This window comes from Diceros bicornis, chromosome 34 (assembly GCF_020826845.1).
Source record: "Diceros bicornis minor isolate mBicDic1 chromosome 34, mDicBic1.mat.cur, whole genome shotgun sequence".
NCBI classification, from domain to species: domain Eukaryota; kingdom Metazoa; phylum Chordata; class Mammalia; order Perissodactyla; family Rhinocerotidae; genus Diceros; species Diceros bicornis.
Genome location: NC_080773.1, coordinates 19,115,801 through 19,176,748, shown reverse-complemented (window position 1 = coordinate 19,176,748; position 60,948 = coordinate 19,115,801). Strand labels below are relative to the sequence as shown.

At 58.2% G+C, this 60,948-nt stretch overlaps 3 protein-coding genes across 4 annotated transcripts; all 3 read right to left on the bottom strand.

Moving 5' to 3' along the window:
• Nucleotides 1-763: 763 nt before the first annotated feature.
• Nucleotides 764-10,370, bottom strand: BCAM (basal cell adhesion molecule (Lutheran blood group)). Of its 2 annotated transcripts, none has more exons than XM_058529534.1 (15): nt 10,274-10,370; nt 8,218-8,339; nt 7,391-7,619; nt 7,236-7,306; nt 6,691-6,787; nt 6,425-6,607; nt 5,785-5,921; nt 5,321-5,477; nt 3,123-3,238; nt 2,881-3,022; nt 2,591-2,727; nt 2,263-2,407; nt 2,025-2,169; nt 1,039-1,156; nt 764-961 (listed from the first exon to the last, which is right to left on the bottom strand). In XM_058529534.1, the coding sequence occupies exons 1-15, from the start codon at nt 10,353-10,355 to the stop codon at nt 956-958; spliced, it is 1,887 nt and encodes a 628-aa protein (XP_058385517.1). In that variant the 5' UTR covers nt 10,356-10,370; the 3' UTR covers nt 764-955. The 2 variants fall into 2 exon arrangements, with proteins under 2 accessions (XP_058385517.1, XP_058385516.1); XM_058529533.1 differs by lacking the exon at nt 10,274-10,370 and adding an exon at nt 8,691-9,090.
• Nucleotides 10,371-12,273: 1,903 nt separating this feature from the next.
• On the bottom strand, nt 12,274-31,168 carry CBLC (Cbl proto-oncogene C). Its single transcript, XM_058529535.1, has 12 exons — nt 30,814-31,168; nt 27,515-27,661; nt 26,947-27,103; nt 26,053-26,174; nt 24,796-24,933; nt 21,771-21,858; nt 21,007-21,138; nt 19,171-19,332; nt 18,621-18,701; nt 15,320-15,435; nt 15,126-15,200; nt 12,274-15,021 (listed from the first exon to the last, which is right to left on the bottom strand). Exons 1-11 carry the CDS (start codon nt 31,164-31,166, stop codon nt 15,191-15,193), a joined length of 1,506 nt encoding a protein of 501 aa, XP_058385518.1. The 5' UTR covers nt 31,167-31,168; the 3' UTR covers nt 12,274-15,021; nt 15,126-15,190.
• Nucleotides 31,169-40,647: 9,479 nt separating this feature from the next.
• BCL3 (BCL3 transcription coactivator) lies at nt 40,648-50,644 on the bottom strand. The gene is made up of 9 exons (XM_058529531.1): nt 50,234-50,644; nt 48,335-48,488; nt 44,317-44,425; nt 42,931-43,135; nt 42,738-42,826; nt 42,494-42,571; nt 41,826-41,993; nt 41,437-41,554; nt 40,648-41,265 (listed from the first exon to the last, which is right to left on the bottom strand). Exons 1-9 carry the CDS (start codon nt 50,487-50,489, stop codon nt 41,078-41,080), a joined length of 1,365 nt encoding a protein of 454 aa, XP_058385514.1. The 5' UTR covers nt 50,490-50,644; the 3' UTR covers nt 40,648-41,077.
• Between the last annotated feature and the right edge of the window lie 10,304 nt (nt 50,645-60,948).

Genomic DNA, 60,948 nt, shown 5'->3' with positions numbered 1-60,948 from the left:
CTAGCTGCCCTCACGGTCTCTGCTGTCTCCTCTCTGCCCCAGGCCCCTTCATCTGGGGTCCGCCAAGCCACCCCTCCTTCCCCAGGGAGTCCTCAGCTGCAGGAGCCGTGCGTCCATCCCCAGAGGTGGCTCCATCCCTAATTCCATGCACACTAGGGATCCAGAGAACTTGTCCTCTGGCAGCTCCAATTCCCTGGGGGCTCTGGCAAGAGAGACTGGGAACTTTTACTTAAGGGGACAGCACCCCACCCCCCCAAGCAGGCCCTGGTCCTCAGGGGCCAAGCTCCGTGCCTTCTGGACCCCTGGCATCTCTCTCCTGCCTGCTCCCCCGCCCCCCGCCCTGGCCAGCTGAATCACTCTCTGCTCTCTCTCTCTCTCATTTCTTTCTCCATGTCATCAGAGGTCTCCCGGGTCCTGCGAGGGGCGGGAGGGGCAGCTGGAGAAGAGCATCACCTGCGCCCCTTCCCCTCTGATCCCCCGAGGACGCTCTGGCCACAGGATGGTGTCCACGTGACAGACAGCATTTATTCCAGACTCCAGTGTCCACAGATGATGGGGTGGGGGCGGGGGCGGGGATCCAGTGTCAGACTACGCAGCAGTCAGGTGGGGGGACCAGCAATGGAGGCAGGAGGTAAAAATAGCCCCGGCCAGCCGACCCTTGGAGCCTCGTCCCGGGCTGGGCCCTGGGCTTCGGTCCAGGGGCTATTCTGGGGCCTGGGAGAGTCACACTCCCTGGAGGAAGGTCCCCTCCCACCCACCCGACCCCCCTCCCTCTCAGCAGCAGTGGAGCCAGCACGCGGTAGGTCCCTGCCCAGCCTGCAGAGGAAGGAAGGGAGGGCCCAAGAAGGAAGGCCAGGCAGGCGGGGCAGGCGGGGGCGTGAGCAGGGCTGGTTCTCTGATGCCCGTGGCTAACTCCAGGTCAGGTCCAGGGACTGCCTCACGGAGGTTCTCAGGCTCAGCACTGGGGGAAGACGGAGAGGTCAGCCTGTGCCACCACCAGCAGGTCCCCTCTCCCCAGGTGCCCAGGCCCTCACCCACCTCATCTGCAAAGCCACCGCTGCTGCGCCTGGCTCCCCCAGAGGCGCCTCTCATGAGAAGGCCCGTCTGCTCCGGCCGCTCAGACCCTGAGTGGCTCAGCTCTGGCTCCCCAGGCGGCCTGGGGAGAGGACGCAGCCTGTTGGAAGGGGTCCTGGCGGGGAAGGAACTGGGGATGGGGTTGTGTTGGATGGGGATGGACCTCCAGGATGGGTGGGAATGGGTTGGGGATGAGGAGGGGTGGTAACGGCATTGGGGTTAGGGATGGGGTGGGGCTGGGGTAGAAGACGCTGTTGGAGTTGGAGGTGGTGACATAGATGGGGTTGGTTTTGAGGATGCGTCTGGGGGTGGCTATGGATTGGAGTTGAGGGTGGTTGGGGCTGGAGATGAGGTTAGATGGGGGCCGGTTTGGAGTTAGGAACGGGAATGAGATGGGGTTGGAGGGGCCTCGGGGATGGGGATGTGTTGAAGCTGGGTTTGGTGCTGGTTATGGGTCGGAGTTGGGGATGGGGCTGGGGGAGAGGTTGGAGTTCGGGGTGAGGTTACGGGTGTGGTTGGGGTTGGAGATGGGGATGGTTACGTTGGGGTTGGGGACGGGGATATGGTCGGGTTGGAGAGGAGGTTAGACGGGGACGGGTTTGAGGATGGTTATGGATTGAGGTTGGGGTTGGGGATGGGGGTAGGGTTGGGGATGAGGATGAGATTGGGGCTGAGTTGGGCTTGGGGGTGGCTTGGGGGATGGTTATGGGCTGGGCAGGGCTGAAGTGGGATGAGGATTGGGGGGGGGTCATGGATTAGTCTGAGGTTGGAAACGAGACTGCATTTCCTTCGGTGATGGGGTTGGGTTGGGGAAGTGGTTGGGCTTGGGGTTGATGATAAGGTGCAGCTGAGGTTGGTCACAGGCTGGGTTTGGGGTTGAGGTTGGTCAGAGTCGGACACAGGGATGGGCTTGGTTACAGAGGTCAAGTCTGAGGTCGCAGGCCACTCACGGAGCCCCCTTCTCCCCCCGCTGGCAGCAGCCGGAGCGGCCCTTGCGTCTCATGCAGTAGAAGGCAGCAACGACGAGAAGCAGGAGGCCCACGCTGACGGCCACAGCCATGACGGCCACTCCGGCCTGGGCGGTCTGGGGGGCCACTGCAGGGACAGGACGGAGGAGGAGGAGGAGGTCAGCCAGCGGCGCTCTGTGTGCCCCACGCCCCGCTCCCGACCCCCACCATGGTTACTCACCGGCACCAAAATGGAAGACGTGCCGAGCGTTCCCGTGGGCGTTGGAGGCCTCACAGGAGACGCCGTCTCGGCTCAGGGCACTGGTCACCTTCAGGGTCAGGGAGCTGCTCACCCAGCCCTGCCCTCCAGGGGCCGGCTCTGCTGGCTGTGGAGGCTCGGGTCAGGCCGGGCCCATGGGATCAAGGGCTGGGGGTGAGGGCAGAGGTGAAGATGTCCAGTCCCCCAGGAAGTGAGGGGACACAGTGCTCAGATCAGTGAGGGAGCACGGTCCCCCGAGGGGTGTGGGTCTCTCCCAGAGGGTTCAGGGTGGAGATGGGGGGTCCCTTACACTGCCGCCCAACTGGCTCCAGCTGAGTTTGGGCTCTGGGTAGCCGCGGGCAAAGCAGATCAACCTGACTTCGTCTCCTTCCCTCCAGCTGCCCTCTCCCTGGGGCTGAGTCTCCTCTGGCCTCACCTCTGGTCGCCCTGTGGGCAGTGGCGTGAAAATAGAGTGAGGGAGACAGAAAGAGGAGAGAGAGAGTAGAGAGGAATAGAGGGGGAGACAGAGGGACCAGCCGTGGACCGTCCCCCTGTCCTGGCCACCCCCCATGCCCCTCCAAGCCTGCCCCGCCCCCGAACCTTGGACGAGCAGCTTGAAGCTCCGGGTGCGGCTGAGGAGGGGGACCCTGGGCATGGAGGCCTCACACAAGTAGGTGCCAGCGGAATCGAAGGTGATTTTGCTGAGTGAGAGCGTGGGGCCATCCCCCAGCGGAATGGAGTCCTGTCGGGGGAGAGAAAGTGGAGGCCAGGCTGGCCATGAAAGAAGGGTAGGGGGCGACAGAAGGGAGGGCGTCCCAGGGCTGAGGGCTCCTTTCTCCCACCTTGGTCCAGCGTAGGGCAGGGGTGGGCAGGCCTTGGACGGAGCAGTTCACGGCGGCGCTGCTGTTCAGGAATACGAGAAGCTCCTCCCCAGTGCTGAGCTCGAGGGGGTCCAGATCTGGAGCGGGGAACAGACTGTCACCTTCCTCGGACCCTCACCCACCCGGTTAGGGGCTCCCCAGGGCTGCTGGGGGTGCAGACGTGAATGGATGATTGCAAGCAGAGGATGCCGAGGTCTCCTCCTCGCTCTCCATCTCCACGGACCCTCCACTCTCCCATCCAGGCCAAATCTGGACCCCAAATCTAAGAGCCTAACCCCGAAACACACGCCCACCTCGACCACTTTTCCCCAGAGCTGGCATCCGGGCCCAAGGTTAATGGATGACCTTGGGGGTGTGAGGTGTTCCTTCTCTGACTTACCACCCAAACCAGGGCCCCCTCCTCCCTGCTGTCCACCCTTTCATCAAGCCTTTATCTGCTCTGCCCCCCAAATGTGTCCTCCCACTGCTCTCCATCTCTGAGCCCGGGGTGTGGCTGCCTTCACCACTGCAGTCACCTCCTCGCTGGTCTCCCTGAGGGGCAGGACTCTGGTCCTCTCCAGTCCAGCCTCTGCTGAGCACCCAGAGGGATGCTTTTAATTTTATTTATTTTTTTCCCCCAAAGCCCAAGTAGATAGTTGTATGTCATAGCTGCACATCCTTCTAGTTGCTGTACGTGGGATGCGGCCTCAGCATGGCCGGAGAAGCGGTGCGTCGGTGCGCGCCCGGGATCGAACCCCAGCCGCCAGTAGCGGAGCGTGCGCACTTAACCGCTAAGCCACGGGGCTGGCCACGGGGCCGGCCCTGAGAGGGATGCTTTTAAAACACACACTGATCAGCCCTTCCCTCTGCTTAAAATCCTGCAGTGGTTCCCAGGACCCTTGGCATAAAGCCAAACTCTTTGCCAAAGCCAAAATATCCTGCCCGGTCTGGCCCCTGCCTACTTCTTCAACCTCATCTCCCACCCCACCCTCCTTGTCCCCTGAGCTCCAGCTACCCCATTCTCGTGCTGTTTTTCTCTCATGTGCCACGTCGGGTCCTGCCTCAGGGCCTTTGCACTTGCTGCTCCTCTGCCTGGAAAGCCCTTCGCCTGGCTCTTTGTGTTTCTGATTCCATTCTGTGGTTTCCTACTCAAATCTCCCCTTCCCTGAGAGGCCTCTCTGACCCCTAGGGCAGATGCTCAGATTTCCCCTTCAGCACTGAAGGATTTACGCCCCCAGCTGTTGAGAAGGATTTCAGCTGTCAGCCCTCAGCTGTTGGCCCTCTCCGGGAACTGCCTCAGCTGCCAGAGCCCCTCGCTCAAGGTCATGCCCCCTTCCTCAGGCAGCCCAACCTCCAATGACTGGGTGAGGTGGGGAGATGCCAGCTTCCTAGTGCCCTTGGAGCTGACGGAGGCCTTCTGCAGACTGTGGCCCAACTTGTCTCCACCCCATCCTGCTTCCTTCACCTCCCCGCCCCCCAGGGCTGAGGATCCCAAGGCACTCCCCATAAACTTCCTGCCTGCAGACCAAGGAGTCCGAGTCTGCCTCCCCGGTCTAAAATAACCCCCGCTCGCCCGCCCGGCCATCTCCGTATCCTCTGCCTTAGTCCCTGTCGACGCAGGATCGTTCCTCAGAGGGTCTTGTGTAGCATCTGTCTCGCCTACTAGACAGGGAGCTCTGTGAAGGCGGGGACCGGGCTGTCTGGTTCACAGATGTGTCCCCAACATCAGGCACAGGGTCAGCCAGGAAGGGAGGTGTAAGGAGCACTGAGGAGGAACACAGCCTTTACACAGCGAGGCAGCGTCTTAGCAAACTGGGACCGAAGAGGTTGGTTAGAAACGGATGGGAGAGAGGCTAGGGAGTTATCACAGGAATGAGGAGAGGAGCTTGGGGTGCGACGAGGAGAACGTATAGTGAGGAGAAGGATCAGCCGAAGGTGAGGCGGGCCAGGTGGGCCTTGAAGGCTGTGGTTAGGCTTTCTCTGGAGGGCACTGGGGAGCCATGGAAGGTTCTGAGCAGGGGGAGGTCAGCTTTCTGCGCTGGAAAGAGCTCTCTGGCTGGGAGGGTGGAGGGGGCTGGGGCAGGGACCAGCGGGAGGGGGGCATCTGAAGCACAGACGTGGCCGTGGGGAACGAGGGTGTGGCTGGTGCCCGGGCCCCTCCGTTCTCCCAGGGGTCTCACAGGCCACGCGCAGCTCCAGCGTTTGCGAGAGCTCGGCGTCCTCGGCGGCGTCGTAGTCTTCCACCCTGCAGCCGTAGGTCCCGCTCTGGGCCCGCTGCACCCCCTCCAGGGTCAAGTTGCCCTGGAGATCTGTTTTCAGCACGTCCTCCTGCTCGGCCTGGGTGACCAGGGATGAGGATCCCACTCAGGAGCCGCTCTGGTCCCGGGGGGTCATGCTAGGTCGGGGGCCACCCAGTTAGCGTCACAGGAAGTCACAGCCCACTCCAGGGAGGGGCAGAGGCCCTGCTCGGCCCAGGGTCACCCAAGTCAGGACCCTCTCAAGGCAGGGGTCAGAGGTCACGTGAGCTCCCGGGTCACCAGTCAGCTAAGCCAGGCGCCCCCAGATGAAAGGTTAGAAGCTGGGGCAGGTCAGCACCTCCCAGAGGTCAGGGCCCAGGGCTCCAGAGGAATAATGGCTGGGTCACCTGGAGGCGGAAGAAGGTGTACTCCGGGCTGGGGCTGCCGTCCCCCCGGCAGAACAGCTGGACAGAGTCACCCTCGCGGACCCAGCCCTCCGTGGTGGCTGGGCTGCCCACCCAGAACTGCACGTGCTCCGTGGGATCTAAGAGAAAGGGCGGGAGCGGGTCAGGGCAGACTCACCATCAGGGTCCAGGGTAGGTCAGGTCAAGGGTAAAAGGCGGGGCCGGATTAAGGGAGAGAGGCCAGCGCCACCAGCAAAGGGGAGGACCACGGTCGGTCAAAGGGGAGAGGTCACATCTTTCAAGGTTCAGGTTCACTCTTATTCTGAGATCAGGGACCAGAGGGCAGGATTGAGATAAGCTGAGAGTACAGGTCAAGGGTCAGAAATCAGTGTGGATGACAGGCCAGTGTGAGATTTGGGGACCCAATTCAGTGTGAGAGGGTGGGATGTTTCATGACGTTTAGTCATGAAACTCCATGGGGTTCAGGGTGCTACGGGGGTCAGACATAGGATGGGGCTTGTGCTACTATTTGAGGTCAGAGGTCAGAGGTCAGACACATTTCAGCGTGAGGGCCAGAGGGGAGGGCCGGGCCTCAGGGAGGCGTGGAGTGGGGGGCGGGAGGTCAGGGCCGGCGGGGACTCACAGTGCAGGGTGAGGCGGAAGACAGGGCTGTCCAGGCGGCCCTGCCGGCCGGCGGGCAGGCGGTGGCGCACGGAGCAGTGGAAGCTGGCGTCCCGGTCGGCCTTGCGGAGCCGCAGGTAGAGGGTGCTGGTGAGGGACAGCAGGCCCGAGGCCTCCCGCACGGTACGGGTGGTCATGTAGCCCTCTGGGGGAGACGGAGGAGGCCGTCAGTGGCCGGGCCACCAGCCCACCCCGCCCCCCGTCTGGCCAGGCTCCTGCGCCGCTCACCTGAGTTCACCTCCAGGGGCACCTCCAGGAGCTGCCCATTCCGATACCACGTGATCTGGGGGGCCGGGTTCCCGTTGGGGCTGTTGCAGGTGGCGATCTGAGGTGAAACGGGCGTGGCCCTGGGCTCTGAGCCAGGACTCCGAAATCTGGGTCCCTGCCTCCCTCAGAAGTTCTCCCCACTCAGATACAGGAGTCTGGGCTCCCAGCCCTCTGCTCCCCAAGGACCCAGAAGTCCACACCTCCGGGCCCCTCCTCAGACTGAGAAACCCAGGCCCCCAGCCCCCTCCTCCCCAGGATGCAGGAGTCTAGGCCCCTCCAACCTTAGGCTCCCGGATTCTAGGTCCCCTAGGCCTCTCCTCCCCCAGGATGGAGGAGTCCAGGCCCCCAGCCCCCTCCAACCTTAGGATCCAGGATCCTGGGCCCCGCAGCCCCCTCCTCCCCAGGATGCAGGAGTCCAGGCCCCTCCAACCTTAGGATCCAGGCTTATGGGCCCCCCAGCTCCCACCTTCCCCAGCACCCTGGAATCAAGGCCCATCCCAAGGTACCTCCTGGGCAGAGTCATCCATCACAGATAGAATCCCTTTGTTGGGGGAGACCTCGGTGGCCTCTGGTTTTGCTGTGGGGGAGACGTTACAGTCAGGAGCCCCTTCCCCAGGCTGTCTCCTGTCCGCCCCTTCCAGGGGTGCCCTTGGACACTCACCGAACACTCGGAGCTGGGTGGTGGCCTCGGCGGTGTCCGCTGCCCCCGCCTGCACCACGCACACATAGTCCCGCTCGTCGCCCACCTGGGCGTCGGCCAGCACCAGGCGCCCCTGGGAGTCCAGCTGGTACGGGGGGCTGCGGCCCCGGGAGTCGTGCATCCTGACCTGGAGCTCAGAGCCCTGCAGCTCGGCCGAGGCCAGGCGGTGGCGGGCCCCGGAGCGGTCGGCCTGCCGGCGGGGAGGGCCTCAGCTCGGAGCTGCCCAGCCCACCCTCCTCCGTGTCTCTGTCTCTCTCATGCCCCTTTCTTTCTGCTGCTCTGTGGGTCTGTCTCTTTTCCTCTTGTTACCTGTCTCTGGTCCCTCTGTCCCCCTCTCCACACCCTCCTGTCCCTGTGCCCTATCTGTTGTCATCTCCCTCTCTCTCCATCTCACTCTGTCCCCAACTCTCTTCCTCTCTCTCCGCCTCCCTCTCCCACCCTGTCTCTCTCTGCCTCTTATTTTCTCTTCTTCTCTGTCTCTCTCTTTAGTCCCGACCCCTGGGTCTCTTGCTTTCTTGGTGTCTGTCTCTGAATGTTCTCTCTGAAGAGCCAGCCCTCTGAAGAGGGAATTCTTCATTCTAGTCTCAGCTGTGCCCGGACACCAGGGGACCCTGGAGAGTCCCTTCCCTTTGCTGGGCCTCAGTTTCCCCATCTGTCAAATGGAAAGGCAGATTGCAGAGCTCTTAGGGTCCTTCAGGCTCTGACGAGGGAATAGATGTTTGTGGCCCCGCTGCACCCTGCTCCCAGGGCCCCTTCCACCACCCCCGGCCCCAGCCCACAGCACTCACCAGAAACCATTCCAGCGCGAAATGGTCGTGCGTCCCCAACGCGGTGCAGTTCAGGGTGGCTGACTTCCCTCGCATTACCTCCACCAGGGAGGGCACAGACCCATGCACCTCAGCCTCCACACCTGCGGGAGGGCAACTGAGCTCTCACTGCCACCAATAGGGACAGCCCTCCAGATAGAGCCCCGCCTTCCCCAGGACCCGGGGGTCGGGGCCCCCAGCCTCCTCCTCCCTCAGACCCGGGGGTCCGGGCCCCCAGCCTCCTCCTCCCTCAGACCCGGGGGTCCGGGCGCCCAGCCCCTCCTCCCTCAGGCTCAGCTCCTGTCTCCCTCCATCTCTCATCTCTGCATCTCTGGCTTCAGCTCCCATCAGCAGTTCTCTCCATAGCTCCCTTCACTTGCAGAACTAAGGGCTCCTCCCTTGGGCCACACAGGGCCTGGTGGCCTCCATTCAATCCTCCTGGGGTAAAATTGCACCTGTCCTTGCTTTCCCCAGTAGACCAAACACCCTTCCAGGGCAGGGCCAGGGCCGGCTCATCCGTTTGCCTCCAGCACCCTGGGCAGGGCCTGGCAGGGTGACGTAGGATAAATGTCTCTCTCGTCCATCCTGGGTGCCATCTCTGCGTGCGTGTCTCTCACCCTGCGTGTGGGTCTCCATCTCTTAGTCCCACACTCTCTGCCTCTCTCTGTGTCTCTCTCAGCCCATCACTCTCAGTCTCCATCTCTCTGGGCCCCTGGGTCTCCCCCTCATGAGTTAGGGGCTGGGCTGGGGTGTGGGCTGCGGCTGGGCCTGGAGCTGAGGTGGGATGAGTGTGTGGGGGTGGCGAGGGGGGACAGGGCTGGGCAGGTTTCAGGAATGTGGGAGGGACAGGCTGGCTCAGACCTGCCCGACCTGGCGCCAGAGCCCCCTACCCGCCCGTTGGCCCTTCTGCCTCTTTGATAGAGGAGGGAAGGGGGTAAGGTGCGTCACCCCAGAACAGGATAGGGTGGAGGCCCCAGATACTGTGTCCTGAAGGAGAAGGGAGCTGGAAGCCTAGGCTCCTGGGTCCTGGGGGAATTGGCGGCTGGGCCTGACTCGGTCCCAGGATCCTGGCAGATAGAGCTGTTCTCATGGAGAAACCACGCTCTCTCACCCTCTGGGCATCAGCTCTCAGTTCTCAGAAGCTCCCTTCCCTTCCCCGCCCAGCCTGGCCCAGCCCTTCCCCTGGGGAGCCACTATTTGCCATGCTTGTACCAGGGGCCTGGATTCCCAGGCACCCACCTCTGGCCCAGGCTTGTCCCAGGGGAGGGGGCGTGGGGCCAGGCTGGTGCCTGGGGCTGAGTCTGAGCAGCAGGCAGCAAAGACACACAGAGAGATCTCCCCTCTCTTCCCCAGTCTCTCTCATCTCTCCGGCCCCCTGCTGCCAGCCCCTCAGGGCTCCTCCCCTCCCAGCACCTCGCAGGTGTGTGGGTTTATCTGGGGCCCCAGGAAGGGCGCACTGTCACTCGGAAACACTTTGTTCCACTGCCACTGCCCAGGGCCAGCGCTCCAGCCCTTTCCTGAGGGAGGCAGGTTCCTCAGAGTCTGGGCTCTGCATCTAGATGGGGTAAACCCTCAAATGCAGGGGACGCTCTGGCTTCTGGCCTGAGGGTCCCTGATCCTCTCAAAACTTGAGAATCTTCCATGGGGGGAGCCCTGAGGTTTCGGTCTCCTGTGTCCTGGGGAAGCCACTCCAGTCCCTGGAGGCCTGGACCCCTGGGTCTGAGGGAGGAGGGGCTGGGGGCCTGGATTCTGGGGTCTGAGGGAGGAGGGGCTGGGGCTCGCACTCCTGGGTCCCGAGTGGGGAGCGGGCTCTGACTTCTCAGGTGGTCTCTAATCCACTGCTGTGGTATCCCCAGCAACTCTGCCTGGCTGTCCACAGGTCTCTCACGGGGAGGGGTGCCCCGGACGTTCCCATATCCCTCCTCCCTGGGCTCCCCAGGATTGGCTTCCTGGGGGCGGTGAGAGCCCCCTCCCCCTTCCCTTCTCGGGGTCCCCAGGGCCCGCCCCCAGTCGCGCCCCGCTCTCCGCCGAGCCGTACCTGCGTGCGCCCCCAGCAAGAGCACGAGCGCCAGCAGCCGCGGGGCCCCGCGCGCCCCGACCCGCGCGTCCGGGGGCTCCATGTTCCCGGCGGTGGCGGCGGCGGCGGCGGCGGCGACTCAGCCCGGGCTGCGGCTCGGCGGCCCCGGCGGCCCCGGGCGGGGAGAGAGGAGGCCCCGCCCCCGGCAGCCCCGCCCCGCCGCGCCCGCCCGGCCCCCCTCGTCACCCCAAACCCGGGCGCCCGGCCAGGACCTCCCACTGCCCGGAGCCGACCTCCCAGCGCTCCGCCTGGAGCGGGCTGCCTCTGCCCTCGAGCCCTGGACTGGCAGCTCAGGCTGACCAGCGCCCGCGGCGAGTGGCCTGACCAACCAGTCCGGCCAGTGTCCCGAGCTGAGACCTTCTCCCCCTCATTCTGACCAGGGGCCTTGGAGACTCCTTCACACTATGGCCAGTGGCTTGCCCTTGCCTCGTTGATTTTACCCAGCTGAACCCTGTCTAACCAGTGACCTGCACTGGCCTCTCCCAGGACAACCAGTGGCCCCCAGCCTGATCAGTGGCGTGAATGAGCCTCCTGCAGAATAACCAGTGAACCCCAGTCTAATCAGTGGCTTGGGTTGGGCTTTCCCAGTCCACCCAGTAACTGTGAGCCTGCCCAGTGCTCTAGAATAGCTTCTCCCAGTTTGCCCTGTGAGGCCCTCCCCTATGGCCAGTGCTCTGGGCTCCTTTCCTGTCTGAACAGTAGCCTGGAACCCACCAGTTCAATCTCTTATATCTAATAGTCTTCAAACCCCAGCTCTGCCCAGGCCTTTGTGATGATGGGGGGGCTGCGGGGTGCTCTTTCCTTGGCTCTGCTCTGTAGGGCCCTCCCTCTCTTCTCCTCAACCAGAGAATCCCAGGAATGCCACCCCCTTCCTCTTTCCCTCCCCCCTTCGCTCCCTCCCAACTTTGGGGGGAGGGGAGGAAAATCCGGCTGGCAGAAGCAGGTGAGTGGGGGAGGGGAGAAGGCCTGGGTACCTGAGAGGACGGGGAGGGGCTTGGCCATGGGTCAGAAGAAAAGGTCACAGGTCAGACTGGGAGTCAGAGGTCAGACTGCCTGAGGCTTCTCACAAGCCGGGTCTGACTAGGACAAAATCCCCAGACTGCCGGCCAGGGGCTTGCTGGGGGAGGGAGATGTCACTGGTTACCGGAGAGAAGCTAGCCCTGGACACTGGTCAGAATGAGGGGTAGCTGATCCTGCTGGGAGAGGTTCCCCAGGCCTCTGATCAGACTTGGGGGTCACTGGTAAGACTGGGCCTTGCCCATCAGACACAGAGGGAAGGTTTAGATTATAGGTCAGCCTGGAAGTTATTGGTCAGACTTGTCAAATCAATTTATCCATCGGTGATACAGGAGAGCAACTATTACACTGGGGGAGGTGATCTTTGAGTATTAGCCGCACCATCCCCTCTTCCAGGACACCCTCCCTGCTTCCCTAGGCTGGGCCAGGCACCCCTCTGGGCTCCACCACCCCAGCCCAACCCAGAGATGACTCTGGGTCATCTCTAACTGGGAACAGATCTCCCTCCCCCTGTCACAGGACACACGATCCCAGCTCACTCTGGGACAACGGCAGTCGCACTCCTACACAGCCCCACACGCTCCCTGGGACAAGCCGCCACACTGCGACCCCAGACACCCACCCCCCAGCTCTTCCGTGCCTACTGATGGGGCCGGACCCTGGCAGGTGCCCTCTTCTCAGCCACCCGTCTTCCACCTTCCTCAAGAACCCAACCAGCTGAGGTTCTAGTTGGGAGAGGACCATACGGATTGTGGGTGAAGGAGGGAAGTCATAGATATCAGCCACGGTCCCTCACAGACCTGCAGAAACTAGTCCCGTAACATCCTCTGCCCTTGTCCCCTGCAGTTTATTCCTAGGAAACAGGCAGAGGGATCCTGTTCAAATGTGACTCAACTCACGTTACTCTTCTGCTCAGAATCCTCCCACGGCTCCTCTCACTCAGAGTAAAAGCGAAATCCTCTTCACGGCTCACAAGGTCCTCCATGTGGTCCTCGTCACCGCCCTGACCCCATCTTCCTCTCTTCCCCTTCGATAGCTCTACTCTTGCCACATTGGTCTCTTTGCTTCCATGCTGTTCCTCCAATGCCAGGCCTGTTCCAGCCTCCAGGCCTTTGCGCTTCCTCTCCTCTCTGCTGGGAATCTCCCTCCCTCCCTTGCTTCAAATCTCTACCCCAACATCACATCATCAGAGCTTTCTTTGACCATCCCAGCCACGCCTCATTTCCCTTATCTTACTACGTTTTTCCTCTGCAGCACTTACCACTGCCACAGATCTATTTTTTATTGTTTGTCTGGCACAGAAGCTAAGCTCTGTGGTTTTGTTCACTGTATCTCCAGTGCCTAGAACAGTGCTTGGCATAGGAGGAGCTGAGTAAAAAGGAAATGAATGAACTCTCCAATTCCATCCTTGCTGTCTCCTGTGTATATCCTTGTACGTTTCCATTAACAAGCCTCCTCTTTCCCCACCTGCATCCCATTGTTTTACATACAGCGTGTGACGGTTCACTTTAAAGCTAGTTCACAGCGTGTGGGATATGGGGCTCGCGACACATCTCGAGGGGACTGGCTATTTCCCAATGGTTCCAGACTTACATCTGGAAAATGTAACCGTTGAGACTTTGTGTTGTCTTGGGGGGCGGTGTGAATGCATTTTTGGTTTACCAGTTAGTTGTGCAGGGAGAGTTTAGATAAGAACTTTTGGGGGAAAAGAATGTAGTATAGGACAAAGATATGTACTGATGTTGAGCATTCAAAGGGGAGGACCGGAGCAGCCTTTTTTGCGGGGGAGGGTAAGGTAGCATCCACGCGCCTTTCCCACATTTAGAAACATCCCTGGTGTCTGAAAGCCTGCTGCCCTCTGTTGAAGCCAACAAGGACAGATGTTTGCTTTCCTGCCTCTGTTGGAGCTAAGGTGACCTACGCTTGGCCAATTCTGCTATACTTTGGAACTGGGAGCTAATAATCCCAAAGAAGCAAGAACTGGCTAATCTGTTCCCACTATAGCAGCCGGGATGCATTCTATTTTCCCAAGATGACAGCTACAAGATCTCTCATTCCACAGGCTCTTCTGCAATCTGATCGTGACACTCTTTCCCCCAAGAGGTGGGGTCTATGTCTCCTCCTCTTAAATCTGTGCGGTTTTGTGACTCGCATGTAACCAACGTGGCAGAAGTGACACTGCATGACTCCCCAGATTAGGTAGAAAAATCCATGTAGCTTCTGTCTAGGTCATGGGAATTCTCTCCAAAAAGACTTCAGCCACCATCTAAGCAGTCTGACTACCTTGAGGCAGCCACACTGTGGGGAAGCCCAAATCAGCAAGTGTGGAGACCCTACGGAGAGGTCTGCAGAGGGACACCTGTCCTGCCCCCAGCTGCCCAGCTCCAAGGACCACTTGATCACACTATTTGATTGCACCCTGAGCCAGAACCACCCAACTGAGCCCTTCCCCAAATCCTGGCCCCCAGCAACCACGAGGGATATTAACATGATTGCTGTTGTTCCCCAATAAGTCTTGGTGGGATTTGTTGGAGCAACAGCTAGCAGACACAGCCTGTTTCTGGGGTAGCCGAGGCAGCAAGACAACGAGTGTCCAGTGGTCATCGGAGCACCAGCGTATCCTCATCAGACCGGTTCTGTGGCGTGATCGTGGCTGGGCTGTGGTTGGAGGCTGGCTGCCAGCGCTCTTGATCACTTTCCAATCCTGGTTCTCTAATCACTCCTGGGATTTTATGAGCGATCCCAAACCTTCTCAATCAATTTCCTTTTTGCCCCAGGGGCGGCTTCTGTTGCTTGGAACTAAATCTGTGATGCATGCTTCCATGCTCCATTTACCTTTCCTTACCTCTTCAGTCTCAGCCTGCACATCCCCTCCTCCGGGAAGCCCTCCCTGACCTCTCAGCCTGGGTCAACTGCCCGCTCTGCGCTCCAGCAGCCCCCTGGGGTCCCCCATCCCAGCTCTGCCCACTCTGGATTGTCACTGTCTGGGGACAGGTCTGTCTCCTGCACTGGACTGTGAGCCCCACGAGGGCAGTGATCACTACCAAATGCCTAGCGTTGCCCAGCCCAGGGCACAGGGGGCCTAAGGGATGCCAACTGGTTTAAATCAAGTGGAGGGAGGCTTGGGTCCCTCTGGGATTAGCGAGGAGGTGGGGAGACACTTTCTCGCTTGATTTTGACTGGAAGTCACCATCACTCTGGGAGAAGATCCCAGAGAGGAATGGAGGAGAGAGAGAGGGACGAGAGCAGAGTATGGCAAGACTGGGCACCTAACCCTCAAGGAAATGTGGGGACTCTTTGACCGGGGGACTTAGAACTTGGATACCTGGGTCTGAGTCCAAGAATATTTTTGCCATGATGGGGAGAGGTTGTTGGATGCCTGATTCTCTGAGAGCTTGGGACTCTGGACTCCTAAGCCCAGAAGGTGGGACTTTTGGATCTGAGAGAGGAGGCGTCTGGGGGCCTGGACTCTGGATCCGAAGGAGCTGGGTCCCCACTCTTGGCTCTCTGACCCCCAGGCCTCTGGGTTAATCAGGTCTCCAGGATGCCCATTCCCGATGCCAAGCTGCCCCCTGGTGGCCACTGTCCCCTTTCTCCACACACCAGAGGACAGACCAGGCTTGGCAGTTTATTTCTGCTCCACAAACCCCTTCCAGCCCCTGGGGCTCCCTTTAGCAGCACATCTTGGTGCCCTGCGAGGCGGAAAGAGAGGTGGTTTAGATACTATCACATCCAAGTGGGTGGGGCAGGCAGGGCCAGGCCAAGGGAGGGAACCTGGGCTGGGCGGGGGACTCACCTGGCCTCCGGGCCTGGGCAGCGATCACGGGCCCCACAGGGGCAGCTGAAGGGGTGACTTTCCCTTTAGGAGTCTCTGCAAGGGGGAGAGTTTGAGGGGGACTCTGGATTTCCTAGGACCAGTGTTTCCCTTCCGCCCCTACCCCCTCTTCCCTCAGACCCAGAGTCCTGGACTCGGCCGCCCTCTCTACTTACTCTGTGGCTCCCTCCCTGGCCTGGGGGCTGGAGGTACTTTCCCACAGGGCCGAGGCCACAGTCCTAAATCTTGGCAAGGCAAGAGGAGCCCGGAGTCTGGGGAGGGCCAGAGGTGCCTGGAGAGGAGGAGATTAAGAAATTTCACAGCTGAGCTGCAGCTGTGCTTCACTTCACAGGCTCAGACAGGGGTAACACAGTGGTGCCTGGGGCGTAGGGGAAGGGCGTCCGGTATGATAGGGTCTTGTCCCTAGTCCATGCTGTTTTTTCCCTAACACTTCTGGCTTGAGTAGGAAGAAGTTTTAATTTGTTGGTCCATCCACTCATCCATCCATCTGTCCATTCATGCATTTACCCATCCATCCACCCATCTACTCATCCATCCATCTGTTAATCCATCCACCCACCCACCTACCCATCCATCCACCCATCCACCCATCCACCCATCCACCCATCCACCCATGCATCCACGCATCCATCCATCCATCCATCCATCCACCCATCCATCCATCCACCCATCCATCCATCCATCCATCCATCCATCCATCCACCCACCCATCCATCCATCCACCCATCCATCCATGCATCCACGCATCCATCCATCCATCCATCCATCCACCCACCCATCCATCCATGCATCCACGCATCCATGCATCCACCCATCCATCCATCCACCCATCCATCCATGCATCCACGCATCCACCCATCCATCCATCCATCCATCCATACAACCAACCATCTGTTCATCCATCCATCTGTTCATCTATACATCCACCCACCCATCCATCCATCCATCCACCCACCCATCCATCCACCCACCCACCCGCCCACCCATCCATCCATCCACCCATCCATCCATGCATCCACGCATCCATCCATCCATCCATCCATCCATCCATACAACCAACCATCTGTTCATCCATCCATCTGTTCATCTATACATCCACCCACCCATCCATCCATCCATCCACCCATCCATTCATGCACCCATTCATTCACTCATTCATTCATCCCACAAACATTTCCTGAGCATCTACAGTGTGTCAGGCACTCTTCTGAGCTCTGGAGAGACAGCCGTGTACTAGACAGAAAAAAATCTCTGTCCTCAAGGAGCTGACAGTCTACTGAGCAAGAGGCTTACCACAAGCAATCAGTGCATGAACAAGGAAATCCCCCAGAGAGCGTTAGGTGTCTTCAGAGAACTGAAATAGAGCCTGGGGAGAGTGGAGGGTGACCAGACTTGAGCGGGGCTGGGGAAGGCCTCTTGGAGGAGGGGACAATTGAGCAGAAGCCGGAGCGCTAGAAGGAAGTGGGCAGCGGCCCTGCGGTGGATGGCGGGAAAGTTAAAAAGCAGTTAAGCTGTCGAAAGCCACAACCGCTTGCCGGCCTGTCAGGGAACAGCAAGGGGCCCATCGCTACTGGAAAGGAGTTGTGGGGTGGAGGAGGACAGAGAGGCAGGAAGGGGTCAGGTCCCCAGGCCCTGTGGAGAGGACATTGGCTCTAATTCTTGGAGTCCTGGGGTTTCAGGGGCTTCTGAGAGGTGAGCGAGGGGATCTGACTCAGGTTACAGACACCCAACCTTGCTGACTTCATCAAAACCCCATGGGGACCCACCAAGTTTGTCCCCATTCTCCGCATAGAGACACTGAGGGTGGGAGAGGTCCCCAGTGGCCTCAGCAAGGTGCCAGCATCCTTCTGAAGGACGGTGATGCCCCCAGAGGTGGGTTTCTCAGGTGGAGAATAGTAGCATGGGGAGCATTCCCAGCTAGGGGAGCACCATATGCAAATCACGCCCACAGTGATATTGACCAGAGACACAGCCCCATTCAGCCAGTGCCCACAGCAGCCCCGCATGGCAGGGACTGGCATCACAGAGGGAGGGGAGGATGGAGCCAGGGGCCTGGGTTCCAGTCCTAACTCTGTCACCTTTGAGCCGGGTGACCTTCAACTCTTTGAGCCTCAGTGTACCCCTCTGTATAAGGGTCATAACAGTATCTACTTCATTGGGTTGTCACAACAATTACACAAACATGCTAAAAAGCAGTACCGGGCATAGAGCACGTATGTGACAGTCGCTGTGCTGGGAGACCCAGGGCTGCCTCTTCCACAGCACGTTTTGAAGAATGAAGGAGGGGGAGACGACTGACAGGGTTTGGGGAGAAGAGGAAAGGGTAGGCCAGGCGGGGGGGCACAGCCTGGGTAAATGTGCGGCCATCCTGCCAGAGGTGCCCCATCAGCCTGCCATCTGGCTGCGTCCCCCTCATTGTCCTCACGGAGCCAGCTGAGTGCTTCCTAACGTTTCCATTTGCTTTTGGCTGCAGGTTGGGATCTGTTTTTAGCTTCCCCAGCTGGTGTCACCGCCACCCGCCTCCCGCTGGCTCTCTTGTTTGCTGTGGTCGAATAATGTTCCCGGACTTCCTGAGCTGTTTGTTTGAAGGCTGCCCGGTATCGATTGAACCTTGTGTGTACTCAGCCTGGCTTGCTCACAGAGCTCTGCCCCTCCCCAGCAAGCCAGGGGCTCAGAAAATGCTAGAGTGCGGGGTGGGGGGAGAAGAAAGCAGGGCCGGGGCTCACTTAGAAAATAAGCAGATCATTTTGGGGTCTTTAAGGCCCCTCCCAACACAGGCTTCTCCTCTTTCAGGCTGTGTGGGTGTGGGTAGGTACAGTCACCTTTCTGAGCTTCATTCCTCTGGAAAATGAGGAGAGGAACATTTTCAACATCACGGGACTGTTAGGAAGGCTCAGTTCAATTTATTCATTCAATGTCTATTTCTTGCGCACCTACTATGTGTCAGGCACTGTTCTAGACTCTGGAGATATAACAGAGAATAAGGCAAAGTCCTAACCTTCAGGAGGGTCACAACCTCCTGAGGGTGATAGAAAACAACGAAGATTGTACACACTGCCAGGTGGTGACAAGGACTAGGAAAATGCAGCGGGGCAGGGCCTTGAGGGCAGGAGGCTCTTTTCAATGGGGTGGTCAGGGAAGGCCTCCCCGAGGAGAGGATGAGACAGCGAGTCTGGAGAAAGGAGATCCAGGCTGAGGGAACAGCTCATGCAAAGGCCCTGGGGTAGGACACGCCTGGGATGCTGGCGGGAGAGGCAGAAAGTCAGTGAGGGGGAATGAGTTAAGGAAGAGAACAAGAGAAGAGGCCACAGAGGTAGTGGATGCCAGATTGCACACCTTGTAAGTGGGTGCAGATGATGAGTGCCGGGCCTGGACCCCCTGAGCGCCCAGCCAGACTAGGGACTCCGGGGCTGAATGAGACCTGAGCCGCCCACCTCAAACCAGCCCCTCACTCACCACCTTCGGCTGGCCTTCATCTCTGGGTCTCCTGGGGGACAGATCTAGCCGAGGGGGCAGTGGGGGAGCTAAGGAGGCCACCTAGGGGAGACAGAGGGTGGGGTAGGGGGCTGTGAGCTGCCGTTTTCTTCTCACCTACTGTCCTCCTGCCTGGAGGCCCAGCATTCAGGCACTGTTCTAGACCCTGGAGATGTGACGGAGAATAAGACAAGTCCCAGCCCTCAGGAGGTTCCACCTGGAGAAAGGCATCCCCCAGACCCTTGGGGAGACAGAAGTGCAGGCCCCCAGGCCCCCAGAATCCCGTCACCAGCCCCTCCTCCCTCAGACCCAAGAGTCCAGGCTCCCAGCCCCTCCTCCCTCAGACCCAGGAGTCCAGACTCCCAACCCCTCCTCCCTCAGACCCAGGAGTCCAGGCCCCAGCCCCTCCTCCCTCAGACCCAGGAGTCCATCCCCCGGCCCCTCTTCCCTCAGACCCAGGGGTCCCGGCCTCCAGCCCCTCCTCCCTCAGACCCAGGAATTCCAGGTCCAGCTCCTGCCTGGCCCTGCTTACCTGTTCCAGCTCCTCCTCCCCATCTTCCTGGTCACTGCCGTCCCTCGGGTCCTCAGCAGCGGCCCTGGCTTCCTCCGGCTTCCCTGGGAATTGGTGGATGCTCACAGCCTCCCGGCCCTTGATCTCGCTGCGGCAGAAGGGGCAAGTCTGGCTGTCCGAGTGCTGGGGGAGGTGGGAAGGGAAGGTCAGGGTTTCCCTGTTCTCTACCATGTCCCCTGGGACTACAAGTGGTCACAACAGAGTGATCCCCAACAGACAGACAGAGGGAGGGAAATGGAGGGAGAGAGAAGAGGAGTCATGAAGAGAGGGAGATGGGGAGAGAGATGTTGAATGGGAAGCGGGGGTGGACCAGCACCGAGCCCAGGAGGGGCGCACAAATGGGAAGCCCAGGGGAGCCGGGTGTCATGGGGGTCTCAGGCTATCCATAGTGATGCCATGGGCTAGGAACGCCTGAGGCACCCACCTGGGCCCATGTTACTTGTGGCGAGTCTCCCAGACATTCCTCTCCCACGGGGGCCAATGTCGTGGCTGGACCAGTGGATGGATAGATGGATGGACAGATGGTTGGATGGATGGATGGATGAACAGATGGTTGGATGGATGGATGAATGAGTGGATGAATGGGTGGATAGATGGGTGCATGGATGGATGGATGGATGTGTGGATGGATGGGTGGATGGACGGATGGACGGATGGATGGATGGACGAATGGGCAGATGGGCGGATGGATGGGCGGATGGACGGGCGGGTGGACGGGCGGGTGGATGGGCGGGTGGATGGGTGGGTGGGTGGATGGGTGGATGGGTGGATGAATGGGTGGATGAATGGATGGATAGATGGATGCATGGATGGATGGATGGATGTGTGGGTGGATGGGTGGGTGGACGGGTGGTGGATGGGTGGGTGGATGGGTGGGTGGATGTACCAGTTGTTATGATTGCAGGACGCATTGGAGCAACACCATCAGGGAACTTTGAGGAACAAGATTATTACTCACGGGTCCTGGAGGGTACATGGCCCGCCTGCCTGGGTCACACAGCGGGGTCTCAGGTAGAGAGCGGGAGGGAAAGCGGACATGGGGCTCTGCCTTTATCAGGGGCCTAGTAGGGTGCTTAGGGTTTTGTGGGTTCACTCTTTATTGGGGGGGAATTTAAAACATAAGAATGAGAATTAGGGTTCAGGAAGGGAAAAGTGGGTCACTGAAGAGGTCCGTTATCTAGGTCACCCAGGGGGAACTTCATGGGTGTGGGTGGCCTGGTTCCTTATCTGCGTGTTTCGCTAGGAGCCCTGTCAGACAGCTGGCAATATGTTTATTCAAGATGGACATCTTTGAAATGGATGCCTCGCCAATCAAAAGCTCAATGTCAAACATTTACTTTACAATTAAACACCTCCATGTCAGGCATCCACACTACACGGGGCAGCAGCCCCCTTTCCCAGGGGCCTTTGATGAGGGCTTCATGGGCGTGGAGCCTCACTACGCCCTTGGGAGGTTGTCACCATCAGCCCCATTCTCCAAGAAGGTGGCGAAGGTTCAGAGAGGTGAAGCCACTGACCCCAGATGGCCCAGCGACGGGAGGAAGGAGCCCTTGCCACTCATGTGGAGCTGAAGAAGGAGAAGCAGAGGTCACAGATGCAGAGCGAGATGGAGACAGAGGCACAGACACAGGCAGGCGAGCTCCTGGTCCTCACTCTTGAGTGACCCCGAGCAAGTCTCTACTCTCTCTGGGCCTCAGTTTCCCCATCTGATCGATGAGGCATATGGGAGCTCCTTTTGGGCTTTCACTGTCGAGAGAGGGGGCACCGGGCAGGAAGGCAGGGCCGGGTCAGACCCACCTGCCAGGCGGCCAGGCAGCGGCTACATAGCAGATGCCCACATGGCTCGATCTTCACATCTTTGTTGCTCTCGGCGCAGATCTTACAGAGCTCGAACGTGGAGTCCATGGCCCAGTACAGCTGCAGCTGCTCCTGGCCGGCAAGAAGATGGGGAGGATGGGACCGGGGGGTGTCAGCCACAGGGATACCAGTCGGGCCCAGGAAGAAAGTCCCAAGCCTTTGCGCCAGCCCCGAACCCTCTCCCAAGTTCAAGGCCTGTGTGTCCAGCTGCCTCCTCCACCAACCCCTTGTTGTGAGACTTGCTCTCTGGGGCGGAATAACTCACGGCTGCCAGATTTAGCCACCGGAAATACAGGATGCTGTTAAATTTGATTTTCGGATAAACAATGAATAAATTTTTAGGTATAAGTATATCCCAAAGACGGTGTGGGATATACTTACACTAAAAAAGTTTATTTGTCGAGTCTTTCTCACCCATGGGGTGGCTGTGGGGACTAACAGCTGGCACGAGGGCCGTCACTGGAGGATGTTCAAGTACATTAGTTGTTCTGATGATCTCAGCGGTATTGTTTCCTGATTTAATCCCCACGAAAACCGCTGAGTAGGAGGCAAGAGGGGCCGTATTTTCCAGAGGAGGTACAGAGGCTCGGAGAGGACACGTGATGTACCCCGGGCCCCATGGCCACCAAGTGGGCACAGAACCCGAGGCTTCTGAAGTGGGGGGTGGGCAGTGAGCAGGGACGGGGGGCACGGCTGGGCCTCACCTCCGACACTTGGATGCGCTGATGGGGTTCCATCTGGCAGAGTTCTGTCAGGTTTGGATTGTGGTTCTTCCCATCAGGGTAGAGGTAGCTGGGGAAGGGAAGAGAGGGTGCCAAGGGGCCATCCAGCACCCCCACCGCAGACTGACGAGGACCCCCCACATCGCCACGGGGCTGAGCTCCTGGGATGATCACCTGTCCCAAATCCACTTCGGGCCTGGGGATGTTTTCCCTTCCTTCTCCTCCAACTGGGATTCCCCAGGACAGGGCCACGTCCTCTCAGACCCAGGGCATGGCCGTGTCCCCTCAGACCCCACAGAAGGGTGCACTAAACCTAAGTGACTCCAGCTCTGGAAACACAGATCTGATGAATAAGAACCAGGAAACTGATCAAACCTCAGCTGAGCCTCCCAGAACATCGCCGTCCTGGAGTCTTCCGGCCTGAGCACAGGGCATCTTAGAATCACAGACTGTTGGAGGGACCAAATCCTAGAGTCTTGGACTGGCAGAGCTAGAAGGACCCTCCTAGACAGTACACACTACTTCTCGCTTCACAGATGGCGACCAAGGCTCAATACGGGGAAGGCGACTGCCCAGGGCCACACAGCGAGGCCTGGAGGGACACAGAGCCAGGGCTGTGGGCAAGGTCTGAGCCCCGGGCTCCAGGGCAGCCGAGAAGGCTCTGCAAACCCCGGGTCTCCCATCCAGGTCATAATGGCACCCCCAGACCAACGGCGGGGGCACAAGTCCCCCAAGGCTGGTGGCTCTGCCTGGTCAGCCAGCTCGAGCAGCTCAGGAGCCCTGGCCTGGGCCCCAACACAGCTCTTCCACAGACACGCTGTGTGACGTGGGTTGGGCAGCTCTACCTCTCTGGCCTCAATTTTCCCTTCTGTAAAATGGACACAACCGTGTCTGAGGCCAAGATCGGTGGTGAGGATTAAAGAAGACAGTGCTCATAAAATGTGCAGTAGGCGCCCTCCACACACATACGCCCAGTAAGAGGGAACGGCTGAGATCAACTTCAGACGACCTTGGTGTCCCCTCCCCTCTCTCAGGATCTTGATCTTCCCACATATAAAATGGGTGTGCGTGTGTGTGTGTGTGTGTGTCTGTGTGTCCGTGTGTAGGGCAGGTGGATTAAACCAGACTGATGGTGTTTACACTCGTGTTAACTCTGGAATCCTCTTCTCCAATGACCTCGGACCTGGAACTCAGGACATTTCGGTGGGTAAGGGTCCATATTCTGAGCCTGGGTGCCTGGCTTCGAATTCCAGCTTGCTAGCTCAGAAGCTGTGTGACCTGAGCAGGTGTCTCCGTCTCTCTGGGCCTCAGCTATCAAATATGGACAGAACAGTCCCCTCATTCAACAGATCTTCATTTTTTGTGGATTCCCTATTTGCAAACTTGCCTACTCGCTAAAAGTTATCTGTAACCCAAAATCAATATCCGTGGCATTTTCTTGGTCACTCACGGATATGCACACAGAGGCAAAAAATGTGAGTCGCCCGCTGGGCACGTTCCAGCTGAGGTCGAACCAGGCGACACTCGGCTTTCTCGTTCCAGCTCCGCACTGGAAACTAGTGCCCTTTCGCAATCTACGTAGTGCCATGTTTTTCACATTCTTATGCTTTTTGTCAGTGATTTAGCTGTTTAAAATGCCCCCCAGCACAGTGCTGCAGGGCTGTCTAGTGTCCTCGGCACAAGGAGGCTGTGTGAGCCTCCTGGAGAAAGTGCGTGTGTTACAGAAGCTTTGTTCAGACACGAGTCACAGCACGCCGGCCGTGAGCTCAGTGTGCACGAATCACCAATGTATATTAAATAGGCGTCTTTACACAGAAACACACGTCAAGGTTACTATGTAGTGATCGGCTGGCGAAAGGTGACCAGGGGCTTGCAGGAACACCTGGCAGTGACGGCTCAGTGGTCGCTAATTCAGTGTTTACGGTGACTTTATAGGACACAGCTATCAGGAACAATGAGAATCGACTGTATATCTATTTATTTCTCTCTCTCTCTCTCTCTCTATCTATCATCTATCATCTATCTATCTATCGATCATCTTTCTATCTACCTATCATCTATCTATTATCAGTCTATCCCTCTATCTACCTATCTTTCTATCTATCTACCTGTCATCTATCTATCCATCTATCATCTACCTACCTACCTATCATCTATCCATCTACCTAGCTACCTATCTATCATTATTATCTATCTATCCATCTATCTATCTTTCTATCTACCTATCTATCATCTATCTATCTATCTATATATCTATCTATCTATCCATCTATCATCTATCTACCTGACTATCATCTATCTAGCCATCTATCTACCTATCATCTATCTAGCCATCTATCTACCTATCATCTATCCATCATCTACCTGTCTATCATCTATCTATCAATCTATCTATCTATCTACCTACCTATCATCTATATATCCATCTATCTATCACTTATCTACCTATTTATCATCTATCTATCTATCCATCCATCCCATTTCGTATCATATAGCTATGACTCATAAGAAGTCTCTAGTTAAAGGTCCAGGTGAGAGTGGGGACCCTCACCTGCCTTTTTTCCCCTCCGCTCCTACCCAAGGCTCCTTCTGAAAGAGGGGACCCGGGGCAGCTGAGGTTACAGTTGGAACACCAGTCTAGCCGTTTGCCCACTTCTCTTTCTGCTTTAACGGTCTAGACTCTAGCACAGGATATGGATATCTAGAAGCAAAAGCTCTTGAGTACAGTTCCAGGGAATGGAGGCATCGGGGTTGTGCCCAGCTCTGCACACACTTCTCCCCGGGGCTGCTGGCCCATGTGGCAGCTTTGTGGGAACTAGAAAAGGCGACACCCCCCCACCCCCGACCCTTGTCTGCCAGCTGCTGGAACACTGTGGTATTGCAAATTTGTGATGTCCGCTCTGTGAGCTGTGCGCCCTCGCGTGGTGATCTTGGGCAGTGCTCAACACGCACGATCCTTGGAGGTGTGTTCTGGGGTCCCCCTCCCCCTGCCAGGATGGGGACTCACAAGCCTTCCTTTTGCCCTTCCAGGAGGGCCTTGAACAGCGGTTGGTTAGGAGGGATGGTCTGCAGGATGCTGCCATCTGAGCTCACGTATCCGATGGCCCACTGCCCCAGGCGAGTGCAGCTGGGCCGAAATATGTAGCTGGAGGAAGAGGCAGGTAGGACGGGGTGAGGGAGGGGTCACCGCTGTGCATTCTGGGGCCTCTCAGCCCCTCGCCCTGTTGAGGATCCAGGTGTGTAAGTCCTCACCCCCTTATAACCCAGCTTAACCCAGGCTTTAGACCCCTGTCTGCCACTATAAAGGATATCTATTGTTTTTATCTGATTGGCTCCTCTTCCTTCTTCACTGGGGTTTAGACAAGGCTGATGCTGGCTTGCATTTCAGGACCCCTGACCACAGTGATGGGAGTCAGCCCTGGGACTTTTGCTGGAAATATCAGGAGCAAGTTATCCCATTTCCACAGAGGTTGCTAAGCTGGTAGAATGTACACCTAGGGTTTCTAGAAACCATTTGCTACCATGAAGAGAGACCATGTCCGAGAACAAAGCTAACACAGAGGAAAGCAGAGATAGAGGATGCACAGGAACCGATTCCTGACAGTAGCATTGGAGCAGCTGGATCCCACCATGCCTGAAACCCCTTACCTGGCCTTTTCAATTATAGGAATTAATTCATCGCTTTTTCTTTCCCTTTAAACCAGTTTGTAGTGTAACTGGAAGCGTGCTAACACACTTGCTGGGGTCCTGCATCTCAGCCCTGCAAAGACTCATGAATCTGACCTTCTATTCCCTTAACCTCTTTGTGTTCCAGGTAGCTCAGCCCCTCAATTCTCAGCCCTCTGGGGAGACCCAACAGCTCAAAAATCCTGGCTTAAAATAAATTAAAGACTCAGGTGTCTCGTTTCCCAGTCTCCTACCCCAGGAGGTATGGGGTTATACTCAAAATATTTAACAGATGGTATAGCATGGGCTCTGACCTATCAGAAATGGACCTTATCCTGGGGCAGGGTCTTCAGGCCCCCTGCCAGACCAGGTATTGTCCCTTTAGCTGCTGGACTGTGGGAGGTCCAGGAGGTCCCAGGAGAAGAGGTGGGAGGCAGGGGCACTCAGCATCCTCCCTGAGTTCCTGACTCTCTGGGGTCCCAGGGACCTCAGTCCTTCAGTCTTTACTCTCTGAGGGGTGTCTGGGCTTCCACCCCAGCCCAGGACCCAGACCCCTGAGACCCGGCAGTCTCCCTCTCCTGAGGCCTGGCCCTCTTACCTGCCTGGCTTGTCTCTGCAGGCCTGCAGGCGCGCTCGGACCTCGTCATACGTGAGGAAGGCCATGTAGCCCGGGTGGTTGACAGCCAGGAGCTGCCAGTTCTTGAGGAGTGTTGGCCACGGCTGGGGTGGGGCCAGGATCGGGTCAAGGAGGGGCCGGGGAGAGCGGCCCACACCCCTCATGCCTCCCCGGGGCCGAGAACCCAGCTACCTGGCTCACACCTATAGTGGGCCTCAGGGGTATCTCCTTTACACAGAAGACTCCAGACCCTTCCTTCCCCAGGACCCAGGAGTCCGGGCCTGCAGCCCCTCCTCCCTCAGACGCAGGGGTCCGGGCCCCAGCCCCTCCTCCCTCAGACCCAGGAATCTGGGCCCCAGCCCCTCTTCCCTCCCACCCAGGAGTCCAGCCCCTCCTCCCTCAGACCCAGAGGTCCAACCCCTCCTCCCTCAGACCCAGGAATCTGGGGCCCTAGCCCCTCCTCCCGCAGACCCAGGAGTCCAGGCCCCCAGCCCCTCCTCCCTCAGACCCAGGAGTCCAGGCCCCCAGCCCCTCCTCCCTCAGACCCAGGAGTCCAGGCCCCCAGCCCCTCCTCCCTCAGACCCAGGGGTCCGGGCCCCCCTCCCCTCCTCCCTCAGACCCAGGAGTCCAGGCCCCCAGCCCCTCCTCCCTCAGACCCAGGAGTCCAGGCCCCCAGCCCCTCCTCCCTCAGACCCAGGAGTCCAGGCCCCCAGCCCCTCCTCCCTCAGACCCAGGAATCTGGGCCCCAGCCCCTCTTCCCTCAGACCCAGGGGTCTGGGCCCCAGCCCCTCCTCCCTCAGACCCAGGAGTCCAGACCCCCAGCCTCCCCTTGCCCCAGGACAGGAGTCTGGACTTCCAGCCTTGGCCTTCGCTTACCTGAAAGAGCCTGGTGAAGACATCAAACTCGAAGATGGACACGTGGCCACTGCAGGTGAGGTCGATGGTGGAGCGCAAGGCCAGGGCAGTGGCGCCTGACTCCACAGGGTGGCAGGTAGACAAGAGGGACTCAAACTCGGCCCAGGGCAGCACACACCTGGGTGGAGGGGGGCGGGGGGGATGCAGTTGAGGCCTCTGGGAGCCTAGGATGGGAAGACCTCTAGGAAGGAGGCAACAGGGGTGGGACTTTTAGGTCTGAGGGAGGAGGGGCCGGGCCAGGACCCCCGGGTCTGAGGGAGGAGGGATGGGGCCTGGACTCCTGGATCTGAGGTTGGAGGGGCTGGTGGCCTGGACCCCAGGGTCTGAGGGCAGAAGGGCTGGGGACCCGGGATCCCGGGTGTGAGGGAGGAGGGGCTGGGGGCCCGGACTCCCGGGTCTGAGGGAGGAGGGGCTGGGGGCCTGGACCCCGGATCTGACGAGGAGGAGCAAGGCCGGGACTCCTGGCTCCCCGGGCGGGGGCAGGAGGAGGCTCCGGGCGCTGAGGGCCCAGGGACGGGTGCGCACTCACCGGGCCCCGCAGCGCTCCCTCCAGAAGGCGTGGGCTGGCGCCTTGATGAGCTGGTACGTGTGTCCGCAGTACTTTCCCTGGGGGAAGAGCGCGCCCAGCTCCGCGTGCATGTGGCTGAAGATGAGGGCCAGCTTGGCCAGCTGTCGCCTGTGGGGAGGGACTCTGAGGACCTGGCTGGACTTGGGGCTCCCACCGACTCCCCCACCCTGTGGGGAATACCGACAGGGACAGGGCCCCAGACTCTCCCTAACGTCTCAGTGCAGGGTACAAGTCGATTCCAACCCTGCTTGTTGCAGTCCTGACGCCTCTCCACTCAGAACCTCAGTTTCTTCATCTGTGAAGGAAGGACGTGCTGCCCAATGGTCAGGTCGTCCTCCAGGAGACCAAGCCCGGTCTCCGTCTGCAGCCCAGGAGGGCTGGAGGAGAAGCCCTGCCTAGCGGGATGCGGGGACCCCTAGAGCTGAGGGCGTCAAGGGTGGTCTGCAGGCAGCTCATGCTCAGAGCCTTCGTCTTGGTTTTCGCAGTGCTGGTGGCGGACCCCTGAACTTTCTCCTGCCGCCTGGCTCCCTGAGGTACCCGACGGGCGAGCAGCAGAGGGCAGCTCTGACACTTTGTGTGATTTTTGGCAAGTTCTTTTTTTTTTTCCCCCTAAGTCTCAGTCTCCTTAGCTGTGAAATGGGCCTCAGTACCCCCTGCCTCATAGGGAGAGCGATGAGGATTCTTACACGCCTTACGAGCACGTAAAATGCCTAGCACATGGGCGTACATCAGCGCTCAGTGCATGTCAGTTATTATTACTGTTCTTATTATTTGATAGTAATAGCCTCCTTGGGCCAGGTCCCTTCGAGAGGGCCACCGCGGACAGCTTCTAAGCAGCCTCCCTCCATAGAGTCTAATCTGTAGCCACCATCCACACGTGATGGGCATCCAAACTGAGATGGGCAAACGTGAATACACTCTAGCTGTCAGAAACGTGGTGCAAAAGAAAAAAAAAAAGTAAACTATCCATTAATCGTTGCTTTATAGGGATTACAAGTTGAGATGATATTTTGGATATAGTGAGTTCAAGAAGATGTTATTAAAACTCATTTCACCTTTTTAAAAAAGACTTTTTGGGGGCTGGCCTAGTGGCATAGTGGTTAAGTGTGCGCGCAACGCTGCGGTGGCCCGGGTTTCGCAGGTTCGGATCTCGGGCGCACATGATACACTGCATGATACACTACATGTCAGGCCATGCTGTGGAGGCGTCCCATATAAAGCAGAGGAAGATGGGCACGGATGTTAGCCCAGGGCCAATCTGCCTCGGCAAAAAGAGGAGGATTGGCAACAGATGTTAGCTCAGGGCTGATGTTCCTCACCAGAAAAAATAAAAAACTTGTTGTAATATGTATACTAGAAAATGAAAAACTACCTATGTGGCTTGCAATAGATTTTAGTGGAGGGTGATGGTCTAGAATCTCCTTCGAATAGTTGTGAGGATCCCAGTGACTCTAGAACAGCCACTAACACACTCAGTCCCTAAGCTTCTTAGTTTCTAGAACACACTGAATCTAGAACAGTGGAGTTTTACCAGCTAAGAAGCTTCTAGAAATTTACTTGGCACAGTGATGAGGGCAGGGAGGCTGGATTGTGAGGGACAATTCCCTCTAGCAAGATTTGCCCACATCCCAGTCCACTTTTGAAAGTCTCATCAGACATTCGTGAGGGAGGGAATCCATTTATGATGATCTGAACCTAGAGCCCATTTCCGTTTTAGATAAGCATTTTTCGCACATTGTAAATGTGTCCTGAATTTTACAGAAATTCAATGATCCTATATATCAAGGGAAGACTATTTGATTCAGCAACATCGTGATTCAACCTATAGGTGCAAGCGTCTGACTGCTCAGTTCTGTCTTCCAGAATAATTGTGATTGTGCCTTACCATATTCATTCAAAGTATAGATAATTTTATTACGAAGAACATTCTTTTTATCACTCCCTTATAATATGGTTTGGGCAATATAGTGATTTTTTAAAAATTATGAGTAGGTAGGTTATTTACCCTATGCATTTTATTTCAGGATGAATTTAAGGAGATGCTACAAAATATTTGCTATAAAGAAAGCATGTGTGGGGCTGGCCCGGTGGCGCAGCAGTTAAGTGCGTGCGCTCCGGATTGGCGGCCCGGGGTCTGCAGGTTCGGATCCCGGGCGCGCACCAACGCACTGCTTGTCAGGCCATGCTGTGGCGGCGTCCCATATAAAGTGGAGGAAGATGGGCACGGATGTTAGCCCAGGGCCAGTCTTCCTCAGCAAAAAGAGGAGGATTGTCATTGGATGTTAGCGCAGGGCTGATCTTCCTCACAAAAAAAAAAAAAAAAAAAAGAAGGGGCATGGGGCGTGGCAGGGTTGGGAGCCGCGGGTCCAGACCTTGTTCTGGCCTCGGGCCTCACCCTCATCTGCCCTGTCACGCGGCAGCCCTTTCCCCTGAGTTCAGAACCAGAGCGCAGTCAGCACACAGCCCTGCATCCTGAGCCAGCTGCTCGCAGGAGCTAAAGACAGGAGGGGCCTGTGAGTCCCCCAGGAGGGGCGGTGACGGGGATGTCAACCACCCTCCTGCGCAGGAAGCCCCAAGGGGTCCCCTGTTAGCAGGACGTGTGTCTAACCCTCTGGGAGGGCGGGGCAGGGGGAAGCCGGCTGCTGGGTGGCCAGAAAGGGGGTTTGAAATGGGGGCTGAGAGCATAGGTGTCCAAGGAAGGGGAAAACTGGGTGTCTAGTTTTCCAGCTTCCCTCAGGGTCGAAGGGAGGAGGGGCTGGGAGCCTGGACTCTGGGTCTGAGGGAGGAGGGGCTGGGAGTCTGGACTCTGAGTCTGAGGGAGGAGGGGTTGGGAGCCTGGACTCTGGGTCTGAGGGAGGAGGGGGTGGGGTCCTGGACTCCTGGGTCTTGGGGAGGAGGGGGCTGGGCACTGGACCCCTAGGTCTGAGGGAGGAGGGGCTGGGGATCAGGACTCTGGGTCTGAGGGAGGAGGGGGTGGAGGATGGACTCTTGAGTCTGTGGGAGGAGGGGCGGGGGGGGGGCTGGACTCCTGGGTCTGAGGGAGGAGGGGCTGGGGGCTTGGACTTCTGGGTCTGAGAGAGGAGGGGCTGGGGGCCTAGACTCCTTGGTCTCAGGGAGGAGGGGCTGGGGGCTTGGACTCCTGGGTCTGAGGGAGGAGGGGCCGGGGGCCCGGACCCCTGGGTCTGAGAGGGAGGAGGGTCTGCGGGCTGACTTGCCCTCGCTGGTGGTCCCACCTTGTCCCGGGCAGGGCGTCCGCTCACCTGAGTCTGGAGCCCTCCCGGAAGAGCTCGTCGTTGGCGCTCCTCCCGCCCCGGGGTGGCAGCAGTTCCGCCACCTGCCTGCTCTTGGCCTCCAGGTTGGCCAGGTAGACGACGAGGAAGTCCCCCGCGCCCCCGGGACCCTCGGGGCCGCCTCCGCCGGCCGCCCTCCGGGCCTGGGCCACGTCCCGCAGTAGCTGCGCGGTGCGGGGCAGCAGGTCCCGCAGAGAGGGGGGGCTCGAGGAGAGCCGGGGGTCCCCGCACCGCTCTTCCAGGCGCTGCAGCAGCCTCACCGCCCGGCGGAGGGCGCGGGGCTCTTCCCGCTGCCGCCCCCGCAGGGCCGCCGCCGCTGCCATGGTCCCTCGGCGCCCTGGGAGGGAGAGCGGGAGCCGCGGGAAAGGTCCGGACGGCCCCGCCCAGCCCGGGGACGGGGCGGGAGAGGTGAGGGCGGGCCCCGGAGAAAGGGAGGGGACAGCAGGTAGCTGTGTCTCCAAAGGGGACGGGGGCTGGGGGCTCTGGGACCTGGGTTCCCTCGAAATGGGGTTCAAAAGTCTGATCCCCAAAGGAGAGTCAGATGGAATGGCTTCGGTGGGTGGCGACAGGTGGGGACTCCAGAGTGGGTGGGAATTGCGGGTGGGATGCCTGGGCCCCTTCTGGGTGGGGCTGAGAACTGGGTCCCAAGGTTGCAGTGGAGGAAGTGTTGGGGAGACCTGGGACTTTTATTGGGGGCTGGGACAGAGCTTGGAGCTTAGCCATCCAGACTCTGCAGGGAGGTGGGGCTGGGGCGCAGCACGGCCGCGTCACGGCTCAAGGTCTGCATCTTTGGTGTGGCGCAGAATTATAGGAGAGCTGAACTTTCAAGCAGCGAAGGCCAGGGAGATAGTGCGATCCCTTTGTCCCCAAGAAGGAAGGCACGGCGTGACCAGACCCCTGGGTCCCCTAGAAGCAAGAGCTGGGGAGGAGGATGCGTAAGGGAGCAGGAATTTGGCGACAGCATTCTGGGTCTCCACGGCAGGGGCCTGCGGGTAATCAGGCCAGGGTTGAGACACCCAGATTTCCAAAGGGGCTGAGCCCCTGGGTCCCCAGGGGATGAGGCTGCAAGATGGGGTTCAGGAATGCGGGGGTCGAGGCACGGCTCGGGGGCGCAGGGCTGGAGGGCCGTGGTTTTCTCTCCAACCTGCGAAACCTGTAGCGTCAGCCCAGCCCGGGCTGCGCGCTGGGCAGCCACCCGGGGCGCTGTGGCCAGGCAGTCCCTCCGCCCCACGGCATCCAGGCCCCGCCCCACGACAGCCAGGCCCCGCCCCTTGATGTCCCGGCCACGCCCCCCACGACAACCAGGCCCCGCCCCTTGATGTCCCGGCCACGCCCCACGGCATTCAGGCCCCGCCTCCGGGCGTCCTGGCGGCTCCCCAGGAGACCCGGCCAAGTCCGGTTCACTCATGAGCACATACCTAGAGAATTTTGAATCGGAGAGTAATAGGAATAGCTAACGTTTATTGAACACTCGCCCTCTGTCAGGACCTGTGTGTCAGGCTTTACATTTTCTCCCCGAATTCTCAAAAACTCTTTGAGGTGGAAGAAGGGGGAGAGAGTTTAGGATCAGAGCTTTCCTCCCGTTGAACCTCCCTCCCCTTCAGCCCCCAACCCCCATCTCTCAGAACCTAGAATCCTTAACTTGTGGAATCTTCGATATTGCAACCCACACGAAGCGGAGACCGCATCTTTGCAGTCCGGATGGCGGGGTCTGCCTCTCAGCTCCTTGCTTTCCTTGCCTCTCAGTTTCCTCCTCTGGAAAATAAGATGGAAACCCATTGGCCTGGCAAAAATTCAAATTTTTGACTAAGTCAAGTGTTGACGAGGAGCTGATGGAAGTGTGAACGGGCAAATTGTGTTGGAGAGCAATTTGGCAGCATCCATCCAATCTTTGACGGGGCAAGCCCACTGCCTCATCCATCCTTCAGAGCTGTGGCTTGTAGACACTTCCACTCACACGGGGACTTGATACACCCGAAACAGTTTCACGGGGTGCCCCTTGCCCCCGACTATATGCATGCACTCTAATATCTTCTATTCAATACTATTTTATTAAAGGGAAATCGTATTTGCAACCCACTAAATTGATTTCACAGCCCACTAATGGATCTTGGGGCAGTTGGAAAAATACTCCGAGAGATATGTTGAGCCTTGCCGGAAATGGAGAAAACTGGAAACAAGGTAAGTGTCCATTACCAGGAGAAGGGATGAATAAATTGTAGTATGCTCTCACAAAAGAACGCCCACGCCGTGGTTCAAATGAATGAACTGGGCGCTCATACCAACAGCGTGAATCGTAAAAACATCACGATGAGCGCGCTAGGCTGAATGGTGCCCACGTTCACATCCACTGGCACCTGTGAATGTGACCTTATTTAGAAATAGTTTTGTAGGGCTGGCCCCGTGGCTTAGCGGTTAAGTGCGTGCGCTCCGCTACTGGCGGCCCGGGTTAGGATCCTGGGCGCGCACCGACGCACCGCTTCTCCGGCCATGCTGAGGCGGCGTCCCACATACAGCAACTACAGGGATGTGCAACTATGTCATACAACTATCTACTGGGGCTTTGGGGAAAAAAGAAATAGTTTTGTAGGTGTAACCTACAATTTGAATTTTTGCCAGGCCAATGGGTTTTCATCTTATTTTCCAGAGGAGGAAACTGAGAGGCAAGGAAAGCAAGGAGCTGAGAGGCAGACCCCGCCATCCGGACTGCAAAGATGCGGTCTCCGCTTCGTGTGGGTTGCAATATCGAAGATTCCACAAGTTAAGGATTCTAGGTTCTGAGAGATGGGGGTTGGGGGCTGAAGGGGAGGGAGGTTCAACGGGAGGAAAGCTCTGATCCTAAACTCTCTGCCCCTCCCTCCACCTCAAAGAGTTTTTGAGAATTCGGGGGAGAAAATGTAAAGCCTGACACACAGGTCCTGACAGAGGGCGAGTGTTCAATAAACGTCATACTGAGTTAGGGTGGACCCTAAATTCAATATAACTGGAAATTTGGACACAGGCACAGGTACACCCACAGAGAGAAGGCCGTGTGATGGGGGAGGCAGAGATTGGAACGACGCATCTCTAAGCTGAGGATTCCTGGCAAACCCCAGAAGCTGGAAGAGGCGAGAAAGGATCCTCCCCTGGAACCTTCCGAGAGAGCATAGCCCTGCCGACACCTTGATTTTGGGCTCCTAGTCTCCAGAATTGTGAGAGAATAAATGTTCGCTGTTTACAGCCACTCAGTTTGCCGTCCTTTGTTACAGCAGCCACAAGAAAGCAACACAATGAGTTACAAAGGCAAGTGCAGAAGATTACTACAGCACAAAGTCATTTATACCAAGTTTGAAAACCTGCAAAACCAATGCTCTCTCTTATTTGGGGGTGCGACTGTATAGGATAATAGTATGCAAACACGGGTGGTCACGCTGAGCATTAAATGCAGGATGTGGAGAAGGAAAAGGATGGACTCTGAGAAGGATACACTGGGACTTCAACAATGTCATTAATGCTGGAATTTTAAAAATCGGGATCAAATATGGCAAACTGGTTAAGAGTTCCTATAGTTGCATACAAAAGAAGTGGATGATCTGGAAAGATACTCAACCTCATCACCAGGTAGGGAAATGAACATCAAAACCACAACGAGACCCCACTTCACACCTACTAGGATGGCTAGAATCAAAAAGACAGACAATAACAAGTGTTGCAGAGGCTGTGGAGAAACTGGAACCCTCATACACTGCGAGTGGGAATGTGAATGGTGCAGTCGCTTTGGAAAACAGTCTGGCAGTTCCTCAAAATGTTAAACACTGTGTTTACCATGTGACCCAGCAATTCCACTCCTATGTGTATGTATCCCAGAGAATTGAAAACATATCTCCACGCAAAAATTTGTGGAAACAACCTAACCGTCCATCAACTGATGAACGGATAAATTCAACACAGTATACCCAGACAGTGGAATATTATTCAGCCATGAAAAGGAATGAAGTACTGACCCAGGCTACAACGTGGATGAACCTCAAAAACTTGTGCTAAGTGAAAGAAGCCAGTCACAAGAGACCACACGGTATATGATTCAATTCATATAAAATGTCCAGAATAGGTAAATCTATAGAGACAGGAAGTATATCAGGGGTTGACTAGGGCTGAAAGGAGTTAGAGGAAAAAGGCAGTGACTGCTAACGGGTACAGGATTTCTTTTTGGGGTGAAGGAATATTTTAAAATTGTTTGTGATGATGATTGCACTTTGAATTTACTAAAACTATTGAATTATACACTTTAAATAATTGAATTGTAAGGTATATGCATTATATCTCAATAAAGCGGTTTTTTAAAAAAGAGGAGGCTGGACCCCATGGTGACCACAAGAGGGCGCTCTAAGCACAGGCTTACCTCCTCCCTCGGGAACGCAGCTCCTCAGGCCCTGTCCCAGACTCTGGCCACACCTGCGAGGCTCTGACCACGCCCCAAGGGTCTGACCACACCCCAGGATATGGCCTGCCCCTCACCCCAGCCACGCCTCTGAAACTCTGGGTACACCCCCAGGACCCCTGGCCACACTCCGAGGCCTTAACCACACCCTACATCCCTGGTCACACCCCAAGGCAGCGTCTGCAGCAGCAAATTCTCCCTTCCGACTTCTCAGACTCTGACCGCAGATGCATGCACAGACAGACACCCTTGGAAACACAGAGCCTTAAAACCATAGAATTTTAGACCATGCCTTTTACTTTGTAATCATTTTTTTCTTTTTTGAAATCATTGTAAACTTACAGAAAAGTTGCAAGAATAGGATGAAGAATTTGTGGATACCCCTCGCACAGATTCACCAGTGGTGAACAATTTGCCTCCTTATCCGCGCTCTCTGTCTTCCCACCACCCCCACCACCATTTGACAGTAAGTTTCGGACATGATCCTTTGCTTCTAAACACTTTGGTGTGTATTTCCACATAAAAGGACATTCTTTACACAGTCACAGGGTAGGTATGAAAATCAGGACGTGTAGCAGTGACAGAACACAAACGGCGCCGTCTGTATTCAAATCACTAGCTGTGCCCAAACTGCCCCGTATAGCAAAACATTTTTCCACTCCAGGATCCAATCTCCTTCAGTCTGGTACCATTGCTCAGCCTTTCTTTGTGTCTCATGAAGCTGACATTTTTGAACATTCCAGGCCGGTTCTTTTGTAAGATGTCCCTTTAGATTTGAGTTTGTCTGAGATTTCCTTGTGCTTGGATTCTGGTGACAGGAATATCATAGAAGTGATGTCATGTCCTTCTCAGTGCATCGGATCAGGAGGCACACGATGGTGGTGGTCCCATCATTGCTGACGAATTCTGTCACTTGGTTCAGGTCCGTCATGGAATCTCGGACTCAGAGTCTCACCAGGTCAGTTTCTTCCCTTTCTGGGCCTCAGTCTCCCTTTCTGTAAAATGGGTGTGTGGCTTTCATGAGGGTCCATGAGCACTCCTAACCGGGGGATGTGTTCTGTCTAGTTCCCACGCTCTTAAAATCATTTGTTTTTGGAAGGGCACCAGCGTGTAAGATTTGGCTGATTTCACACATGCACCTGGAAGAGACCTTCTCTGACTGAGTGTCTGGGTTTACCCAGCATGGTGATTATAAGTGAAACTTTGCAGCAGGGGCTGGGCCCCCGAGAGAGGCATTGAGAGAATGACTTCTGGCTTCAGAGTGCCAGGACTGTCACAGATGAGGAGGCCAGTCTTGGTGGCGGTGGGGGAAGGACGCATGTTTAATCCGCGAGGGCCAGGGGGTTGCAGACCCTGTATTTGGGCCCCCTCCCCCCTCCTTGGAGTCTGCCTCTCTCCAGGGGAAGGGGGATGGGTGGGGAAGTGCACGAGCCCAGTCCTAAGGTCAGGAGACTGAGAGGGGATTTCCACGTGTGGAGAAGCCAGATCCTTTGTTTTAGAGAAGTAACATGCCAAGGGCAGGGCTGGGTTCAGCTCTTGAAGCTGGGGGTAGTTTCTCACAAACAAAGGGGCATGTCACCCACGCCCTGGACCCACAGGTACAGGGAGACCCCCAACCCACACTCCAGGCTGATAATGGGCCAGGCCCTGTGCTCAGCGCCTGGCACCCACACTCTCATTAAATCCTCATCAACCCGGAGAGGTGGGTATTATTCCCATTTTACAGATGAGGAAACTGAGGCTCTGGGGGGTGATGTCACTTTGCACAAGGATCACATAGCCATTTGGTAGCAGAGCCCTGGTGTGACAGATACACTTGTGGTCCCTCAGTAATCATCCTCACCTCTTTTATAGCACAACCTCAGAATTTTAGCTGGGTATGTGCTACCCAGATACAACTACATTTTCCAGCTCCCCTTGTGATAGGTGTGGTCACCTGACTAAATTCTAGCCGATAGAATGTGATGTGTAGGACATCTGGGTTGTAGCCTTAAAGGGCAGGGGCATACATTTGACTTTCTTTTTGTCTTCTTCCCAATGGTTGGAATGTGGAAGTGATGGTGGGAGCTGGAGCAGCCATTTTGGACCACATGGTGGAAGTGTGAGGTGAAGGCTGCAGAGCAACAAGGTAGAAGGAGCCTGGGTCTCTGACATTCTCAAGTTACTGTTCTGGCCCTGGGTGTTAACTGGACCTTTACATGAGAGAAAAATAGACCTCCATCTTATTTAAGCCACTATATTTTTTAGTTTTTGTTGCAACAGCAGAATAAAAAGTCTAGCTAATACATACATCCAGGTTAAGACCTCATTATCCCATTTTTCCATCAGGACAAAGAATAGGTCCCATCATCTCGACTTTTTTTTTTTTCTCCTGTCCTCAAAACCAATTCTCAGATGATAAGAACAGCAATTCCCATTTATCGAGTTCTTTCTCGGCACCATGCTCTGTTATAAGCACTGTACACAATTCATTCATGTTTAATTCTCACAACCTGGCAAGGTGGGTGCTATCATTGTGCCCTCATTTTTTTTTTGGTGAGGAAGATTAGCCCTGAGCTAACATCTGTTGCCAATCCTCCTCTTTCTGCTGAGGAAGATTGGCCCTGGGCTAACATCAGTGCCCATCTTCCTCTACTTTATATGTGGGATGCCGCCACAGCATGGTTTGACAAGCAGTGTGTAGATTGGCGCCTGGGGTCCAAACCTGTGAACGCCGGGCAGACAAAGCAGAGGGCGTGAACTTAACCGCTATGCCACTGGGTCGGCCCCAGGGCCTGTGATCTTAATGACATACCCGCCTGTTATCTTATACCCTTTCTGGTAGCACACACGTGTGTACATGCACACACTTAACATAATAGACACAACTGCACACAACTTTCCTGCGAGGTAAGAGGGCTCGGCGATTACGAGCATGGCCTCTGGAGGCGGCAGACCTGGGCGTGTACGGACTTGCTGCTTCTGAGGCTCAGTTTTCTCATCTAGAATACGGGCACCGTCATGGTCAATAAAAGGCTGCTAATATTTACATTTCTGTTCACACCCTCAGGTCACACAGACGCAGCCACAAAGAATCGCAGACCCCCTAACACAAGAGGGAGTAGTGAGGCTCACTCATTCCCCCATCACTTCTCGGGGGTCTGCTCCGTGCCAGGCGGTGTGCTGGCTGCTGTGGGGAGGGCAGCAGCAGCGAGGGGGCCGTGCCCTCCCAGAGCTCACGGTCTGCTGGAGAGACAGCATCGCACGCGGCCTTACACATGTGGCGGGATTTTCACATGGGAAGTTCTCACACACAGCTGCTTGTGGGGCTCAACAGTCACCACCCTCTGTAGAGGGTTGAATAGTGGCCCCCTACAAAGACATGTCCCACCCCAACCCCCGGAACCTGCGGACGTAGCCTTGTTTGGAAAAAGGGTCTTTGCAGGTGTAGTTAAGGTAAGGATCTCGAGATGAGCTCATCCTGGATTATCCGGGGGGGGGGTCCTAAACCCCATGACAGTTGTCCTTATAAGAAAGAGAAGAGGAGAAGAAATGGACACACAAAGGAGAAGGTGTTATAAAGACAGAGGCAGAGATTGGAGTGATGGAGCCACAGCCGAGAGCCACCAGAAGCTGGAAGAGGCAGAGAAGGATTGTCCCCTGGAGCCTTCGGAGGGAGTGTGGCCCTGCCCACGCCTTGATTGTGGACTTCTGGCCTCCAGAACTGGAGAGAATAAATTTCTGCTTTAAGCTGCCCAGTTTGTGGCCGTTTGTGATGGCAGCCCTCGGAAACCAGCATACCCTCCAAATCAGGCAGCTACCGGGACGCCCTGGCCCACAGGCAGGGTCGGAAACACTGGTAGACGGTCACACACACGCACAAAGACACATGGCCATGTAAGTGAGGGGGGCTGGCGAATACAGGTCACCCAGTCAGAGATCACAGGAGTTGCATGCGCGTGGAAGCGTGCCCGTGTGCACACTCACACTCCTAGACCCCCAGCCATTCATGGAACCAACAGCGTCTCCCAGGAAGGCGTTAAGGCAGTTGGCCCCCCCCACACAACACGTTATGGAGTGGTGGCAGCATAAATGATCACAATCGCCAAGACATATGAGCCCCAGAGGCCCAGGGAGGCTCCCACAGATGCAAAAAACAGCGCTTACCATCACTCAGAAACACACAAACACGTGGTCACTCATGAAGGCCAATAGGATGGGACCAAGGCCGCCAGCTGCTCCCGCAGAACACCCTTTCGTCACGGCTGGAGGCAGTGGGCACGGACAGGGGTCCCAGTCCTACCTCGGGGGTTCCAGCTTATCCTTGCTCTGCCCCACTACATCCATTGTCCCTTCCCGATGCTCAGGTCCCTGTGACACATCTCTTTTCCATATTCCTACCTCCTAGTAAAGTTGCTTCTCTGATGGAAGCCTGAGGTGGGCGGAATAAAGGCTCCCACAGACATCCACATCCTGATCCCTGGAATCTGTGAATGTCCCTTTATATGGCAAAAGGGACCTTGCAGATGTGAAGAAGTTAAGCATCTTGAGATGGGGGCATGATGCTGGATTATCCGGGTGGGCCCCATGGAATCTCAGGGTCCTTCTAAGAGGGAGGCGGGGGATCAGAGTAGGAGATGTGCAGACGGAAGAGGTTGGGGTGTTGATACAAGGAAGGGGCCACGAGACAAGGAATGCAGGCAGCTGCTAGAAGCCGGAAAATCCAAGGGAACAGATTCTCCCCCAGAGCTTCCATAAGGGACCAGCCCTGCTGACACCTTGAACTGGGCCCAGTGAAACTGATTTTGGATTTCTGACCTCCAGAACCGTAACAGAATAACATGTGTTGCTTTAAGCCATTGAATTTGTAGGGCTTGGTTACAGTGGCAACAGGAAAGGAATGCAACTCCCTGATTGATACATGAGAGTCAAAACACAGACATTGTATGTCAGGGGGGCCCTGGAGCAGCTGAGTAAAATGTGACAGGCCAAGCGAGGCAGTCACATAGACACAATCACGGTGACTGCAGGTGTCCATGTTAGGAACACTCACAAATGTCACAAACACAGAGACCCAGACACAATCGCAGCCACACATCAGTCCACAGGGAGCCACACACCCCAGAACGCCTCAGAAACACAGACGCCCAGGGTCACTGTGGAATCCAACAGGGTCCCCTGGGGAGATGTCACACACCACGTCATCCCCAGAAACAACGGCGCGGTGACGCAACGGAACATTGACCACCGAACACACAGGAAGTCCCAGGGTCACCCACACGTCATCGTCGGTCTGAGACCCTCAGGTCACTTGTGGAGCCAGCTGGGTATGGAGTACAGGTGTGAGCACACACACACACACTTCCTCTAGACCTCCTCACGAAAGAGGCCCAGCCAAGCCAGGGTATGGTACAAAAATAGTTTATTACAAAAGAAATCCAACCAAAATGCCTAATAATTTACATTGTTATCAGTGCCCAGCTACAGCCCGTCTCTCCCTCCTCATCGGTCGTGGCAGAACGCCGAGGGGAGTGGCTGATCCCTGGTTCCATCAGCTCTGGGAGAGAAGGAAACGGACGTTTGGGGAGAATTCCTGACAGGAGACAGGTGCCTGAGAATAAGAGGAGTAAGTCCTGGGCGGGTGGGGGGGGCCGACATGGGAGCCTATCTGTTCAGAAGAGGGTCTTACGGGGGTGTGTGTGTGCCTCTGTGCAAATCCTGGTCCCGAAATTGGGGGGGGGGGCAGAGTAAGGTCTTCACAGTTTCCAGGAGGGTTGACCCCACAGGGCAGGGAGGTCCCTCCTCACGAGTTCGAGATCTGCCCCCCCATCCCTCTCAGCTGCCTCCTGGAGCTGGGGAGGGCGGCACCGGCCGGCCAGGGGCTCGGAGGACCCCAGCAAAGGGCAGGAAGGCAGGTGGAGATGAGGGGGAAAGGAAGAAATTGGGGGGAGCCATGGGGAATCCTGGGGGCTCCTTGGGGGGAGACTGGGAGGGTGAGGAGGATGGAGATGCAGAGAGAAGACCTGTGGAAGGAAAAAAGAGAAGAGGATGAGGGCGGGGAGGGGCCCGATCCTGGCAGAAGGGGGCGGGGCCCAACTCCGGGGTTCTGAGGGAGGGGCCAGGGGCCAGGGGCGGGGATGGGCTCTGAGGGAAGAGGGGGCTGGGGGGCCGGGGGCTGGGAGCCGGCTTCTCACCATTGGAGCTGAGGCGGCTGCTGCTTTCCGGGGATGTGGTGGCACTCCGGTCGGGCGAGGGTTCCGGCTGTGATGCGGGCGCAGGCCGCGTGGCTTTCCCCCTCAGGATGTCGATGACCTGCAGGAAGAAGGGGGTCACCAGAGGCCCCTCGGGGCCACACCGCCCTCCCTCTCTCCTGCTCATGGGGTCTGTCGGTGAGCACCGCCTCCTTCTCAGCGTGTGAAGATGGGGAAGTCACTTCCTGTCTGTGGGCATCAGTTTCTCCTCCTGTCTAGAACGCACGCATCCCCGGGCTCACCCCTCCCCTCCCCGCACGGGCACAGACACGCGCGCGCACGCCTGCGCCCTTGCACACACAGGCCCCCGCGCGCGCGCACGGCACACTCACCCGGCGGCTGCGCGCCACCATGAGTGGCGTGTCGTTGTGACAGTTCTTGAGGCCGCTGTCGGCGCCGCTGCGGACCAGCGTGCGCACCAGCGGGAGGAGCCCGCGGCCGGACGCCGAGTGCAGCGCCGAGCTGCCCGAGTACATCTGCGCGTTCACGTTGGCGCCGTGCTGCGGGGCGAGAGGCGGGTCAGGGCCGCCACCCCGGGCCGGATGGGGCAAGGTCCGGGGGATGGGGGTGGAGGGGGCAGGAGGGGTGGGGTGATCGAAGGGTGGAAGCTAGAGCCAAGGGCGGGCCAGAGCGGGATTGGGCGGGCGTCGCTGAATCAACCGGCCCTGGACTCCGAGGCCCTGGCCGAAGTAGGGGCAGAGTCAGAGAAGGGGGGGGGGGGTCCAGGGTCGAGTCGGGGCGGAAGAACAGCGCCGGGACAAGGTCCAAGCCGGAAGCAGGATCAGCCAGGCTATCGCGGGGCGGGACCTGGGCCGTTTGGGGGTCGGCGGAGGAATGGGAGAGGGCCTGGGACAAGTTCGAAGCCTGGGGGATAAGTCATAGGGTTGAGAGAAGGGGAGCCAGAGCTGGAAGGCGGGGTCAGCGCCAGGGACAGGGGGGAGAGCCGGTTGGTGCCAGAGGAAAGGGTGGGCGAGAGGCCAGGGGCGGGGGTCGCACCCACCTGGAGCAGCAGCTGCACCATACTGAGACTGTTGTTCTCCACGGCGTGGATGAGCGGGGAGCGGCCGCTCTTAATGTCCTGCGGCAGGAGGGAGGGGCTCTGAGTGTCTCTAAGCTCTGCCAGAACAGCCGGCGGCCCGCATCCCGACCGCTGGGGCCGGCGTCCCAATCCGGCTGGATGCTCCAAGCCCCACCCCGCCCACTCGCCCCCCCGCAGGCCCCGCCCCCGGCCCGCGCGTGCTCACCACCGCGTCGATGTCCGCGCCGCGCTCCAGCAAGAGCAGCACGGCTTCTTGGCACTCGGTGTTCACGGCCACGTGCAGGGCAGTGAGCCCTGAGGGGGAGGGAGCGCAGTCAGACCTGGGCCTGGGGCGCTGCAGCCCCAGAAGGCTCCGGTCCTGCCGGACAGCCCCACCCTGCTCCCGGGCAGATGCTCACCGTCGTAATTGCGGGCCTCCAGGTCCACCGTGCCTGGGGCCGCGCTGTCCAGCAGGGCCCGCAGGCAGGTCGGGCTGCGGTGCTCGCACGCCAGGTGGGCTGCCGTCTGGCCGTGGCGGTCCAGGGCCATGGGGCTGGCACCGGCCATCACCAGGAGCCGGACCACCGACGGCAATGTGGTGATCACGGCCAGGTGGAGGGGTGTCTGTGGAACAGAGACCGTGAAGGACCCGCGCCCTGCCCTGTGGCCCGGTCCTGCGTCCCTCGAAAATTCCAGGTCCTGACCCCCAGCTGCAGTCCAACTCAGGAACCAGGAATTTGGACCGCCTCCTCCCTCAGACTCGAGAGCCCCTCCTGCGCTAGGACCCAGAAGGGGGGAGCCCCTAGCCCCTCCTCCCTCAGACCCAGGAGTCCAGGCCCCCCTCCCCTCCTCCCTCAGACCCAGGAGTCCAGGCCCCAGTCCCCTCCTCCCTCAGACCCAGGAGTCCAGGCCCCAAACCCTCCTCCCTCAGACCCAGGAGTCCAGGCCCCCCTCCCCTCCTCCCTCAGACCCAGGAGTCCAGGCCCCAACCCCTCCTCCCTCAGACCCAGGAATCCAGGCCCCCCTCCCCTCCTCCCTCAGACCCAGGAGTCCAGGCCCCAAACCCTCCTCCCTCAGACCCAGGAGTCCAGGCCCCCCTCCCCTCCTCCCTCAGACCCAGGAGTCCAGGCCCCAACCCCTCCTCCCTCAGACCCAGGAGTCCGGGCCCCCCTCCCCTCCTCCCTCAGACCCAGAGTCGGGGCCCCCAGCCCCTCTTCCCTCAGACCCAGGAGTCCAGACCCCAACCCCTCCTCCCTCAGACCCAGGAGTCCAGGCCCCAGTCCCCTCCTCCCTCAGACCCAGGAGTCCAGGCCCCAAACCCTCCTCCCTCAGACCCAGGAGTCCAGGCCCCCCTCCCCTCCTCCCTCAGACCCAGGAGTCCAGGCCCCAACCCCTCCTCCCTCAGACCCAGGAGTCCGGGCCCCCCTCCCCTCCTCCCTCAGACCCAGGAGTCCGGGCCCCCAGCCCCTCTTCCCTCAGACCCAGGAGTCCAGGCCCCAGTCCCCTCCTCCCTCAGACCCAGGAGTCCAGGCCCCAAACCCTCCTCCCTCAGACCCAGGAGTCCAGGCCCCCCTCCCCTCCTCCCTCAGACCCAGGAGTCCGGGCCCCCCTCCCCTCCTCCCTCAGACCCAGGAGTCCGGGCCCCCCTCCCCTCCTCCCTCAGACCCAGGAGTCCGGGCCCCCAGCCCCTCTTCCCTCAGACCCAGGAGTCCAGACCCCAACCCCTCCTCCCTCAGACCCAGGAGTCGGGCCCCAGCCCCTCCTCCCACAGATCCAGGAGTCCGGCCCCCAGGCCGCAGCCTCACCTGCCGTAGGTTGTTGTAGATGTCCAGCTCCCGGCCCCCGTGCTGGAAGAGGTTGACGAGCCGATGCACAGCTGGCAGATTGGCCTGCACCACGGCGATGTGGAGTGGCCTGGGGGTGGGGGTAACAGCATTAGGGGCTGGTCACCTCTCACCCACTCTCTTAGCAGCACTGACTCTAGTATGTGCCAGATACTTTGGAAGGATCTCCAGGATCCAACCACTTCTCCCCACCCCCACTCCTTCCATCCTGATCCAGCTACCATCATCTCCCTCCTCGACTGTCCCCTCTTCACTGGCCCCCTGCCTCCACCGGTGCCCTACAGTCTGTGCGCCAGAAGGACCCTTCAAGGCCCAAGTCCTCCCCGTGGCCCATAGGCCCTAGGGGACCTTGCCTCCCCCTCTTCCATCTCTTTTGACCTCACCTCTGGTCACTTTCCTCCCTCTACTCTAGCCACCGGCCTCCTTGCTGTTCCTCCTAGGGCCTTTGCACTGGCTGTTTCCTCTGCCTGGAACAGCCTTCCCCCATATGGCTTCGGGGCTCGCTCCCCTCATTCCAGCTCTGTGAAAGTGGCACGGCACTCCCCTCCCCCTCCCCTGCTTTATTTTCCTCCACATCATCACCTGACCTACAGTTGACTTGCTTCCTGTCTGAATCTCCCCTGCCAGAACCTCAGGGCGTCTTGTCTGCCTGGTCACTGCCCAGTGTCTGGCCAGAGCTGCTGCTGAGTGGGCACTCCGCAAATATACGCTGAATAAACGACACCACCTGCATGACCCCCAGCCATCCTTGAAGCGGGTGGCCACATTCCCACCCCTCTCTGGGCCAGATTCTCATCTGTGGAGTGAGTGGGCATGAACTAGATGCCCTCAAGGTGTCCATCCGCTGTGACTACATCACATTCAGCCTCCAACCCCAGAGCCTCATGGGCTGGGTACCTACATGGAGGAAGTTTTGCCTAAAAGGGAGGTGTGCTAAACTGGAAGGGGGGTCATTGTTCTGGACAACGCAGATCCCCGCTTCCAGACTGAAGGACTCATTCCCCCAGCTTCTGGGAACGCTGCGAGCTCTCAGCTCTCTCTGGGAATTACCCTCCGCTGAAAAAAGCTGCTTGTCCAGGTCAGTCACCTCCAGTGACTGGTGAGTGCTGGCATCAGAGGCCCAGCCTTCTGGCCCCAACCCTGAAGGCCACTCCAACTTCAGTGTTCTCTGTGCGACAGCTGAGGTCCTGGTGGACGCCACCCAGCACCCCAACTTCTCCCTCTGCCTGGTCCTGCTTCCTCCGTCCCCACAGGCATTGATCCCAAAGCACTCTGCGGTAAACTTGCCGCCTGCTGCCCCGGAGCCCCCAACCTGGAGGAACCATTTAGAGATGAGGGCCATGTGGCATGACTGTGCCGGGTCAGGGGACCTTACCACTGAGCACAAGGCTGACTGCATGGACGCAGGCTGCACAACCTTTCCTTCCAGTCCATTTACGACGGCAAACATTCGCACTCACCCGTCTGCTCCCTAACCCAGGCCTTGCTAAGGCAGGGTCTCCCAATCCTGGAATGTGCATCAGAATGCACATTTTAAACCAGCTCCCTGGTGCTTCGGATAGAAGCAGAGAAATCCTGCAGCCCAGGGGGCTTTGGGGGCTTTGCAGGCCAGGGTTGCAAACTGGGTGGCAATCCTGGCTAGCTGTGTGCGCTAGGGCAAAGCCACGCGGCCCTTGGGAGCCTGGGTTTTCTCCTCTGCAAAACAGAGCGCACAGTAACGCCCACCTCCCCGGGGGAGGTTATGCAGGCGAAACGCTGAATCCGGACCCTGATCCGTGAAAATCAAATTTAAAAAGAAAATGTTGGGGGAGGGGCAGGATCTGGGCCAGGGGCCCCTGGGAAGCGCTCCCTTCCTTCTCTGCGTCTCCCAGGACGCCCGGCCTGGGTCCCTCTCTCAGGGAGAGCGGGGTTAAGCGAGGGCAAAGGGAGCGATGATTTCAGAGAAACCGTCCAGGCCTGAGTTCCCATAAACGCGCGGGCCGCAGGGGGTGGGGCGGGGCTGGAGGAAGTGGGGACGGGAGGGGCGGCCCAGCCCTCGGACTTCCAGTAACAGGTCTGCTGGGCGGGGCTCCGCTTCCTGCTCCCGGGGGAGGGAAGCCTGTCCCGCCGGGGATCTACCCCGGCCACCCCCGGCACCCCAACTTCCATCCTCCAGTGGGGCGGGGGAGGAGGGAGCCCAGCTCCAAAAGACCTAGCTTCCCTGGGGGTCCTCCAGCCCGGGGGCTCTTCTGGAACTCCAGGGATCAGATTCCAGCTGGCTCCCTCTCCCGCATATCCCGGCATCCACCCCCAAGATCTCTCGGTACCCTGGAATAGTGTCCTAACTCTTTGAGGATAGCGACTTCTCCAGTCTCGCTAAGTTCTAGATCGCCAAGCTGCCCTGCACCCTGTTCCTGATTCCCTGGGGGGGGGGGGGTCAAGGAAGACAGTACCCCAGCCTCTGCGCTCTGGGACTCAGAACATGTCCCCCTTTCTCTTGGAGACCCCGATTTCCAGCTCCCCAGTGCCTGACTCCTTGGAGGTCCAGATGCCCTGCGATTCTTGCTCCCCTGAGTCTCTAGAAGTCCAGCCTCCCACCCAAGCTTTGCCGCGCTGGGGACTTAGCGTGTCCCCCTCCCCCGCCCCCAGGCTGCGCCAGCTGCCCATTCCGGTAAAGTCTCGGCCCCCAGCGGAAGGGGTTAAGGTTAGAGGGAGCGCCAGGAGGGGGAGGCTGCGAGTGAGTGACGGGTGCTGACGTGGGGGAGGCCGAGCAGCTGGGCTGCGGTCAAGTTCTGCGGGAAGGGATTTCCCCCACAGGCAGCTGAGGCAGAAGTGTTTGCTTTGGGGGAGAAGGGGGAGAGGGGGGAGCGCGGGGGAGGGCGGGTGGGGCGCGGGGCTGGAGGCTGGTGTGCCAGGTCGCCTTCTGCACCCTGCTTTCACAGGCTGCAAACAGCTCACCCCTGGGGGCAGAGACAAACGAAATCGATTTCACAGATGACCCGGGAGGGACACAGAGGGGGAGGGAACTCGCTTGATCGAGCCCTTTATGTGTCTCAGGCACTTTCTCCGGCTTGGGCTCACACTGGCGGCCCATAACCACGCGGGGAACCTCTGTTCGAACACCACCCACCCCCATGTATTGAGCACCCACTCTGTTCTATGCACCATACGTATGTACATTATTGCACTGAATCCTCATTGTGCTGGGTGCTACCCTGAGCCTTGATTTCCAGATAGGGAAACTGAGGCTTAGGGATGTGAAGTCACCCAGTGGGCCGGTGGTGGAGGCCTCCCTTGTCCTGCAGACATAGGCCTGTTCATCCCATCCCTACCTATGGTTCCCAGTCCCCAATTCCCAGATAGGCACTTTATAGAAATCATCTCATTTCTGCCTCACAGAGACCCTCGCACACATGTGGTTCCTGTTTTTACAGGGGGAAACTGAGGCAGAGAGGGATGAGAAAGTAGCCAGCTGAGAAACTATTTCTATTTCTATTTCTAGACTAGAAAACACCAAAGCGGATCTCATGTAATAAGGATGAGTATTGTTTTGTTCTGGGCAATTATTTTTTCAAGTTTATATGTGTGTATATGCACTGGGTTTAATATAAAGTAGCAATAATAATATTAATTAATACTTATTGAGCACTTAGAATCTACCGGGCTCAGGCTAGGAGCTTAACATTATAACTCATATGATCAATCAGTCAATGAAATGTCTTTCTCATTTGGGGATTGTGATAAAATATGTGAAGCCCCCTGCCCTGAAAACAGTCCTAGGAGGTACGTGCTCTCAGGGGCCCCGTGTTTCAGAAGCGGAAACTGAGGCTCAGAGAGGGAAAGGGCCTTGCTTCAAGTCACACAGCAGGTGGTGGAGACAAGATTCTAACTGGGGTGGAGGGAACTCGACAGCCCAAGCTGAGTGCCCCTGTGTGGCGGTGGGTGAGGTGGGTGGAGGACTGGCTTCCCCACCCCCCATCAGCGGGGGACTGTTACTCACGTGTCTCCGTCCTCATCTGCACGGGTTGCCATGGCGATGTCAGCCGACAGGGGATGTTCCATGGGGCACACCATGGGGTACAGGGGCGTAGGCAGGTTCAGCAGAGGAAAGGGGGAGCCCATGGTCGGGGTGGGGTACAGGGGCAGTATAGGTCCTGGGCAGAGAAAGAACGTGAGTGAGGCCAAGCCCGCAGACCCTCAGCCCAGCCCCGACCTGTGGGCCTTCACCCCTGCTGGTGTCACCTGCACTTTTTCCAGGTCACTTTTGCATCTCCTACTGGGTCCTCAAGGCCCAGAACAATCTCCCCTTCCACGTCCCTCCTCTGGGCTCCAGCAGCTTCCCCCCAACCCTGTCCCCCAGCCCTCGTCACTCTCATTGTGACTTATCTTTTCATGTGTCTGACCCCCACCTCCTACTAGGCAGAGACCCCCATCATCACCCAGCAGGGGGACCCCAGGGCCTGTTTGCTGAGTGAATTTGTGGCTCAGAGAGGTAAGAATGGATGAAGCACTGGGTATAGGGCGTGGGGTGCATGCGTAGAGAGTTTGGGGTGAAGGGTGGGTGAGGAGGTGAGCAGGGGTGCCAGGAGCCTGTTCAGATCAAAGTGTTGGACAGGACCATGGCAACCGTCAAATCTGTATGGGCGCATCACACAGATGGGAAAACTGAGGCCTGGCTTCTCACCCAGGGAATGGGAGAGAGAGGAGGCCGCCTGATGCACAGCTCGAGGCTATCCAACTGCTCTGCGCTGATGGAGTGGAAGGTGCAGAAACTGGGCAAAGGTCTGCAGGCACTGGGCGGGCTCTCTGCAGCCTTGGGGGTCACTCGGGGATGGTGAGGTACGCACAGCTGTGGAAGGGGATGCCCCTTCCTCGAGATCACAGATGGAGTCAGGATGGGGAGAATGGCGTTTGGCCTTCTCTGTCATCTCCCGATCCTTGGGGACCCCCCATTCCTGAACCCCCAAGTTTCCAGGTCTCTGTATCGGCCTTCTGCCCAGCGACCCCTGAATCCTTCATCCTGGCCTAAATCCTTGAGTCCCAGAATACCCCAGTCCTGCCCCCCATTCCCAGAATCCTCAGTCCCCAAACCCCCTCGGGCCACCTGACTTTTTGATCTCAGATGAGACCTTGTCCCCTTGTGACCACACATAACCGGATCTCTGTCCCACTGGATCTCTGTCCCACTGGATCTCTGTCCCACTGGATCTCTGTCCCACTGGCTCCTCAAGACTGCCAGTACCTGGGTCTGTTTCCTTCAATCCCGTGATGCCTGGATATTGGGGTGCTCAGAACTCCAGCTCTGTTCTAATTCCCACTGTTCTCTGATATCTTGGTTCCTGAGATCTTCACACCCTGGGGTCCCTATTAGCTGTCTCCTTAGAACCCCCATCTCTGTTCCCCTGACCCCCTCTGACCCCACATATCTGGATAGCAAGAACCCCAGTTTCTTGGGCCCAAGTACCAACTTCGTATAACCCTAGATATATGGGTTCTTAAGAGCTTATAATTCCGTGTTCCTGGGACCACAGGACCTGCTCCCTTGATTCTCTGAGATCCCAGATCTGTACTGCAGGGCACTGTACCCTGGGTCCCCACGTCTGTGGCATTCAGACCCTGGGCTCTGTCCCCAGGGCCCCCTAACACCCACTGCCTAGGACCCTCATATTTGCAGTCCCAAAACACTGCTCCCCGGTGCTCCCATATCTGTGTCCTGGGACCTCAGGCTCTGCCCCCAGCTCCCCAGCAACTCCATATGTGTGTCCTTGGGACCCTGGATTCTGTGCCCCTGTCCCTCAGCTCCATGGGACCCATATGTGTGTCTGAGCTCTGCCCCGCGCTCTGTGACCCTGTGCCCCGTCTGGCTCCCACCCGGCCCTGACCCGCGGGAGCCACTCACCAGGGTAGTAAACCGCCTCAGGCCGGGCCAGGCCGTGGGGGGGCGCGGGGACCGCCGGCATGTCGGAGCCGCCGCGCAGGGGATCCGGGGGGACGAGCGGGCCCGTGGCGGCGCGGGGGGCGGCGGGCTCAGGGGAGGGCGCGCGGAGCGGGCGCTTGCGGAGCGGCAGCGCGGCGCCCGGGGGGCCGGCGGCCTTGGGCCGGGTGCGCAGGTCTACGGGCCCCTCGTCCATGGCCCCTGCGGGGCATCGGGGCATGGGGCCGCCGGGGACGGCGGCCGAGCGGGCGGCCGGAGCGCGGCTCGGCTCGGCGGCACGGGAGGGTGGTTGCGCCGGGCGCCGGGACTTCCCCTGCCGCCGGCTGAACTGAAGGGACTTTTGTCGGCCGGGGCGGTGCCGGCCGCCCGCCTCCCCGCCCCCGGCCCCCCCGGGGCCACCCGTCCGCCCCAGGGGTTTCCTGGACCCGCCGCCGCTCCGCCGCCCCGCGCTGCCTCCGCCGTGCGCCCCGCCCGCGCCGCGCCCCGCGCCCGCCCCTCCCGCCCCGCGCGCCCAGGGCGCCCGGCCTCTGCGGGGGGCGGGGGCGGGGTGGGAAGGAGGCGGGGTCGGGGGTGGGGGTCCCACCCCTGCGGTGCGGCCTGTCTCCGTCGCCGTCTCCGTGTGTGTCTTTCTGTCTCTCTACCGCTGCGCCTCTAACTCCGTCTCTGACCCTCCTGTCCCGATAGGTGTCTCTCCGAGCCTCTGTCTCTGTGTCTCTGTTCTCCCACTGTCTCTATTGTCTCTGTGTCTCTCCCCATCTCTCTGTCTCGAGTGCTGTCTGCCTCGCAGCCTCTGCCCCAGGGAGGCACTTCCATGAGGCCCCGGGGTCGCTGGGACGCGGGGTCGAGTCCCGACTCCCACTTCCTGGCCGGGTGACCTTGGCAGGGCACTTCCCTTCTCTGAGCCGCTTCCTCCAGTGCGAGGGCGAGGAGTGCCCTGGGAGGCGCCCTGGCACCATTCCTCTGCCTGCCCTGCCCCCACCTCTGCCTCTCCATGTGCCTCCCCGGCCGCGGCCTGAACTTCGCTGGGGTGGGGGGCGATGGCGAGTGCGCAGAGGAGCCCTGAGTGTGTCTCCCCGCGTGGGGTCCCTGCACCCGGCCCGAGCACCGGGCACCGGGTGGGTGCTCTGGGAATCCTGGACGCACGGAGAGAAAGAGACGTGGCGACACAGCCACACAGATCGTGAGACACCAAGCAAAAGAGAGACAGAGAGATAGCAAGAGACGCAAAGACGCAAGATCAGAACCGGAGCGACCCAAGTCCGGGCCTGGGGGGCGCAGTGATGCTCCCCCTCCCTTCCCCCTCCCATCCCCCTCCCATCGCGGGCAGGGTTGGTGGGTGGGGAACAGGCCGGGCGGGTTGGGGGCATGACTCAGAGGCAGGCTGGAGCCAGGGGGTGGATGGAGGGGCGGAGGCTGGCCTGCTCCCGGCCCCTCCCCTCGCGCCCTTCTCCCCGCCCCGGGGAGGGGCCTGGCGCGCGGGGCTTTCCCGGATTTCCCTGGAGGCGGGGCCGTCGCCGGGGTTGAGCCCCGGTCACTGAGTTACGGGAGGCGGAGGGGGAGGCTTTGGGGACCTCGGGGGACAGGGAATGGGGGCTGCACCCCGGGTCTGTGCAGGCGGCACGCAGGGGCTCCCTGGTTCTCTCTCTGTGTCGCCCCCTGTCTCTGCGACTCTGTCCCTCCATCCCTGGCCTCCCTCTGGAGGGCTCCGGCCCCGCCCCCGTCTCTTTGTCTCCCGCTCTCTGTCTCTGTCCCTGTCTCCCTGGCACCGTTGAGACCCTGAAAGTGGGTGTGAGAGCCAGGTCCCCAGGAAGGGACTTTGTCCTGGCTTCGGGCCCCACCCCAGTGGATCGTTAACCCGGCACGTGAGGAGCAGCCACGGGCAGAGAAAGGCCTCACCCCTTCTCCGGCTCTCCTGTCTGCCTCTCTCCCCCGCAGCCCCCGTAATGGGGGAGCACCCGGGGCAAGACCTGGGTTCAAATCCCGCCCGCACCCCTTGCTCCCTGTGGACCTCAGGCGGGTCCTCTCTGTCTGGGGACTCAGTTTGTTCTTCTGGCAAATGTGGCTGATGTCAACCCCCTCGTCCCAGGGCTGTGGAGAAGAGGTGAAGGAATCCAGTGGGAGTCCGGGTGCTGCTGTCGCCCCACCCAGCCTCACCGCTGGGGATTCTGACCACAGGAGGGGGGGCTGTAGAGCACCCCGCAGCACAGAGAGGGAAGCTGAGCCTCAGGGGGCTTGTCGGGCGGTGGCCCTGGGAGGTGAAGTTGGAAGGACACCCAAGGTCCCCCCTCTCCCATCTCCCTGTGGCAGGTGGAGCAATGGCCCTGGGCCTGGGCAGGACTGGGGAGGGGGTGTCTGCGCTTGGCCCAGGGGGCTCAGAAAGGCTGAGAGAGGGGGCGCTGGCGGCTGGGAGTCCGAGGATGGATGAGGGATGGAAGTCTGAGGGAGGAGGACCTGAAAGAGGAAGGCAGGTCTGCGAGAGAAGTAGATGGTCTGAGGGAGGGGACAGGGTCTGAGGGAAGAAGTGAATGTCTGATAGAGGAGGTGAGGGTCTGAGGAGGGGAGAGGGTCTGAGGGAGGAGATGAGGGTCTGAGGGAGGAGGTGAGGGTCTGAGGGAGGAAGTGAGGGAGGAAGTGAATGTCTGATAGAGGAGGTGAGGGTCTGAGGAGGGGAGAGGGTCTGAGGGAGGAGGTGAGGGTCTGAGGGAGGAGAGAGAGTCTGAGGGAGGGGAAGGGTCTGAGGGAGATGAGAGGGTCTGAAGGAGGATGAGGGTCTGAGGGAGATGAGAGGGTCTGAAGGAGGATGAGGGTCTGAGGGAGATGAGAGGGTCTGAAGGAGGATGAGCGTCTGAGGGAGATGAGAGGGTCTGAAGGAGGATGAGGGTCTGAGGGACATGAGAGTGTCTGAGGGAGATGAAAGGGTCTGAGGGAGGAGGTGAGTGTCTGAGGGAGGAGCTGAGGGTCTGAGGAAAGAGAGAGGGTCTGAGGGAGGAGGTGAGGGTCTGAGGGAGAAGAGAGGGCCTGAGGGAGGAGGTAAGGCTCTGAGGGAGGGGAAGGGTCTGAGGGAGATTAGAGGGTCTGAGGGAGGAGAGAGAGTCTGAGGGAGGGGAAGGGTCTGAGGGAGATGAGGGTGTGAAGGAGGAGGTGAGGGTCTGAGGGAGGAGGTGAGGGTCTGAGGGAGATGAGAGGGTCTGAGGGAGGAGGTGAGGGTCTGAGGGAGGAGGTGATGGTCTGAGGGAGGGGAAGGGTCTGAGGGAGATGAGAGTGTCTGAGGGAGATGAAAGGGTCTGAGGGAGGAGGTGAGGGTCTGAGGTAGGAGCTGAGGGTCTGAGGAAAGAGAGAGGGTCTGAGGGAGGAGGTGAGGGTCTGAGAGAGGGAAGAGGGTCTGAGGGAGGGGAGAGGGTCTGAGGGAGGAGGTGAGGATCTGAGGGAGGAGGTGACGGTCTGAGGGAGGGGAGAGGGTCTGAGGGAGGAGGTGAGGGTCTGAGGGAGGAGGTGAGGGTCAGAGGGAGGGGAGAGGGTCTGAGGGAGGAGATGAGGGTCTGAGGGAGGAGGTGAGGGTCTGAGGGAGGAGGTGAGGGTCTGAGTGAGGGGAGAGGGTCTGAGGGAGGAGGTGAGGGTCTGAGGGAGGGGAGAGGGTCTGAGGGAGGAGGTGAGGGTCTGAGGGAGGAGGTGAGGGTCTGAGTGAGGGGAGAGGGTCTGAGGGAGGAGGAGAGGGTCTGAGGGAAGAGGAGAGGGTCTGAGGGAAGAGGTGAGGGTCTGAGGGAGGGGAGAGGGTCTGAGGGAGGAGGTGAGGGTCTGAGGGAGGAGGTGAGTGTGTGAGGGGAAGAAGGTCTGAGGAAGTCTGAGAAGGACCAAGTGAAGAGAGCAGCTCTGAGGGAGGAGAAAGTTGGGGGAGAAGGAAGCGTCTGAGGGAAGAGGAGATTTGGAGAGTGTCTGAGGGTAGAGGCCAATTCTGAGGGAGGAGGCGAGTTGAGGGAGAAGATCTGAGGGTCTGAGGGAGGAGGAGCAGTTTGAGGGGGCCTCCTTGGGACTGAGGGAAGAGAGGCGTGCTTGGGGAACCAGCGGGGACTGAGGGAGGGAAGAGAGGGAGGCCGGGAGTCAGCCCCGCCCCGCAGCTGTCTCTAATTTCCCAGAATCTTCTGCTGCTCAGGAAAGTCCCGGCTCCCACAGCCGCCTCCCTTTAGTGTCGGGAACGGAGGATGTGGAACCAGGATGGCTGCCCCCTCCCTCCCCCCTGGCTCCCTGCACCCCAGGCAGGGAGGACTCGGGTCTCCCCTCTCTGGGCCTTGAGCTCTGGAGGCCCCCTGCCGGCAGGGGCAGCCCCTGGATGAGTCCCAGAAACTTCCCAGAGAAGGCCCGGAAGTCCTGAATGGTGTCTAACCACTTTCCCTCAGGCAGGCCGCCCTTTGTACCTGTTCAGATCTTTTCCCTCCTCCTGCCCTTCCCGCCTAGTCCTCCAGGCCTGGGTACAGTCCTGCCTTCCACTTTCATGAGCTTTGTGACCTCCAGGCAGTTTCTTAACTTCACGGAGCCGCAGCTTCCTCATCTATAAATCAGACTAAATCAAGAAAATAATGCCTCCATCCTGAAGGACCTGATGTATAGACAGTGCTCAGTGCATTGTAGCTGCTATTATTTTCTTTTCTTTTCTTTTTTTTTTTTGTGAGGAAGATCAGCCTTGAGCTAACATCCGTGCTAATCCTCCTCTTTTTGCTGAGGAAGACCGGCTCTGAGCTAACATCTATTGCCGATCCTCCTCCTTTTTTTCCCCCAAAGCCCCAGTAGATAGTTGTGTGTCATAGCTGCACATCCTTCCAGTTGCTGTATGTGGGACGCGGCCTCAGCATGGCCGGAGAAGCGGTGCGTCGGTGCGCACCCGGGATCCGAACCCCGGGCCGCCAGTAGCGGAACTCGGGCACTTAACTGCTAAGCCACAGGGCCGGCCCTGTAGCTGCTATTATTATTCCTATTATCACCCTAGGAATTATAATAATAATTATTATTGTTATCAATTAACCCAAATTTCCAACAGCAGGTCCCACATCATTGAGGAAATTAGGAGTCAGCGTGCTGGGCTTAGAGATGTGGGTTTGAGCCCTCGTTCTGCCATGTGTTAGCTGTGTGACCTTGGATAGGTGGGTCTCCCTCTCTGTGCCTTTGTTGTGACTTTAGAGTTGGGGATGGTAACAGCTCCTGCCTCGCAGGGTTGCTGAGCAGATTAAGTGAGAACAGGTGTGCAGAATGAATGAATGAAGGAATGAATGATGCCCATTCTTGTCTCCATATTGCCTACCTTCACCCAGCAGGCCAGGCCTTCCTTGTCACTCTTTTCCGCCCAGACGTGAGACAAGATGGGCCCTTTCACTCTGGGCCGAGCTCCCACTGGAAATTGGCCCGCCTAATCCTCTTGACACCTTGTGAGGAACATTTAACTAAAATCCCCATTTTCCAGAGAAGGAAACAGACACAGAGCAATGAGGTCACTCCCCGGGGTCACATGACGAGGGACAGTGGGAGTCAAGATTTTAAGCCAGGTCTGTGTGACCCCGGCACCCTGTTGCTGCACCCGCTGACCTGGGAGGGGGGTCATTAGTCCCAGAAACCGCAGGCCTTCCCTCTTGGCTCAAATTCTAGACCCTTCCTCCCTGGGAAGGAATGGTTTAGATGGGGAAACTGAGGCATGGAGTGGCAAAGTCACATGGCCAAGGGCACCTTCAGGGATTAGCACGGTCTACACTCCTGCTGTCCTCAGGCGTAGGGAGGCTCGAGCCGATGGAGAGAAGGTCGTGTTACAGCAGGGAGGAATTGAGTTAGATTTAAGAGGGACTCAGGGAGAGCAAGTGAATTTTGCAGACGCAGGAAAACAGACTGGGAGCCTGCACGGGGAGGGACTTGCCCAAGGTCACGCAGCCCGTCTGGGCTCTGGGCTGGACGTCCAGCCTAGGTCTGCAGATGGCTCTGCTCCCCGAGGCGGCCCCGACCCCACCCCCAGGAGTGAAGGCAGGCCAGCTTCCTGGAGCACCGCCGGCACCTCCTGGCTCCTCCCCGCCCTGGAGCCTTGGCAGCGGCTGGAAGCCCTGGCACCAAGCGGGATCAGCACAGCTGGGGCCTAGGCCAAGACTTAATCTTCCCCTTTCTCCGTCTTGCTGGGTCTGCACGCACGACGCTGAGTCAGAGGATTGCAACATCCCCTCTTGGCAGGCTTCGGGACAGGACACCCTCTCCCGGTGCCCTGCCTCGATCGGACGGGCTGATTCGGCGGGAGGGGTCTGTGGATATCAGCATCTGCCTTGTGGGTGTCTGGGAAGGTCATGAGTAGGGCAGAGGGGCCCCAGCGAGGTGATGGTGGATAGCCAGGCAGTGCGTTGCTGGGCCCCAGAGTCCTCATCCCTAAATGGAGCTCACTGTCTAATTATTCGGGGTCAAATCCCAGCTCTGCCACTTCCCAGCTGTGTGACCCTGGGCAAGTGACTTACCCTCTCTGAGCCTCAGTTTCCTCATCTATAAAAGAGGGGCTAAAGCAGTGCCTGCCACACGGGATTGTTATGAGGGTCAAAGGACCCAGCACACACTGCACAGGCCAGCACAGAGCAAGTTCTCAGTAAATGGAAGATATTAGTTTTAAATGACTGCTACTATTAATATGGAGTACGGAAGTGGCTGCCGCAGAGGCATGCTGGTTGGATTCCCCTTCAAGAAAAGACTTGTGGTCCAGCTGGGGATGGCTCAGAGCCTCCCACAGCTGTCTCCTTCAAGGTCCCTCTCAGCTTGCCAGTTGGGGACACGGTCTCCTGGGCGGCCTCTAGCCATTGACCTAGCAGGCGGGGCAGAGGCTCTGGTCATTTCTGGCCACCGTGGCCTTCCTCTAATGGGCAGCCTTTGCTTCAGGGGCTCCTCCTTGGCTGGCATCATGACCTGATGGTTCCCCCTACCCGATCCTGCTCCCCCTTCTCCTCTCTCCCGTGAGGCCCCCATAAAGCTTTCGCCCTCCTGACTAAGTGTCTTCTTTCTGGAGGACCCAGCACGTGACAACGGGCTCTGGAGTCGGACAACCTGAGTCTGTGTTCTCTATCGGCTCTGCCTTTGTGGCTTCGGAGCCGCCTCTGATCTCTCCGGGCCTCAGTTTCCCCCTCTGAGTCATGGGAATAATAACAGGATAGCTGAGAGGACCCGGTGAGTCAGCCGTGAAGCCTCTGGCACAGTTGCTTGGCACAGACACCTCGTCCGCATCTGTAAGGAGCCAGACGAATCTGGGTCTACCTGCCAGGTGGCTGGTTTCTGGCTGTGTGGCCGCGGCAGGAGCTTTGCCCTCGGTGCCTGGTCTGTAAGGTGGGGATGTGCCGCTCCTTCCCAGGGTAGGGCCCTGGTGAGGGCAAGTGTGGAAAGTCCCCCGGAAACCTGGCACACAAGGATGCTTAGGAGCCAGGTGTGTCCCCGCTATGACAGCGGGAGGGGCCCGGTCAGGGGTGGGAGGTGAGCAGAGATCTGACCGCTCGTGAGGCCCTGCTCTTGGGCTGACAAAGAAAGGGAAGTCCCAGGCTGGGAAACCGTGGTGTCCTCCTGTAGAAGTTCCCTGATTCTAGGACGCACCGCAGAGGTGTGAGGGGAAGCCCCCGGCCCTGCTCATTCAGTCAGCAAGGAGGAGAGAGAATGGACAGAAAGAAGGCTGGGGGTGGTGGGGGCGGGGGGCTGCCTCCCTCATCAGACTAGAGCCGCCAAGGGTGGGAAAAGGGCCTCCACCATCAGACTGGGAGGTCCCTGGGGTGGGAACACTTTCCCTCCCTGTGGGAGTTCCTTGCGGGTGTGAATGGCGCTCTTCCTCCTCCATCAGATCAGGATCTCCCTGAGAACGAGGGTGTGACTTCTCCACAGATTACATCTCTCTAAGAGTGGGCGATGCCTCTCCTCTCAGACTAGGAACTCCCCTGGGTGAGTGGCTGGGGCATGCCTCTCATCAGACTAGGAGTTCCCTGAAGGCGAGGTGGCATGCTTCCCTCCTCTCTCTAGGACAGTGGTTCTCCGTGGAGGGGGGCAGTTTTGCCCCCTCCCAGGGGACATGTGGATGAATATTAGACAGAAGATTGTGGGCATGCCTCCACCATCAGACTAGAGCTCCCTGAGGGTGGGGTTGGGTCCTGCCCCCTCCATCAGACTAGCTTACTGAGTGGTGTAACTTGAATTGGTCATTGTGCTAGGAGCCGTGTGTGAGTGACATTGTCTTGTCCCCAGTATTAAACTACGAGTTATGAATTACCCAGCGGGGAGCTGGGGCCTGCCTCTCCCATCAGCCCAGCCACTCCTTGAGGTGGATAAACTAGAAGCTCCCCTTCCCAAGCCTCCCTTGCTCAGGGCAGAGCCCAGAGCCCAGCCGGGAGGACGGGACATCACCTTCCCTGAAAAGCCACCCTTTTCCCTGGAAGTCTGCACCTCCCTAGCCCGAGGCCACAGCCTCCTCTGCAGCCACCGGGGCCTCTAAATACAGATGCAAAAGTCCCCAGGTCTCCTGGGAAAGCCAAGGTCAAGCCAAGCCCTTCCTCATTTGAACAGGGGCCACCGTGGACTCACCTCCCCTGTCCCCAACCACCGTCCCCGTCGGGGCCACCCCTGCCCTCCCACACTTTCCCAGGAGAGTGAGGACTGGGAGGGTGTGTCCCCACCACCGCACCCCGTGGAATCAGGTCACCAGCCGAGAGCAAAGCCTTGCACGGCAGCGTCCCGGCTTTGCAACCCTGGGCAGGCCAGTTCCCACGTCTGAGAACCGTGGGGCTGGCGCCAGGTGCTGGTGTGGAGGGCCCAGCTGTGGGCTGGCTGGTGAGCGTCGGGAGAAATGGGGGCTCTTACTGTCTTGGGGTGGGGTGGGAGTAGGGGTGGGCTTGTGGCATCTGCTTTGGACATTACTCACCTCTGAACTTGTCACTTCGGCCTCCTGTGGTCACACGCAGTCACAGCACATTTGCTTGCTTCTGGGAAAATCAAATCGTATTGCGTGCTTCCCATCCCAAATTTTCTCCTGGTGGGTTCTCGCCACCCCCTCCTGCCTCCATGCCAGGGCTCAGGAATTGTGTCCCCCGGAGAACCAAGTCCTCTGAGGAACAGAGGTGTGGAATTGAGGGAGTAAAAAATACATATTTTAAAATTAGGAAATAGAATGTGCAGAATTGCAAAAAATATAATGTTCCATTTCATGAACTATTGGAAAGGGAACAGTTAGCTTAAGAAATCGTGTTGTCAGTTCCTCAGAAGCCCTTTCATGCCTCTCGCCCTCCCCTCAAGCTAACCTGGGTTCTTTTACGTTTTATTGTTTTCTTTTCTGCTTTCCTACCTATGAATACATACGTGACCACTACGGTTTTGAATTTTTTTTTTTTTTTTTTTGCTGAGGAAGATTCACCCTGAGCTAACATCTGTGCCAATCTTCCCCTATTTTGTATGTGGGTCACCACCACAGCATGGCTCATGAGGGATGTAGGCCCGTGCCTGGGATCTGAACCCTTGAACCTGAGGCCACTGAAGTGGTGTGTGCTGAACTTAACCACTAAGCCATGGGGCCGCCCCCTCGAATTTTTAATAAAGGGAAGTTTATAGTGCAACCTCTTGTGCTCCTGAAGCTAAAACGAGCTTCTTGTGCTCCATTTTAAGTCTGTGAGGTTCGTTCATATTCTCATGTCTATGGGAGTGCCTGCATTTTCATTGCTGTATACTATTCTCTTGCGTGGACATACCACAATTTATTCATCCATTCTTCTGTTGATGAGCATGTGAGCAGTCTCCAGTTTCCAACTCTTTTGACCAATGCTGTGTGCATCTCCTGGTTTTCTGCACACGTTTTTTTGCATTATGGAAGAGTGGAATGCTTGGGGCATTGGGCGTGCCTGTGTCCAGCTGTGAATATTATAGCCAAACAGTTTTTCCATGTGGGTTGCACCAATTTTGTCTCCCATCTCCAATGTCTCTGTGAGTTCTACTTGCCTTACAGCCTTGGCAGCCCTGGATCTGGCCAGACTTGTAACATATGAGTCATCCTGGTGTGCATGCATGTGTGTGTGTGTGCGCATGTGTGTGTGCGAATCTCATAGTGGTTCTCGTGTGCAGTTCCCGGCTCAGTAACAAGGTTGAACACCTTTTCCTGTGTCCACTGTGCACTTGAATCCAATCATGAAAGACTCTTTAGGACAAAAACATTCTAGAGCCCTAGAATCTTAGGGGCAAAGAATTCTAGAGTCCCAGACTTTCAGGAACAAGGCGTTCCAGAATCCCGCGCCTCAGTCTCCTCCTTTATGAAATGGGGATTCTACAGATCTCTAAGTCACGGGGTCGGTGGCAGGCTTAAATAGCCTAGAATGGATCCTGGCCCATACTGAGCGCTCAGTAAGTGTGGTTTACCCCTAAAGCAGGAATTTCATCCATTTTGTTCTTTTCTGTATCCTCGGCACCTAAAATGGGATAGAGGCTCAATCAGTATTTATTGAATGAATGAATCCTGGGATCAAAGGATCAAGGGATCAAGGAAAGTTGCAACTGTACAACTTTGGGGCAAAGAGTAACAGAATGGAAGAAATGAAGAATTAGCAGATCACAGGCTCTAAGGGAGTCGAGAATGAGAACAATGCATCCTTGGCAAACCCAAGACCCACTGTCTTCAAGTTTTAGAAATGAGAATGCTCCACTGACCAAGGCGT

Coding starts and splice junctions, on each gene's coding strand:
- BCAM (XM_058529533.1), bottom strand. CDS start 8,871: ATGGAGACCCACACGCAGGGTGAGAGACACGCACGCAGAGATGGCACC. Junction 7,307..7,390: donor CACCCAGCTCCGAGTGTTCG/GTGAGTGTCCAA, acceptor TCTCCCCCACAG/CAAAACCAGAGGCCACCGAG. Junction 5,478..5,784: donor ACACCTTCTTCCGCCTCCAG/GTGACCCAGCCA, acceptor CTGGTCACCCAG/GCCGAGCAGGAGGACGTGCT.
- BCL3 (XM_058529531.1), bottom strand. CDS start 50,489: ATGCCCCGATGCCCCGCAGGGGCCATGGACGAGGGGCCCGTAGACCTG. Junction 48,489..50,233: donor TGAGGCGGTTTACTACCCTG/GTGAGTGGCTCC, acceptor TTCTCTGCCCAG/GACCTATACTGCCCCTGTAC. Junction 41,555..41,825: donor TGGTGGCGCGCAGCCGCCGG/GTGAGTGTGCCG, acceptor TTCTTCCTGCAG/GTCATCGACATCCTGAGGGG.
- CBLC (XM_058529535.1), bottom strand. CDS start 31,166: ATGGCAGCGGCGGCGGCCCTGCGGGGGCGGCAGCGGGAAGAGCCCCGC. Junction 19,333..21,006: donor GCTGCCTGGCCGCCTGGCAG/GTGGGTCTGACC, acceptor CACCTCCCCCAG/CACTCGGACAGCCAGACTTG. Junction 18,702..19,170: donor GGGAGGAGGAGCTGGAACAG/GTAAGCAGGGCC, acceptor TGTCTCCCCTAG/GTGGCCTCCTTAGCTCCCCC.